Genomic DNA, 72089 nt, shown 5'->3' on the forward strand with positions numbered 1-72089 from the left:
GCAGCAAATGAATAACACAATTGAAAAATTACTTTGGGAAAATATTTTCTTTTTTTTTTGAGACAGAGTTTCGCTGTTGTTACCCAGACTGGAGTGCAATGGCACGATCTTGGCTCACCGCAACCTCCGCCTCCTGGGTTCAGGCAATTCTCCTGCCTTACCCTCCCGAGTAGCTGGGATTACAGGCACGCGCCACCATGCCCAGCTAATTTTTGTATTTTTAGTAGAGACGGGGTTTCACCTTGTTGACCAGGATGGTGTCGATCTCTTGACCTTGTGATCCACCCGCCTCGGCCTCCCAAAGTGCTGGGATTACAGGGGTGAGCCACCGCGCCTGGCCAAGGGAAAATATTTTCATGGCTGTCAACAGAGTAAACAGGTCAAAGTAGAGAGTAGAGTCAACAGGATTTATCTAGAGCAAAATGCAATAACCTAGATAGGCTATCACAAAGGCTTCAATAAAGTTATGGCAGTTTAAATGGAGAGAAAATAAAGGATCTAAAAGCAATTCCAAGTAAAATATCAACAGGGTGTGTTGACTGATTGGATATAGAGATTAGGAGGGGGAAGAAAATATATGGCTTTGAAGTGAAATGATAATGAGTTAGTTTTGTCACACAATGATGTGTTAATAATGGACTCTATTTGGTAAGAAGTCTGGGCCAGGGATATATATTTAGACATTGCCTGGTTAGAGGTGACCATGTAAATATACTGAATGATATGGGTCGTATTGACACAACACGTTTGAGATTCCCCCATAGGTATGACTGTGTTTTGTTTCTGTGGCCATCTTCAAAGTCCTCAGAACAATTCTGATGTCACAGATGGCATTTAGAACCCATTCCTTGCTGGACGTGGTAGAGACGCCCCCAGTCCGTCGGGTCTCTCGCTGCAGTTCCTCAGGTTGGCCGCAGGGGGCGGAATCTGCGGCGGCCTGGAAAACTGGCGGGGGCGCGAGGCGCCGCTCTCTCTTGGGTCAGATTCTCAGCTCCCAGCTCCCCGCTCCCGGCTCCCGGCTCCCGGCGCCAGGCGCCTGGCGCGGAGCTGTTCCTCAAACGACACGCAGCCAAGGCGGGTGGGTTTGGGGACGCGGGAGCCAGTGTCGTCGGATCCGGTCACAGTCCGCAGTCCGGCTGAGCCCGGAGGCCGCCTGGATGGATCCGCCGCTCCCGGTCGGAGCCCAACCCCTTGCCGTATCCGCCGGAGAGAAGGGGGAGGGGAGGCCGCGCAGGGACGGGGGTGGGGGTCGGGGGCCCTGCAGAACTTGGCGGGCCGGGGCTGCCAGGAGGCCCAGAGGCCGAGCAGAGCGGGGGAGGGGCCAGCGCTGGAGGTGCAGCAGGGCGGGGGGAGGGCGGCCGGGGGGCGGGGCGGAAGACCCCCGCCCCCCTGCCCCAGCCGCGCTTCCAAAGGAGACCCTTGACTAGCGCCCGCATACTGTTGAGGGTATGGAGATGAAGGGTCCTCACCGGAAGCCCTGCGCCCTGACCCTAGCCCAGAGGAACGGGCAATATGAGTAAGTAACCACCTGATTCCCACAGAGGAGGAGAGCCTGCCATTACCTCTCAACCCCAAACTGCGGCAGGTCACCCACTCTCTTCGTACTGAGGACACGAGGGCAACAGGTTCAGGTCCAGTTGTGAAGTGCCAGTGCTCTCTAACCTCGGGGCTTCGTCCCCAGCTTCCAAGCCTCTGGATTGTGCTTGGTAGTGTGGCTCAGTGGAAGGACTGAATGGGCGGGGAAGCAGGAGGCCTGGCTTTTTTAGTTCCTGCCCCTGCAACTGACATATGTTGTGTAATATTAGGCAAGTCAATAAAGCTTTCTGGGCCAAAGTTAACTCATCAGTTGAATAAAAATATTAACTGCCTTGCCTTATAAAGCCTTTGGAGTTTTAACTGGGGGAAAAATAAATGGGAGAGTGGTTTACAAAAAGTAAAAGTGCTATGGAAATGCTTCATTGTTAACATTACAGACTTGTCTGAACCCTATTCAGCTGGTTTCTCCAGTCTCCCCACCCTGTTATCCCACTTGCTTGAAGGCATATTCATTAATTCAGTAATGGTTTAGTGTCGGCCAGAAACTGCCTCACTTATTGACTTGACTGTTAGAAAGAAAAGGTGATGAAATGTGTAGAAACAGAAATGACAGTTGGTATTTTATCAGTGTGTCACCTTCTACTCTGTCTTAGACATAGGAGCTCAGTAAATACTGTTGACTGATCAAAAGATCATTTTGATAAGCTATCACCGTAGCTGCTGACTTCACTCTGTTGTGACTAATGCCTCGTCTCAAAAGTATCCATGGTGACCATTACCTATCATAGGCTCCTATCCTTGTGTGCCCAAGACACCTCCCTTGGTTATTCACTGGCTTCTTGACATCATATCCCTTCCCAGTTTACAACTTGTTCACTTAAATCTTGCCATCTCCCAACATTGGGTTCTTCCTAAAACCAATTTTCTCAGTCCCCACTTTTAGATCCTCTATGTCTATGCTGTCTGATTTACGAGGAAGAAATTCCCACTGGCCAAACCTACTCTTCACTGAGACTATTGGTGCCATTCTAACTGGATGTCAACTAGTTCTATGATGTAGCTCTTTATTGCGTCCTGCTTAGTCAGCTCTGTTGGGAAGTTCGTCAAACCCAGATTGCATTAAACCCTGGAAGACTAGTTTAATGAAACTAATCTAAATTCAGAATTTAATGAAACTAAATTCAGCAGAAAAGTGGAATACCACTAACACTTCCAAAGGCTAGAATAGGGTAGAGAGATGTGACCTTGTGCAAACCAATAGAACTTTTGTGCCTTGGTTTCCTCTAATGTAGAAACAAAATTATGAAGACTGAATAGAATAGCTACATTGTTGAGATGACCACAGCCCAGGATCTGGTCCCTCGAATTAGTAGAGTTGGAACTCTATTGAGCTAATAAGGAAGTCTTGTGTTCCAATTCTGTGTAAGTTATGGGGGTACAGTTGGGGGTAGATGTGGAGGCATGGAGGTATAGTTGTATATAACTAACACTATGTTATATGTGCCAGGTACTGTTCTAAGCACTTTTCATTAATTAGTTCATTTAATCCACATGTGAGGATTACTATAAAAGTAATATCATCACCCCCCTTTTGTAGATACAGAAATTGAAGCACTGACAGGTTAAGTCACTTGTTCACAATTAGGAAGCAGAATACCTGATATCTGAACCTATGTAACTTGTCTCAGAATCACACTGAGAAGTTTCTCTTGAAATCATTTACTGGCAACACCTAATGCCATAATACCATCTATAATCCTCATATTCTTATCTCTCTGGTGCCTTCTCTGATTTGAGTGTCCAGAAATTTTTACTTTGGCCTTTGTGTTCTAGAACTTGAACCCTGTCTTAAATCTTTAGGTCTGTGGTTCCTGTTCTCAACCGTAAGAAATTTACTTGAGAGACTAAAATTACAATTAAGAATCAGGTTGTTGTTTTTTTTGGAAATGGAATCAAACACTAAGATTCATTTTTTTTCAAGGATAATAGATTATGACAAAACCTGTTTGACCTTTAACCTTCCTTTAACAAATCAAAGTGTTTCTTAGGGATAAGGCAGAGTTGGCAGTCAGGATTTGTCACTCTTTTCTGTTTGATGTTTGACAACTACCAAATTCTGAATTCCGTTGTTTTGCTGTATACTGATTATTTTTCTTTTTATTCTGAAATGAATAATTAAACTCAGGTCGAATATTTATGCTTACTCTTAGCCCTATTCTTTTGTTGTAATTTAGTGACTAATATGTAGTAAATAGTCAATAAATGTTGTGGAATTCACTTAAATGCTGAGTTTATTTCTGTTTTGTAATGGTAAACAGTCCAGTCCAGATGAAGCTTTATTGCTAATATTCAACACCCTTTCGTCTTTACATATTTTAGTGTTATAGTGGTTTGTGTTTATCTTCCTCAAAGTAAGCTCTTCCTCCTTAACCCTTGATTTCTCAGCCTTTTATCTGGTTTCTGGTTTCCATCTGGGTTTATAGGACTCTCCACTCAACTCATGAACTTTCCATATTGAAAGGGGCCTGCCCCATGTTCCTGTAATCACCTTAAAATACAAACCCCTGCAAATTAGGCAAGAAGGATCACAGCAGAAAAATAGCATTAATACTTTTATTTCCCTTAGTTCTATCTAAGTAATTACTTATCCTATCCCAGGTTATCCTCTTCAAAGTTAACACATTTGAAAATGCAAAAAGCAAAAGTAACAAGCACCCCAAAAAGACAACAAAACAGAAATCAAACCCTTCAAAGCAATGACATTTTAATGCCAGAAGTTAAACAGTTATATTTCGAAATTCACCTCTGCTTGTGGCATAATTAAGCTAGTTAATGTATTCAACCAGTATTTGTTGAGCATCTTTTAGGCTGCAGACAAAACAATATGATCTGGTCCTTGCTTTCAAAGAGCTCAAATCAGTGAGGAGAAACAAATATAACCATATGGAGTATATAAGTTCTCTGTTAGAGGGGCAAACAAAGGCAATAAGGCCGCTGGTTCTGCTTCGGGGTATTGAGGAAGGCTTCATGGAGGAGGTGTTATTTGAGATGAAACTTGGAAAGAAGCAGAGTGTTCCTGGCAAAAACAAAACTAAAAACAACACTTGAAAAGTGCTTGACTTTGGGAATGCTAGTTGATGTTCAGAAAGGTTGTTTACCAGTAAGTTGTACCTTGATTCTGGGCGATTAAGGATAAATAATAAATGAAAAATTAATATTTCAGAAGTACATATGGATTTAGAAGTATGGATTTCATCCTGGGGAGCCAGGTTTACTCGTGTTTATGTAGAAATACCAGCATAAACTTGGAAACCAGAGGAAAAACACAAGGGATGTGAAGGCAATCTGATTGTGATATCTGCCACCTTGTTGGTCACTGATATTTTGGGTGATCCAGCTGACTGGGTACCCGCTCTTACTCCATTATTTATTTATTTATTTATTTTAATTTTTAAATTTTTTTTTGATACGGAGTTTCGCTCTATTTAAATTTTTTAATTTTTTTTTGAGACGGAGTTTCACTCTTGTTACCCAAGCTGGAGTGCAATGGCGCGATCTCGGCTCACCGCAACCTCCACCTCCTGGGTTCAGGCAATTCTCCTGCCTCAGCATCCTGAGTAACAGGGATTACAGGCACACGCCACCATGCCCAGCTAATTTTTTGTATTTTTAGTAGAGACGGGGTTTCACCATGTTGACCAGGATGGTCTCGATCTCTTGATCTCGTGATCCACCCACTTCGGCCTCCCAAAGTGCTGGGATTAGAGGCATGAGCCACCGCTCCCGGCCAACCCCCCTCTTACTCCTTTATAAATCTGCATGCTTGTTTGAAGAGATTGAACCATTCTTTGGTAAAAAGCCATGGGAATATAATTGGAAAGTTGATGTATAAATCTTCTAATTCATTGATTCCACACACACGAGCAACTGCTGTGTACCAGGCTCCATGCTAGGTACTAGAAATTCCATGGTGTAAAAACAGCTGTGGTCCCTGCCCTCATGGACTTCACATCTAGCTGTCATTTCTTCACTCTGGTATGCATACTCTGAAGCTATATACTCTGTAATTCATGCTCTTAAACTTGTACGCTGTTTTTAGGATATATGGCATGGAGAAGAGTGTGGGTATTCAGATACTGATCACCACTAGCATCCTTTTAAGCCTAGAGTAATATCTAGCTGTCCTGATGCTCAGATCCAGGGAGCTAGATGCAGCAAGTCTAATAAATACAGACTAGATTTGTGTATAACAAGACAGCAAAGTATTTTGTTGCTAAATGGGTTTTTCCGTGGCTATTCTTTGATGCGTTCTTCTGTTTCCTAGGTTAATAATCCAGTTGCATGAAAAGGCACAGCATGTTCAAGATATCATTCCTATAAATAGCCACTTCAGATGTGTTCAAGGTACTAGCTTTAATTGCTTAGCAAGTTTTATGTTTTTTCGTGGTCATTACTGCATTATGTAATACCATATATATTTAAATTTGTCACTGCACATAAAATGAAGTGTATTCCTCTTTGCATAAAAAAGATGACATTGAGGAGATGATACTTTGTCTAAGAATGCTGAAGGGTTATATTGAAATATATTTGTATATATGTATGTGTGTATAGTCTCATCTGTTTCCTTGGTTTGGGTTAGAAATGTATGTAGATTGTTACCTGTGTAGGTAGTTTTTATGCTGACTGACCTATATATAGATTTAAATAACGTTCTTGGGCTTAACTGACACAGTGCTCATTGTAAGGTACCAAGGTCACTTGGATTCACACATATTTGGCACTTTCTCCATATGCTATTTGAAATGAAGACAATTGGCAACATTCCTTGCCAGATTGTAATATCTTACCCTCAGTTGTGCTGATTCTCAAACCTTGACATTGGTGAGTCGTAAGAAAATTGACTCTGGGGAGGTAATATTTGGCCTCTTGTCCTCAAATATGGGGACTGAGCACAGAAAATCTGTTGTTCATCTGCTACGATGAAACTTAAAAATTGGGAGGTTTGTGTAGGAGGTGTTGCTTCTGTCATCTCACATTGCTCTGGAAAGGAAATTGATACTAGAGAACAAATGCATTCTGTTTCCAGTGGGACCAGTGGCTTCATCAGGCAGAAGCAGTCTACATCAATTGTAGCTTCTTGGAAAACTCGTTTTTTTCAAGACAAGGTCATTTCCCAAGCTCAAGTGATTCTCCCACTTCAGCCTCCCAAGTAGCTGGGTCTACAGGAGCACCACCCTCCAGCTAATTTTTTTTGTATTTTTTGTAGAGGGGTTTCGCCATGTTGCCCAGGCTGGTTTCAAACTCCTGAGTTCAAGCAATCTGCCCGTCTCAGCCTCCCAAAGTGCTGGGATTACAGACATGAGCCAGCATGCCTGGCCTTTCTTGGAAAACTTAAATCTTGCCTTGTATGAAATCTTTCTTAAGATTAAACTACATTGAACTTTTTTTTTTGTTTAATCACAAAGTGGCATGTACATAACATAATGTGTTTGGAAAGAACAGAAAAGTGTAAGGAAAATAGGTCACTTAAATTCCCATCCTTCAGAGATAGACACCTAGCATTTTCCTTTTTTTCTACACATGCATTGCAAGGTGAGTCATATTCATCTTACACAATTTTTTGTCTGTTCTACATGCTATCATATTATGAGCACTTTTCCATGCCATTAATGGCTATTTACCATTCCAGTTTATGAATGATCCATAATGTAATTAGTCCCCTATGTTGACACTTGGGTTATTTTTCACGAGTATAAATAGTAATATGATGAACATCTCTGCATATAAATATACCTGCACATCTCTTATATCTTCAAGATTTATTCCTTTAAGTGAAAATACTAAGCTAGTGGGTATGACTTTTTAAGAATGCATGTATTAAGAATTAAAAATAGCTTCAATGAATAGTGTCCATATTGTGTAGAAGAATTAAGTGACAGCTATTTAGCCTGCCCCATGTGAGAGAGACATACTAAACAATGTAGCTGTGTGCCATAGTGTTATTGTGGTCACCTCAGTTTTCAAGGTGTAGCTTTTTACAGAGGGGAAGAGCCAAAGAACATGACTCTAAATTAATATCCTATGAGCTTTGTACCTTTTCATTCTACCTCTAGGATCTCTTTTACCCTGTTTCTGATTGTTAGATCGTAGTGCTACTTCTTAGGATCTGGGAAAATAGGTGCACACATGTAACATAGTTCCCCATGACTGAAGGAAGACTTATGTATGATTTTCATCTTTCTATTTCCTGACCTGTTCATTTATTTTGTAAACTGTGGCCAGGCACAGTGAGCACCTGTAATCCCAACGTTTTGGGAAGCTGAGGCAGGAGGATTGCTTGAGCCCAGGAGTTCAATACCAGCCCAGGCAACATAGCAAGACCCCATCTCTACAAAAATAAAATTTAAAAAACAACAGTTGCCAAATGTGGTGGCACATACCTGTAGTCCCAGCTACTCGGGAGGCTGAAGCAGGAGGATTGCTTGAGCCAAGCTGTGATTGCGCCACTGCATGCTAACCTTGGTGAGAGTAAGGCCATTTCTTTTTTTTTTTTTTTTGAGACAGAGTTTCGCTGTTACCCAGGCTGGAGTGCAATGGCACGATCTCGGCTCACCGCAACCTCCACCTTCTGGGTTCAAGCAATTCTCCTGCCTCAACCTCCTGAGTAGCTGGGACTACAGGCATGCACCACCATGCCCAGCTAATTTTTGTATTTTTAGTAGAGACAGGATTTCACCTTGTTGACCAGGATGGTCTCGATCTCTTGACCTCGTGATCCACCAGCCTTGGGCTCCCAAAGTGCTGGGATTATAGGTGTGAGCCACTGCGCCCGGCCGAGTCAGGCCATTTCTAAAGAAAAAGAAAACCATCTGTGAACCCTCAGGTTTTACAGAACTAAAAGTTAATGAAGAACAGTAATAAACGTACAATATCTATGTTTTGATGCCCTAATTCCCCTTGTTTAATCATCCTAATAATAATATCAAGATTGCTTTCTAGTATTAAATGACTTAGTTCCTTGCCAGTTGCTTCTGTTGTACCTAAGTAATAGAGCCAAATAAACAATTCAGTCTTGGGAGGGAGGTGGAAAAGGTGAGATGACTACATTTGACCAAGGTAGTTCCAGCCTAATCCCAAGGAGTCGGTACCCAGAGTTCAGTTAGCCAGGAGGGTCTGGCAGGTACAGTTGGTCAAATCCAGAGAAGTCAGAGGGAAAGAGATAGGTTGGATCTAGTTACTAGTTGTAAAGGAAAGAAGTCCAGGAGAACCATCAAGAGATAAGAGAACTCTAAATTTGCAGACTGCTTTGTACCCTGTTGGGGATGGAGGACCTTGGGCCCACAGGTATTAATTGTAACCTGAAGGTATATTCTACCCTGTGTGGGGCAGGGGCAGAGGTGATGAGATCACCGGGAAATTTTCAGAGAATAGATCTGAGTTAAGAAAGTAATTCACCTCTGGGCTTTCAGGGTCACTTCCTTTGCCTTCTAGTATCTAAAGGAGTGTCTAAAGGACACAGAGTTAAGTCAGTATGTTATAGTTAAGGGGGGTTAAACTTGCTTTCACTTGAATTAGCATGTTGTTGTGTTCTGTACTATTAATTTCTTGTTCCTTGATTTGCTTTGAAGAGTTCCATTTGGTTCTTCAGTTCATTTTTATTTTAGTTGATTTGCTCATAGTCTTTAGAACCTAGTGCTATTAAAATCCCTTTTTAAAAAATATTAAGCAAAAAAAGGATTTGAAAAAATGTGTTCTAAGACCTAGGAGTAGTGACTGAGAGAAGCAGTTATTTAGTTAGGCATGTATTCTTTTGGTTGTAATGAGTGGTTTTCTCTTCCCTGATCCTAGTCTCTTTTTCTTCCCTCTCAGAAGCAGAAGAAACTCTATTGATTCACATAGCTTCTAACAGTGAGTATTTTTCCAAATGTGCTTGATTTTTATTCAACAAATATTTACTTGAACACTGGTTACATTTAAGACACCTTTTGCGGCACATGTTTTAATTTCACCATCTTTTCCTGTAGTCTCCTGTAGCAGCCATACAAATTAGCATTGTTTCCCAAAAAGATGTAGGCTATGCCTAAGAAAAAGCAGGTGGTGGTAAGAATCTTTATAAAAATTAAAAAGAATGATCTACCTTTCTAATGCTGAACTACCTTGAGCTAGCAGTATTGTTGCTGTCAGTTAAATCATTGCTGTAAAATTGATAATTGTAGGAAGGGCTAATAAAATGTTTAAAGCACATAAGGTTTATTGGTGGGGTTTTTTTTGTCATTTTTTAACTGCTATTACATTTTAAGTTTTTTTCCCCATCTTCTTTTTCAACTTTCTTTGTTAAGTCATAATATTTTCCTTTATTTGTTGTATTTTTTTTTGAAGGCTGAAGAGTCCCTTAAATTGCTTGTCCAGGCAGTCCTTTAAAAAAAAAGTTTGGTCTTTTATTTAAGCTCCATCCCCTCAAGTCATTTCTTGATTAGAGGGAACATGATTTTCTCTTCAATGTTTCCATTCTCTCATTTTTATCTATTTGAAGCAAATCATCTTTGACTTTCTGTGCAAGCTGTTCTTTGTTTATCATTTAATAGTACTATTTTTTTTTTTCCGAGACAGAGTTTCAATGTTGTTACCCAGACTGGAGTGCAATGGCACGATCTCGGCTCACCACAACCTCCGCCTTCTGGGTTCAAGCAATTCTCCTGCCTCACCCTCCTGAGTAGCTGGGATTACAGGCGCGCGCCACCATTCCCAGCTGATTTTTGTATTTTTAGTAGAGACGGGGTTTCACCTCGTTGACCAGGATGGTCTCGATCTCTTGACCTCGTGATCCAGCTGCCTCGGCCTCCCAAAGTGCTGGGATTATAGGCATGAGCCACTGCGCCCGACCTAATAGTACTATTTTATGAGAAAATGGGCATTCGATGCTACTCTGAGGTTGCTATGGAAAAGAGTATCTGACCACATGAATCTAAATCAAATTGGTTGCCTTATCTCTTGGTTGAGTCCTTGGATGAGTGGGAACTGGCACGGAGCTTGGCACTATGGGTTTACATAACTTTGTTTAGACCGAGTTCCTGCACTTGGCACCATTAATTTGTATTGAACAGTTTAAGTAAGCTTTTTTTCTGGCTTGAGTTTTCTTTTTCTTTTTTTCTTTTTTGGTCGTGGATTTCAGAAGTCTTAATGGCTGTGTCTGAAAGGCCAGGTAAACCCAGGTGCAAATATCCAAGAGATAAAATAACTTAATGTCTATGTCTTACTGTGCCTAGAAAGGAGAAGGCAAAAACAACACTTAAAAAGGCAAAATTAGAACAAAGGCAGTTCTGTAACAACTGACATTGCTGCTGAAATAAGAGATGGAGATGTCCTGTGTTTGATGTGGAGAGGCATTTGATTCAAAACTGAAAAGTTGAACTGAGCTGTGCCTTTTCTCTTGTAAACACCTACTTTTCAGCGTTAGTTTTGTTGTAACTTCTACATTAGCCATGCGTTGCTATGTCCAGAGTTCTAGTTACTGGCTCATAGGGGGAAAATAAGTAAGTGACCACTTGACTAAAATCCTTTGTCATTTCTATGCATTTAGTAATACTTGCAATGAAACCACATTTTATCTTCATCATTGGGCTTCATACATAAACTACGGTACACAGTGTGTTGCAGGAAGGAGATCTTGAGTTTGTTAGGTAGACCTGATTTTAATGTAAATATGCATTTTCCCATTTTCTGGATATTGGTGTTAAATGCTTTGTAAATAATTTTTTCTCATTATAAACGTAATACATTTTCGTCATATGCCATTTACAAATTCAGAAAAGTTTAAAGTATCAAATTAAGATTATTTTTCTGCAATCTAGAGATCACCACTGTGGTTAACATTTTGATGTATTTCCTTCCAGTCTTTTATTTATATTTCTACATAACTGGAATCCTCATATATAGTTTTTATCCTGCATCTTCATTTAACATTATATTCTCACATTTTCCTAAGTCATTTACAATTGTTTTATAATATGCTTTTTAAAGACCAATATTTCACCATAGGTGTGTGCCAAATTTTACTAAATTAACTTCTTTATACAAGTAAGTCATTGTCAAGGAACATGATAGATCTATTTTTTTTTTTTTAATTGAGATGGAGTTTCGCTCTTGTTACCCAGGCTGGAGTGCAATGGCGCAATCTCGGCTCACCGCAACCTCCGCCTCCTGGGTTCAGGCAATTCTCCTCCTTCAGCCTGCTGAGTAGCTGGGATTACAGGCACGCGCCACCATGCCCAGCTAATTTTTTGTATTTTTTGTAGAGACGGGGTTTCACCATGTTGACCAGGATGGTCTCGATCTCTTGACCTCGTGATCCAGCTGCCTCGGCCTCCCAAAGTGCTGGGATTACAGGTGTGAGCCACTGCGCCCGGCCAGATCTATTTTTTTTTTCAGGTCCTCTTTTATATCTTTCAGTAAAATTTTATCCTTTCTTCATATATATAGTTTTTAGGTTAAGCATTTTGTGGTGGATTTTATTTGCTGCTATTATGAGTGGAATTTTTTTCTATTTCTTTCTAATAGTTTATTACTAGTATACAGAATAGCTATAGAGTTGTGGATGTTTGTCTTTTATCCAGTCACTTCATTGAAATTTATTTTTAATCTTTTTTGCTTTTTGTTTTGCTTTTTTTCATTTTGGTAGATAACCTTAATCATCTATAAATAATAATTTTGTCTCTTTTCTAGTAGCTACTATTGTTGTACACTATACCAGTGAGAATTTTGGGACTGGTGGTAAATGATGATGATGCTTGGCTCCTGATTTCAGTGAGAATGCCTCAAGTGGTATTTCACTGTTAACAGCATTATTGCTTGTTGCTTTGACAGTTTTTTTTTAAATTAAGAAACTGTGTTTATTTCAAGCTTGTATTTTTTAAAATCATGAGTGTATACTGAATTTTAGCAAATGTCTTTTTGGTATTTATGGTGATGATTTTATTGTTCTTCCTTATTTGACCAATTGGTACACCGTATTGTACTAATTTCCTAATATTAAACTGTCCCTTGTTTATTTATTATTCAACAAATATTTGTTGAGTGCCTTCTATTTGTCAGGCATTTTTGTAAGCTCTGCAGAATCAGTACAGAATGACAAAGATAAGGTTGCTGCCCCCACTTTGGTTCTTGTTTCTGTCCAATTCAGTACTAGTGTCACACAGATACCTATAACTCCTTCATTCATTCTATAAAAATATGAATGTCTTTTATGTGCCAAGAACTATGCTAGGCTCTAGGGATATAGCAGAAAGCAGTACAGTCATGATACTTTAAGGATTTTAATGTAGGAAACAGACATTAAACTGATAAAATACAGATAATCGTAGTTTTAATAAATGTTCTTTTGGAAAACTACTAAGAGTTTATGAGAGGAGTAAGTATATTAGGAAGGTGGTCAAGGAAAATCTCTTTGAAGAAGTGACATTTAAATTGATACCAGGGGCTAAGTAAGAGGCAGGTGAAGATTGGAGAGAGAAGAGTTTACCATGTAAAGGGAATCACAAGGCTCCAGGTTGGGAAGTAGGGTGGCACTGTCTTTCAAATGAAAGAAGACCAGCGTGCCTAGAACAGGTCTTGGGTGCCAAGGTAAGAAAAACAGGCTAGGGGACAAATCTGGCAGGATCTTGTAAGCCTTGGTATTAAATCTGAATTTTGAGATTTTAAAAATGAGAAGAACATGAAGGATTTGATGCTGGAGTGTCATCATTTGCATGGAAGCAGAGAGACCAGTTCGGAGGCCGGTTCAGTAGTATAAGCTAGAGAGTGTGGTGGCGGTAGTAATGAAGACAAGCGGACAGACTTGATAGATGTTTTTGCAGCTAAAACCAATAGGAATTGGTTTGGGTGTAGGGGGTAAGAGGAAGTGTCAAGGATGAATCTTGGATTTCTGACATGACTGTGGATGATGGTACGATTTGCAAAAATAAGAGCATTGCAGAAAGAGTGAGTTTTTCTCAAGGGGGAGGGGTCAGGAATTCAGTTTTAGTCATGTTAGTTTGAGATTTTTTTTTTTTTTTTTTTGGGATGGAGTCTCGCTCTTGTCACCCAGGCTGGAGTGCAGTGGCATGATCTCAGCTCACTGCAACCTCTGTCTCCCGGGTCCAAGCTATTCTCCTGCCTCAACCTCCCGGGTAGCTGGAATTACAGGCACCTGCCGCCATGCCCAGCTAATTTTTGTACCTTTAGTAAAGATAGGGTTTCGCCATGTTGACCAGTCTGATCTTGAACTCCTGACCTCAGGTGATCCACCCACTTTGGCCTGCCAAAGTGCTGAGATTACAGGCGTGAGCCACTGCACCTGACCGAGATTTTTTTTGAAACACTTGAGTATAAATGATAAATTGGTATGTGAATGTATGCATCTGAATCTCAGAAGAAAGGTCTGGGTCACTAGCACGTAGATGATATTCAGAACCATAAGAGATGATGTGATTGTGTGTGGACTCTGCTATCTAATACAGTAGCCACTAGCTACATGTGCCTATTTAAAATAATTGGAACTAAAATGAGAAATTCAGTCCCTCAGTAGCAGTAGTCACATATCAAGTTGTTAGCTACCATATCAAATAGCACAGTTATAAAGCATGCCTATAGTCACGGAAAGTCCCATCGGACAATACTGGTATAGAATGAGAAAAAGATCTATGTTTGAACTTGAGGAACTCCATGTTTTAAAGGTAAGATAGAGGAAGGGATACTTCAAAGGGCACTCAAAATTAGTGATGAGAGAGAGAGAGAAAGTAGATGAGTATGGTATGGTAGAAGCCTGTGGAAGAGATTATATCAAGCCCTGATTAACTGTTGATTTCTGCTAATAGGTCTAATAAGATGATTAAAGAATATCCATGGGATGGAGGTTGTTGGTGAACTTAAAGCAATTTCAGATAAGTGGTGGGTATGGATGTCATATTGGAGTGGATTCAAGTGAGAAATGGGAGGTGAGAAAGCAGTGACTGTGTCTTTTAAAAAAACATGACTGGAGGGGAATATGGAGATGGACTGGGTTGGAGGGAAATCTGAGATCCAGGAAGATTTTTGTTTTTCAAATGGGAAGGACTGAGAACACAGTTATATGCTAATGTGGAGGAGCCAGTGAAAGGGAAAGCTTAAAGACATGGGGAATAGTTGTGAGTGTAAGATTACTGAGAGAATCAGAGGGATTGTAATTCGAAGTGAAGAGGCCTTGATAGGAGGAATCTTCTTCCTTGTTTCAGTAGGGAAAGGATGAGATGACTACAAATACAGATAACTTTCCATGTGATAGCTTTATTTTTTCTCTGAAGTATGAGCTGAAGTATTCTGCTTAGAATACGAGGCCTCAAGAAGATGGGGATCCAAATTTTGAGGATAAATTGGTGTGGAACAGTTGTTTCAGATAGTGGTAGGAGACTGATCGACTGTGGGAACTTAGGTTGCTTCCTATGATAGAGGGCCCAGTTGAGATTGGCAATCAGGAATTTATAATGATAGCCATCTGGGTGTGGGTGTGCATATTTACCTCCTCTGGTTGTTCAGGTATAAGTACAGAAAGGCAATTAGTTGGATTTCTGAGGGTTGGTATTTAGCCAGATAGGTGCCATGGAAGAGCAGAGGGGTAAGGCAGTTCTGGGTTTTTGCAACAGAGTGTAATCATGGCATCTGTTTGATTAAGAAAGGAAGTGAGAGCAGGAAGGGGCTGACAGATAGTAAGAAAATGGAAGAATCGGTGGGCTGGAGGTTACCATGAGGTCAAAAAAAAAAAAAAAAGTTACAGTGGGGATAATGAGCAAGTAAGTTGGAAGGAATAACAGATCAGGGGAGGATATTTGAATTGGAGGTTTATGAAGTGGTAGTATTTCTATGATGACCAAATCCAGGATATAACTGAGAGGGTCCCAGTAGCAACTGAGGGAGTGGTGGCTGAGGTGGAGGGGGAGTGTCACTGCATAAGGAAGTTGAAGGTGTTGACTGGGTTTTCTGTGCTAATTTTAAAGGGACCCAAAATCAATGGCAGGAGATTGAGTGGAAACAGAGTCTTACAGCCAGGTATTGTATCTTGGATTCTGAAGTTTCTCGGAGGATGGTGGATGATGTTGTAGAGGAAAGGGAGGAAATGGTAGAGCCCGATGGATGAGCCTCAAAGGAGAATGGATTTTGCTTGAGGGAGAAGGAGAAAATAGTCTGGTGGTGGTATTAGGACAAATAAAGACATCAATACAAAATTACTTCAGGTGTGAGAGAATATAAACAGCCTCCATTAAGAGGGTTGTAGCAGAAGTACTCCTAGGGACCAGCCAGTTTTGCAGTTGACTCTGAGTTTTATTGTGGATACAAGGTCAAATCACTCGAAAATCACCAGTGCCTGGGCTTCACCTCCAGAGATTCTGTTTTAATTGTTCTGGAGTGGGGCCTGGGTTCAATATTGTTTTTAAAGTGCCTCCTGTAATTTTAATGCATGCATAGTTGAGAACTAGGGAGAGATGCAGAGAATATTCAGATGAAGTTGAGGATGTAGGAGTGTTTGCATATCACAAAGCTCCAGAGGGTTCTAGGCTAGACAAAAAGAGTAGAAGGTTGAGGCTTGAGGTCATTTGTTCTCTTTCCCAAGCAACATGGTGAGGGAGAATCCAGTGTTATTTTGTAAGCAATTTCTGGAATCTTCGGGCCCATTAAATAGGTCAGTTATATATTTGGTAAAATATGTCTTTCAAGAATTGTGTGTTTATGCGTGTAAGAGAGACAGAATATGGGTTCTTGTTCTAAATTTATGTCAGATAGAAACTACTCTTCTATAACCACATTTACTATAAATTATCTGAGAAAGGAAGGACTTGTTAGGCCCTGAAGGAGTTTTCCCTGTATCTTCATGGCTGCTGTAATTGACACTTTATTCCTTCCCTCTCTTTTTTCCTCTCTACAGTGGCACCCTCATTAATTTTCTTATCTTTGGTCTATTTAGGTGCCTTCTTTCACATTTTTTCTCCATTTTTATATCTTTTCTTCTAGTTAATTATTTTCTTTTTCTTTTTGTAACTCATTCTACAAAGATAGAAACAAGAAATGCAGGGGACAAAAACCCAAAGGTTCAGAAGTTTTTTTTCCACCATAAAAAAACTAGGATTTTCGTTTCATTTTCTCATGTATTTGTTATTTACAAGTATGAAAGAGTCCAGTTCATCAGTCATTTATTAAATACCTTCTGTCTCTGAAGTCTGATGTTACTGTCACCAGTAGAGTGACCAGCAAGGCTTGTTTGCCTGGGACTTTCCCAGTCTTAGCATTGGAAGTCCTGAGTCCTAGGAATCCTCTCAGTCCCATACAATGCTGGGACAGTTGGTCACCCTAGACTGCAAAAAGTGCTGGGCTCCCTGTATGTGCACCCTGCATGTGTACCCCGCCTCTTGCCCTGAAAGAGCTTGTACTTTCCAGGGGCATGAGAAAACGATGTATGTAATAAATCAGTTACAATAAGAATAGAAGCAATACATAGGTTTCCTGGATCACTGCATCCAAACAGATGATACAGATGATAACTATAGGGCTTCAGAAAAGGGGAGACAATATGTTCTACACATAAGAAATTAAAGTCCTAGCTAACTTTGCTTCTAATTCTCCTAGTTTCCAATTGGCTGTACTTGAACCAAACCACTTCTGAGCATAGGTCATAATATTGCTTTTGTATGTTTATTCAAGACATACATTTTAAACTTGAGATAATGAGTTGCAGATGCTCCTTTTCAGAATACTTCAAACCAAATCAGTATTTTTAAATTATTTGGTAAATTTAATCTGTACTTATGGACAAACCATCCTACTACTTTTATTCCCTTCATGCTTCTGATACTCTGACAAGATGATCTGGACCTGAAATGGTAGGAATTTCCAGCTAAGGTATAGGAGGAGGGTGATTGAGGAATTTACATTTTGCTAGAATTTGAAGATCCCTGCTTTGACGTCTGAGAGATAGATCAGAAAGCAGGAAAGTATGATTTTAGAATGTGTCATATCCCTAGATTGTGCTGCTCATTGGCACAGTTCATCAACCCTAGGAGTCCTTACTTCCCTTGGGGTTCCCTCTCTGCATCACCCCCTCCACCACTGTCATACTGACTCTCTTGATCTTGTACATGTGCTTCCTATAGTAGAGGTCTGAATATTTATGATCTGGACCTTCTTCTATTAACCTGATAAGTTGAGAATATGATCCCAGTGAAACATTTTATCGCATAGCAGTCTATGTATGGATTTCAATTCTTTTTAGGTGGCTGCAAAATTCGGGTTCAGGGGGACTGGACCAGAGAGCGCCGCTTTGAAATCCCTGATGAGGAACACGGTTTGAAGTTCCTCTCAGAGGTCCTTGTTGCTCAGAAAGGTAACTCAAGACTCGGCAATTTTCTTTCTTCTGTCTGAATGGGAATGAAATTCTGACATGCTGATACAGAGGGAAATGGCCATTGGCAAAATACCTCACCCTTTAAGCCCTGGTAGCTGATTTTTTTTTTCTTCAGGAGTGAACACAGGAATAGGTTAGGGAACAAATCTGCCTGGCTGTAAGGATACTAAGCCACTTTCCAGAATCTTCAGTGTCGTGGCAAGCATAGCTTACCATAGACTGTAATTCTCCTTCTGCCCCTCAATGACCCCAGAGCTGCCCTCATTTCCTTAGTTTCTTCTATATCCAAAAATGGTGCTGGCCCCTGCATGTAAGGAATGTTGAAAAGAATGGCTTTTCGCTATGGTAAATTCTACTCAGTGAAAGACTTCCCAGCTTCTGACCATGAACCATATCTCTCCAGCTCAGTCACAACTTCTTGTTCCAGAGCAAAAGGACTCATCCAGCTGGTACCAGAAATTAGACACTAAGGACAAACCTTCCGGTTTTTCAGGTACTGAAAAGTTTCTGGTTCTCTGGTTGCTATGGTCATTGCAGAGTCAGTAGATTTTGTCAGGCCAAATATGATGATGTAGATTAAAGCCAATGTCAGATACATTCTCCTGCAGAATAGTTTTATCGAGTGCAGGCCCACTGACCAATGTTCACTCCTCATCCTTTCTGTAGCATGGTAGCTTTTCAGGAGCCAACTTAGCAGGGTGGTAGGAAGTACAAGCTCCAGAGCCAGTTGGCCTGGGTTTGAATCCCACCCAAGTCAAGGACTTACTAGTTATACGACTTTCATCAAGTTACTCAAAAACTCTGAACTTCCATTTTCTTTTCTGTAACATGGTAAGAAGTTTAATAGTACTTACCTCGTAGAGTTTTTGTGATGATTAAGTGAGATAATGATATAATCCCTTACTGTTTAACCAGGCATTGTACTAAGTCTTCAGTAAATGTTAGCTATTACTAGTGTGTAAACTATTGTTCTAGTTAGTGTATCAGTGCTTCTTTGAACCCCAATCCAAGTAAATTCTACCCTTATGGCAGCTTTCTGTTTAGTAATACCACCGATCAAATTTTGATCAAATCAAAGCCCTGTTACCCTGGAAATGTTGGATGTTAGCTTTTTTCCCCCTTTGACTCTGGGGTCTGTATCTTTCAGGGCTTCTTGGATTTGAAGACAATTTTTCTTCTATGAATTTGGACAAGAAAATAAATTCACAAAATCAGCCTACTGGGATTCATCGGGAACCCCCACCTCCACCCCCTTCAGTGAATAAAATGTAAGTCCTATGTGAAAACGTATTTCCCCTATAGGAGAATTATAGTTTAAACAATTTTACTTTTGAATCTTTTATTTGCTAGGCTTCCACGTGAAAAAGAAGCTTCTAACAAGGAGCAGCCCAAAGTGACCAACACCATGCGGAAGCTCTTTGTACCAAATACCCAATCTGGGCAGCGGGAGGGTCTCATTAAACATATCCTGGCAAAGCGAGAGAAAGAATATGTCAACATTCAGACTTTCAGGTTAGTGTCTCTTTTGCTTCCTGAGTCCAAAAAGTAAGTAGGTATAACAGACAGTGGCCTGTTGATATTTATGACATTATTAGCCTAATTAAGAATCAAAATATGATAAAAAGGAATGGTCGCCTGTTTCAAGCTCCTGTCTCTATGCTGGCCAGTAACGTGCATATCAGAAATAATGCAGATGCTACAGTTTTCCTTGGATTTTCTTTTTTTGTGTGTGAGTCAAGCTCTCTTTGTCACCCAGGCTGGAGAGTAGATCATGGCTCACTGTAGCCTTGACCTCCCAGTCCCAAGCAATCCTCCCACCTCAGCCCTCGAAAGTAGCTGGGACTACAGACGCACGCCACCACACCCAGCTAATTTTTGTTTTTTTTTATAGAGACTGGGTTTCGCCATGTTTCCCAGGCTGGTCTCAAATTCCTGAGGTCAGGCAAAAAAGTGTTGGGATTATAGGTGTGAGCTACCGTGCTTAACTACTAATAATGCCATGTCTACTAATGTCTCTATTGAGTCTTTTTTTTTTTAATTTTTTTTTTTGTTTGAAACAGAGGCTCATTCTGTTGCCAGGCACCAGGCTGGAGTGCAGTGGTGCTATCTCGGCTCACTGCAATCTCAGCCTCCTGAGTTCAAGCAATTCTCCTGCCTCAGCCTCTGGAGTAGCTGGGACTGCAGGTGCACCCCACCACACCCAGCTAATTTTTGTATTTTTTAGTAGAGACGGGGTTTCACCATGTTGGCCAGGATGGTCTCGATCTCTTGACCTCCTGATCTGCCTGCCTCGGCCTCCTAAATTGCTGGGATTATAGGCGTGAGCCACTGCACCTGGCCTCTATTGAGTCTTGAAGAATCAAATCAAGCTCACATCTACTAGAGAATTTTCCCCTAGCACATTCCATAAACAAGCCTGTTTATATATCTGGCCTGCTAAGTTTTTTTTTCTCATCAATACCAGAAAATTAAAGTTCATCATTACCACTAGCTCTTAACTTACTTTGGTAAGTAAAGTAAGTTTCACCCAGTCTTCTTGATTGGAAGGTCTGTCTTGGATTCTTTCATCTGTATTATTTTTTGTTTCATCTTTACTTGTTGACATCTTCTTTTCTGGACCTGTGTTTTTGCTGCATGTGAGGTACCATGTGGCGTGTATCGCCAATGCATGAAGTAACACCACCTTTCTTTGTTACTCATGAGCAGAATGTACCCTTCTAGTCCAAGATTCTAGTCCCATCTGCTATCCTATCATGCCTCATTTATTCTAATTCAATCATAACTATATTCCTATGCTAAAACCTCCAGTTCCTGATATTCCCCACTATGCTTATATTTGTTTGTAAACAGCTAAGACAGTCATGAGTTTTCCCTTCTGCTTTCCCCCTTAATACTATGTCTGCCTCCTCAGAATTTCCTACACAGATGTCCTTGTAATCCTTCAGGAAGTGAGTTTCTGGAGTCAGCTACAGCCCTGTATAGAACATTTATCCATATTTGACTAGCTTACAGCATGAAGATACCTCTTTCCCATCTGTAAGCTCTCCTTTCAAGTATGAGTTTAGATGGAGTTTAATTGAAAGGAAATGTGGTATAGCAATTACCTTTGCATTTTTTAAAAATAGAGACTTGGTTTCCTTCTGTAGTTTTACTTAATGTAAAATTTAGAGAAAATAAGCCCACTGCCTTTATGTTCTAGATGCAAAAGATTTTTCTTACATGTGTGGAAAAACATTTTGAGGAATTACGTTAGCATATTGTGAACATACCTTTGTATAGAAGTGAAAAGAAAGACCTTCTGTTGGTTTATACTTGATCTTTGTTTTCAAATTATCTTTTCATATTATATATTAGATTTTTTGTTGGAACTTGGAATGTGAATGGCCAGTCTCCAGATAGCGAGTTAGGACCTTGGCTGAACTGTGATCCCAATCCTCCTGATATCTACTGCATTGGGTAAAGAACACTTCTGTAATTTCCTTTTGGCTATATGTTTGGTATTAGTTTACATGATGTTTTGCCTTTAAAAAATACTATTTGGTAAAACCTACTGTAGACTATACGCTTGAGTTAACTTATGGGTCAAATTTGTGAGATCAGAAAGGAACAGAGACCTAAAATGCTGTAAGAAAGCATCTAATTTTCTTGAAACCCATAGGAATCTATATATTCTGCATAGAAACTAAGACTTGAAGTCAGTTCTAACAGTGATAATTCCTAGGATATAAGAGCAAAGCTCTACTATTATCCTCTGTGGGAGGATAACAGTTTATTGGTTTATTTTTTGCATAGTCTATGAATGTACTTATGGGAATTCTTTAGAAAAGAAAGCTACTTGTCCTTACTGATAACCTGGGTGAACAGAGCAGCTCTATAAAATTTATCTCTCTCCCATCTTTTTTTCATCTGAAGTTTCAACATATGGGACAGGAAGTAGCCAGAAATAATTATGGGATATATATAGATCTCACATCCCTTTTTTCCTCAGATTCCAAGAACTGGACTTGAGCACAGAAGCCTTTTTCTACTTTGAATCTGTAAAGGAACAAGAATGGTCCATGGCTGTAGAGAGGGGTTTGCATTCTGAAGCCAAGTATAAGAAAGTAAGGCACATTTAATTATCTTTTTAAGTATATGACTAATTAGGGCTCACCGGGAGTTATTCCATTATCTACAACTTGTTCCAAAACAATAGTTTAATTGAATTATTCTCTATGTGTAATACTGGGATAGGGCAGACTGATCATTCATCCTTACTTCCTAGAAATAAAATTCCCTAAGCTTTCTGATATTATATTTTCATTGCTTAGATAGCTTTTAGGAGAAAAAAACAGAATTTTATTATTCTTATATCAATAATTAGTTTGAAATAATTACATATATAAGATTTCTGATTTGTGCCATGAAACTTGAAGATTGAGATTACTCACTGACATGGTTGGAACTGAATGCTTTCCAGAAAAGCAGTATAAAACATGGGCACATGGTGCATGTGTTGCAGTCAGAGCAAGAACAGAAGTGGTGTGGAATTTGAACGAATTCTAAACTTGCTTTTAAGTTAAGAAGAGAGTTGACTTTAGCAAGATGGGCCAATTTGGTTTTCTTTAGAAGGTATGTGGTAGAGGCATTGAGCTACCAGAAGAGTTATTTTAATTACAGGGCTATCATTACTAAGTTCTCTAAAAGAAGTAATGTGAGTAATTTTTCTCTACCTCTTCTAACAGTTTATATAGATAATAAAATTCCTGGGGATGGTATTCCTCTTATATAGGTCCCTGACTAATATATATCTCAGACTTAATTCTAGCTGGAGTTCACAAGTTAAAAATAAGTGAAGTAAAAAGGATTGCTGTTTGGCTGATTTCAATTTCTTAGAAAATTAAGCATCAGAAACTAGAAAGGAAAGGTGGAAGGAACAAGCTAGGATAGTGGCTTTATTATTTGAACTTTTAATGCTGCTTACTCCTGGTAGGCTAAGAAGTGATTAAAAGAATGGATCTAGAGCTGAATGTACTCATTGTCCCTCCAGGCTTTTAACTTTTATTGGTCAGAGCCAGATTAGTGCCTCCCCAGAAAATATTGGTATCCACTTGATACCACTGAGAAATTAGAGGATATGTATTCAGATTTAGGCATTGGTATGTCATCTTGATGTAAAATTAGTTGTGGGGAGTTAGATATGTGGCAAAGATTGGTGTTAACATTAATCTTTTGTAAATCCCTGGAACTCATAGGTTCAACTGGTGCGCCTTGTTGGGATGATGCTCCTTATATTTGCCAGAAAGGATCAGTGTCGATATATTCGTGATATTGCTACAGAAACAGTTGGAACTGGAATCATGGGGAAAATGGTGTGTTACTTTGGAAATGAGCTTGATTAGTATTTATGTTCACGTAAAGTTCACTTGCTAGTTCTGTATACTAACTGAATAATTATATACTAACTGAATAATTACTCTTGCTAACAGGGAAACAAAGGTGGGGTAGCTGTGAGATTTGTATTTCACAACACCACCTTTTGCATTGTCAATTCCCATCTGGCCGCCCATGTGGAGGACTTTGAGAGAAGGAATCAAGATTATAAGGACATTTGTGCAAGAATTAGTTTTGTGGTCCCAAACCAGACCCTTCCGCAATTGAACATCATGAAACATGAGTAAGTGGTTAACTCACCTGTAGCCTTTGAGTAGTGGCTACAGGAGAGTTTGGATGGTGAAGAGATTAAATGTGGTGAGATACTGTAGAGCTGTGAAGAGTGAAGATTGCTAGTGAGGGATTAGGGTCACAAAGAAGAGAGGGTTTTTGAGGAATAACAGAATCATTGAGACAGAGAAATTAGACTTGATATCAGAGGAAAGGATAGTTCTATTAGTGGAGCATCTAGAATAATGCTGGAGGGTTTGTAGTTGGGGTCAGTTTTTATTGTTTTTATGATAAAATAGAAGTATTCATTGTAAACGTAATAAAAGATAAAAGTAAAATTTCCTCGTTTCTTACTCTCTACCTAGCCAGTCCCTCTCTCCAGAGGAAACTGTTCTTAATAGTTGGTTGTGTATCCCTTTAGATCTGTACTGTTCAATATGACAACCAGTAGCCATATAGGCCTATTAGGTACTTGAAATTGAGTGGTCCAAATTAAGGTATGCTGAATGCATAAACTATATATTGGATTTTAAAGACTTAGGAAAAAGATGTACAATATCTTGATTTCTAAAATACTGATCACATGTTGAAATGATAATCTGGATGTGTTGAGTGAAATTAAATTAATTGATATTTTCATTTTTTTTTCTTTTTAAATGCAGCCACTAGAAAATTTTAAATTATATTGTGAGGTGCATTGTGATTCTATTAAACGGCGCTATCCTAGCCTGTACTCACATACAAACACACACATATGTACTTGGTGTATATGACTGTGTTTATCCTATTTATTGTAGATCACTTCCCAAGCCAGTATGTATAGATCTACACTATTCTTTTTTTTTTTTTGAGATGGAGTTTCACTGTTGTTACCCAGATTGGAGTGCAATGGCACAATCTCGGCTCACCGCAACCTCCACCTTCTGGGTTCAAGCAATTCTCCTGCCTCAGCCTCCCGAGTAGCTGGGACTACAGGCGCGCACCACCATGCCCAGCTAACTTTTGTATTTTTAGTAGAGACAGGGTTTCACCTTCTTGACCAGGATGGTCTCGATCTCTTGACCTCGTGATCCACCCGCCTCAGCCTCCCAAAGTGCTGGGATTATAGGCGTGGGCCACCGCGCCCGGCCTACACTATTCTTTTTAATGGCTGTGCTTATTAAAAATAGGGGCAGCAGAGAGAGGTCAGTGAAGAATGGGATTTAATAAGCATAGAAGCAGAGATGTGTTGAGGAGTAGATATGGTGGTGGTAGAAAATGATTAGTTTTAAAGAAATTAATATGGGGAATAGCGTAATTGGGGAAAGAGGAGGATTCAACTGTATTCCATAATGTCTCAATAATTAGGAAATTAGGATCATGTGGAATTCTGTTTCATAGTGGTAAGGTCAAGGCCTTAAAATTTATGGTCATGAAGTTGCCATGAAATTCCATAAATTTATTTCCCCAGAGTCCATAAATTTCATGTTGCATTTGAGATTGTCAGAATGACCTGTTGGAAACTTGAGATCACTCAACAGGGGAATTCATTTTGACGTGGTAATTGCATTGTCTCCTTTTGCGGGGCTCTCAGCACATCTAAGGGCCTGTTGCTGTTATTGGGAGCTGAGGATCCCATGGAATGCCAGTCTCCTTTCTGCCTGTGACTTGGGCAGTGCTAGACAGATTAGGCTACACTAGAGAGCCCTAGTGGGTCCCGTCTGGGAGAGCTGTCACTCAAACCATGCAGACCTTAGTGGAGAGCCTGCAGAACTTCAGGAGTCTGAGAGGCGGAAAATGTTCAAATTCTCTTCCCCTAAAGACCTGGCTAGCAGCCAGGCAAAATTTTGAAACTACTCCAGCAAATAAACTGCATGCTTCTCAGTACATTAACTCCTTGGCTTCTGAATCCCATACATAATATTTCCCATTTTCATTCTTCATGTATAGAGTGCCTGTTATCCCACCTATTTGGTAATCCATTGTCTCACTCAGGTGTTGATAGTAATTGCCCTCAAAGGATTAGTTACAACTTTAAACCCCTTGTAAAATAGTGGTGAGTGAGCCCTTACCAGTAATTTACCTATTTTTCTTCTCTCCATCCTCTGGTTTTTTATGCTAATTGCTGCTACTTCTGTTCATGTATTTTATGATCCTCAGTGTTGTCATATGGTTGGGAGATTTAAATTATAGACTCTGCTTGCCTGATGCCAGTGAGGTGAAAAGTCTTATTAATAGGAATGACCTTCAGAGACTCTTGAAATTTGACCAAGTAAGTAAAGTTTCATGTTATAGGAACTTTCCTAATGGGAGATGAGATTGTTAGTTATGGGAGGTATATCTTACTCTAGGAAGGGATGCAAAGGTCTTACTGTCTTGTGAAAACAGTGTGACTGGTGATGCATTGACCACATAGGAGATTTGTAGTGCTTTTATTAAACGCTTGGATGGGAGGAGGGAAGATAACATTATTGATAAAAAGTAAGTATAACATTTATTCAAAACGTCTTTATCAAGAAGAGATTTTAGAGACGGTATAAATGAGTTGGTGAATGGGTGGGGTTAATGGGAGAACACTTCCTGGAGGAAGTGAGCCTTCAGCTATGTTGATGTGGTTTGGCAGATGGAACAGGGAAAACTGTTCTATGATTACTTGGCAGGCTGAGGAACAGCTTGGAGGTAAAAGAGAGAGGTCCCGTGAGGGGGATTGGGAAGCACAGCAAAGAAGTTTGTCTGGGATGAACAGCATAGGCTATGGGCTCATGAGAACTAGATGATAAGTTGAAGCTAGCTGGTATTTAAAATCTGCAGAAAAAGCATTGATTCTGTAACATTTATATAAAACTTCATATTCAAGAACCTGGTTTCCATGTATTTGAGGCAGTAAATTTGCCTCAGAACCTGGCATGTGACTTGAATTTTTACTTCAACATATGGATACTGGCTGCTAAAAGTGAATGCTTCTTATTGAGGGAAGAAAATGTTTTGACTTCATTCAAATGTCTAAATCTTTATGAGAGCCTTTTCAACCTTCAGGTGTAACCAGCATTCAGGTGTTTTGCAGTAGAATGGTTTTTGTCATGAGCCATTCTTGTCTGTGTCTCCCTTCACATTGTGGTTTGCTGGCTAATTTATTTGCATTTTCTTTCTCTATTCTGCCTCCAAAAGGGGTACATTTAGGATAAAATCTGAGTTATATAACTCTGGTAAAAATATTTGAGTGAGGCTCTTTCCAAACAATTTGTAACTATTCACTGAATTTGGTTTGTGGAATTATTCATTCAACATTTGTATGCTTTTTCTTTACATTAAAATTGTGCTGGATGGTTCCTGCCCAGCTCCAAGTAACTTACAATTATTCAGATTGCATTTTTCCATTTTACCCTCTGCTAATATTAGCAATAAAAGAATAGTGATATGCTAATAACACGCATCCTATCTGAAGGTGAGTTTAGATGCTGTGGTAATGCTGAGATTTAATTAATAAGGTACAGAAATTCCATTTGTGTACACTTACCACAGTTGTAAAGGCTGTGTAACTAGTTACTTAGAAATGGGAACAGTGGCTTATCAACGTGATTATCTCATATATTAACATAGTGTTAACCTGCTTGTTTGATACTTCTTTCTACCTGTAGCTAAATATTCAGCGCACACAGAAAAAAGCTTTTGTTGACTTCAATGAAGGGGAAATCAAGTTCATCCCCACTTATAAGTATGACTCTAAAACAGACCAGTGGGATTCCAGGTAAAGTAATAAGAACCTTCACACAGAAAAGGTTAAGGCTTGATTTATTTCTGACCCTCCATATTGGTAAGGGGCTAGGAATTTTTTAGGCCATGCCATAAGAAGATATAAAAACCTAATGGCTCAGTGCCTCCATGCTATTGTAGAACAGTAAGAGTGTTTCTTTCATCTGTATTCAAAGGTGAGCCTATCATAGGGAAGTTATTACTTATATGTCAAGTTATTACTTATATGGGCTGCGTACAGTGCCTTATTTCTCTCACCTCAGCAGACTTGCTTAAATTTTTGCCTTCCTAATCTTGCCTTTATTTCTTACCTATTACCTGTTCTGGCTCTTTTTTTTCCAAACTACTCAGCCATTTAACTCAGGATACCAGAAGGCAAAGAGCCTTGAAAGAAAGGTTCTTCTAGCACAGTAGCTCTTAATCCTTAAAAGACCTTAGAATCTCTTCTAAGATTCTAAGGGAAGGAAGGATTTGCTGCCTTCCTTCCCTTCACCTGTATCTGGCATTTCTCCCCATGCTATCTCTCCCCAACTCCCCACCCCACACTGTCCCTCCCCTATTCCCCCCAACAGACCCCCACACTGCCATGTGTGTACCTATGCAACTATTTTGCATGTTCTTCACATGTACCCCAAAACCTAAAATGCAAAAAAAAAAAAAAGAATCTCTTAGGGAACTTCAGAAAATACTGATATTTGGACCTAACATCTGCCACTGCTGGAGAACACTGAGAACCACTGTTTAGTAGACCCTTTTGATTTCCTAATCACCCTAGTAAAGTGCCCCCAGTAAGTTCTTAGTAACTATTTGTCCTCTACCTACTGTCTGTTTCTTTCTTTCTTATGGTTTCCTAGCTGGCTGAGCACAGAAACTTGAGAGAGAAAGAATCCCCAGGCATGTTCAGCTCTTTCAAACTCTGAGAGTACTGGGGTGGGGAGGAGTTGATATTGCTGTGCTCCTAGGGAACAGGCCAGCAAATGACACTGTTAGATCTTGTACACTGTGCTCTGTTTCTTTCACTCACCTGACTTGAGAGTCAACTGAAGAGCTACTGATGAGAAATATCTGTGTCACTTTCTGGATCAGGTGTACAAAGTGTTGATTGTTTTAATAGAATGATGAATAGGTTCTTTTTCCCTACCCTTGGTATTCTGTGGACTGATACTTGCTCAGACTTACATGGTTTGATTTTATTTCTTCTCTATTAGAAGAAGCTAGACTTGTCCATAAATGTCTGAGTTTAAAGGAGAAATCAATACTGTTATTCCTCTCCAAATATTAAGCTCAGTCTAGGAAGAGAAGATTGGAGTTTTAGTCTTGATTAGCTATCTATCTGTTGTGAAGTGTCATTGATGCTCATAAAATAAAGGAAAAGGAAGTGTTCAAAATATAATCCAAATCTTCTGAGGATATTTTAAGAATGTGCTATTATATTTTCTCCTATGTTGACATTGTTGAAGATGTATTCCCAATCTGAACAGAACCATTTATTCATTAGATAGCTATGTGTTGAGCAATTACTTTGCATCAGATACCGTGGTAGGTTCTAAGATTTCAGTGGCAAACAAGCAAATACAGTCCCTTCACAGCTTGCAAAATAGTAGGGAGGATGATAGGTAGGGGTCACTAGGGAAGAAGTACACGTTTCCTTGGGAGCATATAACAAGAGAGCCTAACCCTGGTCTAAACCGGTATGGTAGGTGTTATGTTCTTATGTGGTATACTTTCTTTATAACTCATTTCTTTACTTACAGTGGGAAATGCCGGGTTCCAGCCTGGTGTGACCGAATTCTTTGGAGAGGAACAAATGTTAATCAGCTTAATTATCGGAGTCACATGGAACTGAAAACCAGTGACCACAAGCCTGTTAGCGCCCTCTTCCATATTGGGGTAAACTCTTATTTGTACATTCATTTATTTGTGTGTTAAGTATCAATTGCTTGAGAATTATTTAGACTCAGATCAGTAATTGAGTGAGCCATACTATTTGCAGCATTGAGAGGTTAGTGCCCCCAACCCTTCCAAATGCTGTCTGTGTAGCTCTTAATGCTCCAGGCCTTTTAGTGACACAGATGTTTCTCATGCTATGTAGTGGTTAGGTGGTAACCTGAGCTTTCTAAAGTAAGTATGCATAATGAAGAGTTAACTAGGTTTTTTCAGACAGATAGTAAGGAAGGAAAACACTAGGAGAGAGATTCTGGGTGGAAGGGAAGTGACAGCAGGACTAAAGCACAGACTGATCAGAATACAACCAAATCTGTATATTGCCTTAAGAGATGTAGTGTCATCCCTATATTGTAGTGAAGTCATCTTGTCCAGAAGCATAGATTTTAATTTTTTCTTTAACTCTGTTCCATCCTGGGCTGCATTAATGGCCAGTTACTTAATTTTCTGTCTTGTGAGTAAAATTTTTTTTCCCATTGTATTTTTAAACTGTGTGTTATTGGTATGCAGGTTATATCTTGTAATCATGCTGATTTGTTACAGACAGTACATTTGGTTCTTTCTTGTGCATTTTCCAGCTCTACAGTCATATAATCTGTCAGAATGTATATAGTAGAGTGCTTAATAGAATGGACTTTGTAGTAGACTTCCGGGATTTGCATCCCAGTTAACCACTTTCTGTGTAACCACGGACAATTTATGTAACATATTTATGCCTCAGTTTCCTCCTCTATTAAGTGTGGGTAATGTTGGTACATACTCATGAAGATTGATGAGTAAAGAGCATAATGAGATAGATTTCTGTCCTCTGTGCTTGTGTTAATTTACGGGGCTTCTGAGATAGATGTCACCAACCTGTTTTATCCTGCTCCTGTTTTAAGGAAGAAAGACTTTGGGGCTTTTCATTTACAATCAAAATTAGTTATTGATCTTAGAGTAGATTTTAAATTTTATTAAGACAATCATCACTTTACTTTTGTCCATTTTGAAAGTTTAAAATAATAATCATCAATAATAGTAACTGTTCCTCAGATAGCAGCTAATAGCTGTGTGCCACGGACTGTGAGGCAATTTGCACACATCTCATTTACTCCTCACAGCAACGCTTTAAATACAGTTGATCCTTGAACAACCAGGGTTTGAACTGCACAGATCCACTTATACCCAGATTTTTTCAACCAAATGCAGATGGAAAATACAGTATTCACAGGATGTGAAACCCACGTATAAGGAGGGCCAACTGTGGGACGTGAGTATGCATGAATTTGGTTATACACAGGCAGTGCCAGAACCAATCTCCCATAGATATCAAGGGACGACTGACTGTATTTCCCATTTAACAGATGAGCAGATGGAGGACAGCAAGTTTAAATAATTTATCTAAGAGCTTTCAACTAGGAGGAGAGCTGAGATTCCAATCTTAAGTCGGCTTAACTCCCAACTCTATGCTCTTTCTGCTACCCCAGAACGCCTCTATAATTCCATAGAACCTGAAGAAATACACCTTTAGATAACTTCTTTTCACCCATCTAATGTCTGGTTTGTACCTGAAGTCTGCCCCCTTATCTTCATTTGAATTCTGTTAATCCATTTTGAGAGGATATCTTTCCTCAAACACTAATGTCTTTGGTTTGATCAGCTATGCTTGGCTTTTTTGTTTGTATTTCTTTTCAAAACCTTAGGATGTTTTTAATGCTTCCTACACATTAATGCAGAGCTTCTGGTGGGGTATTTACATTTTTTTCAGGCTTCCTGTGTATTTTTGTATATCTTTAATAAAGATCTGCCTTTTGAGTTTTTAATGATTTTTAAGTTGTAATTCAAGTGCTTTTAAAAAAAATTAAAAGGAAATTTAAGCAGAATTAACAGATAAATCAGAAGTTCTTCAATCCCTGTTCTGTCTCCTACTCCCAACTTTGCCTAACCCCCAATTCCCCAGCCAGGCCAATATTATGAGTTTATGTCTTTCTAGACCAGTGCTGTCCAACAGAGCTTTCTGTGACGATGGAAATGTCCTGTATCTGTGCTGTCCAGTCCAGTGGCTACTAGCCGCAGAGAGCTATTGAGTACTTGAAATGTGGCTAGTGCAACTGAGAACTGAACTTTTTATTCTGTTTAATTTGAGGTAATTTAAATTCAAATTCCCTATGTGGCTAATCACTGTTGTACTGGACAGTGCAGTTCTAGACCTTTGTATATGCTTTTTTGTTCACCCATAGACAAAATACTGTTTTGTGTGTAGGTGCCTGTATATCATAAGCGATCTCATATGTATATATTGGTCTATAACTTGATTTTTTTTTTAATCAGCAGTGTGTCTTGGAGAGCTGTCCATCTTATTACATAAAGACCTAGTTTATTGTACTTTTTTTCAAATTCCTACTTTTGTCAGTAATTTCCTTTACTAAAATGGATGTATCAGGTTGTGAAATTCTTTGGGGTTCCCCCACCATTACCCTTGATTTGCCATTAAGTGCATTGATCATGATAACCCGCTGAGAAAAGGTTTGATTTTACTGAGTAACCCCGCCGTGTTTTGGATTCTTGGGCATGCTATGATTAGAGGCTTTAAAAACCACACTACATTTTCACCACCGTTGGCACCAGTGACTTAACAAAGGAGCCAAGTGCACCGTGGCCAATTAATTTCAGAAGACTTGCTGTGGGCTGGCTGAGATAAAGCTGGGATAGGGTTCCACCCCTGCACTTGGTACTGTGATCTGTTGCATTGGTTCTCAGACTTTGGTGGATATAAAAATTCTTTAGCTTTAAAAAAAAGTATGAATACATGGGCCCCCACCCCTGGAGATTGTGATTAGTAGGTCCAGGCAGCTGTGCTTTTAAGACATACTCAAGTTGATTCTGTCACATATCTGGTATATTGGAAAGAGTCTTACCCTAGTCCAGAGGTCACCTTTGATGTTAACTATGGCAGTGAGCAAATTTGTTGATTGTTTTGTATCTTAATGTTCTCAAGTATCAGAACAAAAATATTCCTTGCTTTGGTAGCCTTCCAGGTTGTGAAAGTAAAAAGACATGTGCAAAATACTTTTGGAAATTAAAAGTTGCAAAGTTTTGTAAAAGTATAAAATTTATTAAAAAAAAGTTTGTCTTAACCTAATGCTATAATATGGACCCTGGTGATGGTAAAGTGATTGTTTGATTCTCAGTTCTCTAAGAGTTACAGTTCAAGTATGTGAAATAACTCCAGTCTGAGATATTTGACTCAGCTTTGATGTTCTTATTTTCCACATCTTTTTTTAATTTTTATTTTTAGTTCCAGGATACAAGTGCAGAACATAGATTTGTTACATAGGTATATGTGTGCCTTGGTGATTTGCTGCACCTATCAACCCATCATCTAGGTTTTAAGTCCAGCATGCATTAGCTATTTGTCCTTAAGCTCTCCCTCCCCTCACCCTCCTACCCCCTGACTGGCCCTGTGTGTGTTGTTCCTCTCCATGTGTCCATGTGTTCTCATTGTTCAGCTCCCACTTATGAGAACATGCAGTGTTTGGTTTTCTGTTCCTGTGTTAGTTTGCTAAGGATGATGGCTTCCAGCTGCATCTGTGTCCCTGCAAAGGACATGATATTTTTTTACTTTTTGAGACAGAGTCTCACTCTTTTGCCCAGGCTGGAGTGCAGTGGCACAATTTTGGCTCACTTCAACCTTTGCCTCCCAGACTCAAGTGATTCTCCTGCCTCAGCCTCCCAAGTAGCTGGTATTTACAGGCACCCACCACCATGCCCAGCTTTTTTTTTTGTATTTTTAGTGGAGACAGGGTTTCACCATATTGGCCAGGTTGGTTTTGAACTCCTGACCTCAAGTGATCCACCCACCTTGGCCTCCCAAAGTGCTAGGATTACAGGCGTGAGCCACCGTGCCCAGCCTGATCTCATTCCTTTTTGTGGCTGCATAATATTCCATGCTATATATATATACCACATTTTCTTTATCCAGTCTATCATTAGTGGGCATTTGGGTTGGTTACATGTCTTTGCTATTGTAAGTAGTGCTGCAATAAACATAACGTGTGCATGTGTCTTTATAGTAGAATGATTTAGATTCCTTTGGGTATATACCCAGTAATGGGATTGCTGAGTCAAATGGTATTTCTGGTTCTAGATCCTTGAGGAATTGCCACACTGTCTTCCACAATGGTTGAACTAATTTACACTCCCACCAACAGTGCAAAAGCATTCCTATTTCCCAACAGTCTCACCAGCATCTCTTTTCACATCTTTTTAGAACCTTTGCTGCATGTATCAATTTTTTTGACATGGATTTTTGTGAAATGTCCTAGTCTAAAAAAGAAACCAATCTCTCAAGTTAAAATCTGTGTTAATTAAATTAAATTTGGCATTGGTTTGTATGAAGTTTTACTATTTAGAAAAACAAAGCTATATCAGGAAACTGAAAGTGCTGTGTCAGGTGGGAAATTTTTTTATCTATCAGTCGAGATGTGTTTATCCGTTGTCATGGTTTTACTCTAGTCTAGGACATTTTGTTTCAGCCGTTTTCTAAAATGGCTTTAGGTTCCATTTATTAATATATCTCTGCTATTATATAATCTGAGCAGTGATATTATGATTCTTGGCATTGTACATAGAATCTAATAGAATTAAAAGCTTTTTAATAATATTTTCTGCCACCTCACCAAGTTATGATTGTTAGAAACCTGTAATTGCCGTGTTTTGACACTGTCATTTTCTACAGTGCAAGAAATCATTTTTACCACAATCATCACATTTTCTCCACTACCAAATAACAATGAAGCAAGAAAATATTCTTCCCAAGTATTTATTATTGCCAAGCTTCTTAACATAGGGGTTCAACTTTTACAAGAGGTTAGCCAGGTAATCCTACCTTTCCCTTAAAGTGTGTGCTTCTGTAATGCTTTGTTGAATTTATATTTGCTTTAGTGACCTCTTAAAAATTGTTAGAGATGCTTGGAGATATAAAAATCGAGAGCACATAAAACTAAAGCAAGGATCTGTTTTCTTTCAGGTGAAAGTTGTAGGTGAAACAAGATATAGAAAGTGAGGATATTGTTTGCACCACAGTTTATTTTAAATGGTTGCTGTAATGACCAGTTTTAAATTGTGAGATAATCTCCAAGGGAGGTGAGCTAGAAACATATAAGACTGAAAAGAGAATACATTTTCTTTCAGGTGAAGGTTGTGGATGAACGAAGGTACCGGAAAGTCTTTGAAGATAGTGTACGCATCATGGACAGAATGGAAAATGACTTCCTTCCGTCCTTAGAACTCAGCAGGAGGGAGGTGAGCAAAAATACATGATCTCCCTGTCTACTGCCCACTGTGGTTAGCACAGAAGAAACTGCTACTTAGAAAAGGCAACATAGCAAAGTGGTTAAGCCCATGTTGCTGGCATCAAACTGTCTCCATTCCAGTCCTAGCACTGCCATTTATTAGATGTATGACCTCAGACAAGTGTCTTATGCGCTCAGAGCTGCAGTTTCCTTTTCTGGATTAAGGGGTAGTTGTAAGGATTATATGAATTAATACATGGGAAGCTCTCAGCACAGCACCTGGCACGTAGTAAGTCCTCTGTTGTTAGCTGCTCTTGTTTAATGTTTCAGACTTGCTAGTTAATTCATATCTCAGAAACCATGACTTGGTCACAGGATGAATGCTCTGAACCAAGGTTGGGTTACCCTCTTAGGATCCTAGGAATGATCAGAGTAGCCTGGAGAAGTAGCAAGAGCCACCTAACTCCTTCTCTGCTGGTGTGAGTATAATAATATATGCAAGTGGATGCTGTGAAGTTGGTGTAGTTGGTGAATGTCTATGGCATCTGCACACCTGTTTAACAATTACCTTATTCCTCATATCCTCCATGGAATAATCCAACTGACTTACTTCCCCTACTAGTGATGCATGTTTGTGTCTGTCTGTTATTCCCCAGTTTGTGTTTGAAAATGTGAAGTTTCGGCAACTACAAAAGGAGAAGTTCCAGATCAGCAACAATGGACAGGTTCCCTGCCATTTTTCTTTCATCCCTAAACTTAATGACAGCCAGTACTGCAAGCCATGGCTTCGGGCTGAACCCTTTGAGGGCTACTTGGAGCCAAGTGAGTTTTCCCTTTACCGTTGTCTCTGCTTGATGTCCTCATGACTCCCATCCTTGGTATAACTTCCTGTTTTCTAACCACATGTCTCTTACCTTTACTGTCATATTGGTTATACCTCTATTGTGTGTCCTATCTTTTCCCCATCATTGCTTAATGATTTTTTTAGAGGACACTTTTCTGTTGGTTCTTATACTCTTTTTGCTTTCCCATTGGAAGTTTTTCTATTACCATGTATCATCTCTTACATTTCAGATGAGACAGTGGACATTTCTCTTGATGTGTATGTCAGCAAAGACTCTGTAACCATCTTGAACTCAGGGGAAGATAAGATTGAAGATATTCTTGTCCTTCACCTGGATCGAGGCAAAGATTACTTCTTGACCATCAGTGGAAATTACCTCCCAAGCTGTTTTGGTACATCTTTAGAGGCTTTGTGCCGCATGAAAAGACCAATCCGGGAAGTTCCAGTTACTAAACTCATAGACTTGGTAAGAACTGTCTCAAGATATACACCTCTTTTACATTTAATTTTCATAATACTTAAGTGATGTCTCTTTGTGCTTTCTGTCCTCTTTTGGCTGCAGGGAATGTCAAATGATAAGAATGTCACTCTATTCTAGCACTGTTTTTGATTAGGTTAAGCCTAAGGAAAGAGGGGGGATTAATCTGCAGTTGGCTCTTGTTGGGAGTACAATAGATAATACTAAGCTCACCAAATAAGATTAAAGACTCCCCTCTCAAAGGTAGAATGCTTATTTGTTAAGCTCTTCATATTCTTCAGTCACTTTTGTATAAATTAGCATGTACGTGAGGTATGCTAAGTGGGGCGGGCAGAATTATCCTCCCAGAGCATATGAGACAACTGAGGCACAGAGACATTGACTTGCCCAAAGTCGAATACCATCAGTTAGTAACAAATCCCAGATTTCCTGACTCCCAGCTTAGTATTCCTTACTAACACCACATTATATCTAATCAGAGTCAAACTTTGCTACTTATGGAAGCATAGAACTCTACCGGAACCCTGGAGTACCTAAATCAGAATCCCTGGGGAGCTGATTACAGGCATCTTCACGTCTGGCAATAGAATCAGAATCTCAGGATGTGGAGCTTACAAATCTGCATTTTATCCGCATTCCAGATACTTATATTGTACATTGAAATTTGATACTTATTTAATGTGACGTGCTTAAGAAAGGAAAGGAGGTTGATTTTCCCATCTCTCCCCAAGCCAAGCTATAATATTAATAATTTTATGAAGGAAGTACTTACTATCTTCAGTAACATAAATTGATTTAGTAATAAAGTTCATTGTGTTAAGAAATTTCCTTCTAAATGAAAATATTGTTGGATTGTATGCAGTTCTCTTTGGGCTACAAAAGTATATTCTTGGTCTTTTACCAAAGAAAATTAGGTGAGGTGACAGCATACATTGTTCTTACTGTTAGTATTCACATGGTCTTTAGGCCAGAGCCAGTGATTGTATCTATCTAGCAGGGAGGTCTAGACCAGTGAGCAGGCTTCTCTGGCTTGTCTGAGTCTGATCTGTTCTGTTGCCATGGAATTGTTTCAGCTGTGACTCAGATAGCAGATTAAAACACTGAGTCCAGCCCTGGCATTCTTTTTGGAATTATACTTATTTCCCCCGGGCCCTCATGACTGAGTATATTACCTCTGTTTGAGAGAGAACCATTTTTTTCAAAAATTCATATCTTACCATTCTGTTGTTTTTCATGATAATTGTTTCCCTCCTAACATTATATTTCTGTCTTTCATATTTTACTATTTCACCTTTTAAAATGCACTTTGGATGAAGTTATTTTTCCTTATTTCTCCTACCCCCTTTCCTTCATCTCAAACATCATTTCCCAGCTTTCTTTGTCCCAGCTTTTTCTTAAGAAAAATGTCAAATGTGCAGAAAAATGGAAAGAACAGTACAGCACACCCCCACATGCCTTCTGTATGTATAATACACACAGATTTTTTTGCTGTGTCATGAAAATTAAGTGGCAATATGTCACTTTACTACTAAACACTTCAGCCTGCATCTCTTAACAGAAAGGACAAACTTAAGCGCAATACCATTATTATGTATAAGAAAACTAATAGTAATCCATAGTATCATTTAACATTCGGTCCATATTCAGATTTCTTCAGTTGTCCCAAGAATTTCTGTTACACCTTTTTTTTTTTGAGACAGAGTTTCGCTCTTGTTACCCAGGCTGGAGTGCAATGGCCCGATCTCGGCTCACCGCAACCTCCGCCTCCTGGGTTCAGGCAATTCTCCTGCCTCAGCCTCCCGAGTAGCTGGGATTACAGGCACACGCCACCATGCCCAGCTAATTTTTTGTATTTCTGGTAGAGACGGGGTTTCACCATGTTGACCAGGATGGTCTTGATCTCTTGACCTCGTGATCCACCCGCCTCGGCCTCCCAAAGTGCTGGGATTACAGGCATGAGCCACTGCACCCGGCCAGTTACACCTTTTATTAAACCAAAATCCAGTCGGGTTCATGTAATATTTGGTGAGGTCTCTGAAGTCTCTATTGCAGTAGTACAGTTCCCACTTACTTTCTTTAGTGACACTGACTTTTTTAAGAGTCCAGTACAAATGTCCAGTCAAGTCTCCACCATTTCCTACATTCGTCTGGTTTCTTCTTTTTTTTTTCTTTTTAAACTTATCCCTTTTATACTCTCTTCTTCCCCCTTACCTCGTGTAAACTGGAACCTATCATTATTTTTGGTCAAAGTCAATGAAGGTATTAGAATATCTTTGCCATTAATATGAAAACCTTTGCAGTTTTTCATATTAATTCTGGGATTGGCCAGAAGAGGGTCAACTGGCATAAGGTTTTATGTAAAGTATAGTATCAGGTAATTCTACCATGTTTGCCCATGAAAAGAAAGTAACCAAAGTCATTAGAGGAATGAATGGCTCTTTGGGAAGCCTTTTTTTTTTTTTTTTTGAGATGGAGTCTCGCTCTGTCACCCAGGCTGGAGTGCAGTGGTGCTATCTCAGCTGACTGCAACCTCTGCCTCCCGGGTTCAAGTGATTCTCCTTCCTCAGCCTCCCAAGTAGCTGAGATTACAGGCACCTGATAACTTTCCTGGCTAATTTTTTTATATTTTTAGTGAGGCGGGGTTTCACCATCTTGGTCAGGCTGGTCTTGAACTCCTGACCTCAGGTGATCCGCCCGCGTCGGCCTCCCCTGGATTACAGGCATGAGCCACCGTGCCCGGCGGGAAGCCTTTTTCCTTTTTGTGTACGAGTGATGCAGGGTTAAAATAATAGAACACTGGTCATTTTTAATTATATAATTTCTGAGTTTTTATTAAATTGTATGTCATTTTTCTTTTAAAGCTTTTATTTTGTAGGATTTAGGGTTCTGATTTCTTTTCACAGTCTGTTGCATTTCAGTGTTATTAAATTTCTGTATCTCATTGATGAGGAAATTGTCTATACAGGTTGATTATCCATTATCCAAAATGCTTGGGACCAAAAGTGTTTCAGATTTCAAATGTATGCATTATATACTTACCAGTTCAGCTTCCCTAATCTGGAAATCTGAAATGCTCCAATGAGCATTTCCTTTGATCATCATGACAGTACTCAAAAAAGGTTAGAGTTCGGAGCATTTTGGATTTCCGGATTAGGGATACTCAACCTACATTAGTGTAGAAGAGTAAGCAAGAAATCTGAAGTAATTAGTACCCCATCTTTAATACCTTCCCACTGTTGTGACTTGATTTTAACCTTCAGAAATGATTCCTCAGGTATAATTTTCATGTTTTTCCCCCAAAACCCAATATCATATTTCAAATCTCATGAGATGATGCTATCAATAATGGTACCTGCCCTCTATTGTATTTGCTCTAAAATGTTGGTGAAGCCAGAAGTGAGTTTAATGTATGTGTTGTCTCTCTATGTCCTGTTTTAGAAAGATCCTTTTCCCACCAAATGCAGAGTGAAATAACTGACATAATTATTTTTCATCCTTCCTGCCCTTTTCATGACAGTGACTTTGCAACTCCTAGAATAGTTGGGATTAGCACAGGTAGGAAACAGATGAAAGTCTACCATTTGTAATCATCTTTATTCTTTTTCAGAATTAAGATAGATTTTTCTGTTGTATTAACTAGAATATTAAGTAGCAAATAATCATCAATATTGATTCATTACACACTGGACACAAAGTATGATGGAGTTTATGTGAGTTCCTATAATTTAGTGGTGATGAAAGTATACTTGCATGCACAATATGGCTACATTTTAAGTCATGGTTATTAGGGAGTTTGGTTAAAGATAATCTGAACATTAACCACCTTTACTAGCTAATATCTGGTGTGCTTGGTAAATCAATATTTTGGAAGGTCATTTAAAGTTAGTATTATGCAGGCTATAGTTTGTATTAACAAAAGATTCCTTCCCTATGTTGTTTATTCAAGCCCTTGTATGCTATAAAAGCTTATTGATTGACCAGCTCATTCCTGTAGAGATGAGAATCAGCCTGTTTTAATTTTAATGAATATTTGATACATGTAACATTAACATGACTGAGAAATAAGTTTAGCAAATAAGAATAAATTGATCTAGGAAGGTGATTTGGGATTAGTTATAGAAGTATTTTCAGTCAAATCCAAGTACTTAGGAAACATGTTTTAATATATTGAGTGAGCAGGCTCTTCCGGGCATAAGGGACATCTTGAATAAAGGGTAGAAGGTGAAAGTGACAAGACCATGTATGAAAAATTGTAAGATTTCCCTGGGACAAGTGAAGATTAAGGATAAGAATGTATGAAGCTGGTTAGGGAGAATGGGGCAGGTGGTAGAGAGTCCTGAAGTCCTTAGGTAGCTTATGCTTGAGCCAGAGGGTATCTAGAACCATCAGAAGAGTTAGTGCTGATTAGTATGAGGTTGCAAATTGATATAGTTGGAAAAACATTCTGATGTTCCTTGTAGAATGCACTAGTTGAAAGAAGACAAGATTTGAACTTGCCGGATCTGGCTAAGTTATAAATACAGAGATGAAAAAAGCTGAAGGGTGGGTGGAGAAACTGTATTTGCTTGGGGATGTGTCTGTTGGGAGAACAGTATCAAAAATTTGAAATAACAGGAATAACTTGTTAATTTGTCCATAGTGTTTTTTTCACTATGCATTTACTTCGTCTTACTGATCTAACCATCCATTTCTTACTCTGTTAAGTATATGGCTTGTGTTTCTTCTCTATTTCATATGACCTAATCCTTTTTAGAACTTCGTTGTCCATTCAGTTTTCTGCTTTTTATTTTCAAATTTGGATCTTCCACCTCTAATTGACTCTTTTATTATATTTTAGCTGCATTTACCACAGAGAACATTCTTCTGAGGGTGAATGGTGGGGTGAAGAATGATTTGCATTACATTTGCTATGTGCCAGTGTTGTACCACTGGGAAAATCTTGAACTAAGTTCCCCCTTTAAAAAAAAAAAAAAAAAAAAAAATATATATATATATATATATATATATATGTATATATGTATTTTTATTGCATTTTAGATTTTGGGGTACATGTGAAGAACATGCAAGATTGTTGCATAGGTACATACATGGCAATGTGGTTTACTGCCTTCCTCCCCATCACCTATATCTGACATTTCTCCCCATGTTATCCCTTCCCAACTCCCCACCCCCTGCTGTCCCTCCCCTAGTTCCCCCAACAGACCCCAGTGTGTGATGCTCCCCTCCCTGTGTCCATATGTTCTCACTGTTTGATACCCGCCTGAGTGAGAACATGCAGTGTTTGATTTTCTGTTCTTGTGTCAGTTTGCTGAGAATGATGGTTTCCAGGTTCATCCATGTCCCTACAAAGGACACGAACTCATCATTTTTTAATGGCTGCATAGTATTCAGTGGTGTATACGTGCCACATTTTCCCTGTCCAGTCTATCCTTGATGGGCATTTGGGTTGGTTCCGAGTCTTTGCTATTGTAAACAGTGCTGCAATGAACATTCGTGTGCATGTGTCCTTATAATAGAACGATTTATAATCCTTTGGATATAAACCCAGTAATGGGATTGCTGGGTCAAATGGAATTTCTGTTTCTAGGTCCTTGAGGGATTGCCACACTGTCTTCCACAATAGTTGAGTTAATTTTAAATGTAACCCTTGTATACCCTTTTGCAAAGAGTGGGCATCTCTGCTCTTTAAAATTGGTTGAACTAAGTGATTCATAGTAGAAACCTTAGGATTACCATAGGAGTAAGCTGTTTACTAATAAAGGTTAAGTGATATTTCTATTTTCAAAATTGAGACTAGGGTTGAATTCAATGTAATTTCTATGTTATTTCTTTATGCTTGTGCCTAGAGAAGTAAATCTCTTGTCCCTCCATCAGTATTTAATCAAAGTCCTTTTGATTCTTCTTTCAGTTTTCTATTGTATTCATTCATTTGAATGAATATTATATTATATATAATATATAATAAAAGATATATACATTATATACATATATAATTTGTAAGTATATTAAAGGTTATATATAATACATATAACCTTTTATTAATAATAATTAATAACCTTTTATTATATGTATTATATATAATATAACCTTTAATATACTTACAAATTATATATGTATATACTTACAAATTTTACACACACACACACACACACACACACACTTTCCTTTATTACTTGTTTACCTTCTTCTGCTTGACCTACCTTGGTAGCCTTTGAATGATCCCTTTGTGTGTGTGTGTGTGTGTGTGTGTGTGTGTCTCTCTCTCTCTCTCTCTCTCTCTCTCTCTCTCTCCCTCCCTCCCTACCCCCTTCAATTTTTCCTATTCAGAGCTGTCAGATTGATCTTTCTGCATTACTGCTTTGGGGTCTATCCCTTCCTTGCTTAAAGGTAGTCGATGGCTCCCACATGCTTGCTGAATACAGTCCAAATTTCTTAATCTGTTACGTAAGGTCCCCCCAAGTCTGACTTCAACATACCTTTTCAGATTTATTTCTTCCTGTTTTTCTCAGCATTCTCCATGCCTCCCACAAAGAGATGACTAACTTCTTCCTAATCATAATTTGTGATTTACCATCTCTCCGTGCCTTTTGTTTATTTCTGCTGTTCCACTTGTAATATTCTCTCCTCATCTCTAAAATTCTGTGAGTCTTTTAAAGGGCTAGTAGTGACTTATTGAGAACTCTTATTCATAAATTATAACAATAGCAGTCTGTAAACTCTGGAACTCTTCAGCCCAACTGAGTTGCAAACCAGTCAGGGACAAACCAGTCAGGGACAAACCAGGTCTTTCTCCTTTATATATCCATTTCTCATGCCTTCCCCTGCAAAGGCATTTTAGCGCAATGCCTTGTACCAGAGAATGGCTGCTGTGCAAAGAAAACTTTTTTGAGAGCCTAGTTTGATAGGTTAGTATATACAATCTCTGTCTAGTTTTATTCATATCATGTATCACATATTCATGGGAGGAAAAATATAAAGTGTGTCAGGTGGATTGTCTATTTGATAACAAGTCCTAAATTTTATAAGAGGTTCTAGTCCAAAATTGCATCAAATTGGACATTTGGCACTCAGAATTAATTTGACATTAAAAGGTATTATAATCACAATCCTATAAATACCATATAAAGCACATATTCTAATTACTTTATTTCATGTGATTATTTAAGAGTCTAGGTAAACCCACCAAGGCATGTTTAATTTGTAAAGTATCTACCAATACGGAAACACGTAATCACCATGGATAACATTAGTTTGCGGGAAATGCATTCAGTATTACCACTTAGAATCCCAAGGAGCACATACTTTTCCTCTTCCCCCTTCCTACTCCCAGCCCCCGTGCATCTCAGACAGTAAGATTGGTATTTCTCCTTTTACCTATCAGAACTGAGACATGTAATTTAGACTTGAGTGCTTAGTGATCCGTGGTCAGATTGGAAACAATCCAGGTTGGGAGGCACTGAGGGGGTATGCGGAACTTTGAGGGCCCCAGACCTTCTGTTGGCCTACTGCCCCATTACTCCTTGTTTTATGCTGCTTCAAGGTAAATATTATCCCTGTTTTAGGGATGAAAAAACTGAGGCTCTATAAAGTTTGGTAACTTGTGTGAGGGCTACACAAAATTGCTAAGAGGTATAACAAAGACTTGTACCCAAGCCTATCTAACATCAGTGCCTATACTCTTTCCATTAGTCATGCTGTCTTTTAAGTGGGGTTTCTCCCCACTTAACTGTCCTTAGCCTGTTATGGAGAATATATTCTCACAGTTTTCCCCTACCTCTCTGTCCAGAAAGCATTCACATTGCCCTTTTTGAATTGTCTAAGGGAACATAGTGATAATGACTGTCAAATTGGTCAGACCTGGGAACCAATCCTGATTTAGCCACTTACTACCTAATAGTAAGTGTGGCCTTGGACAAATAATTTCAGCTTTCAGAGCTTCTGTTTCTTCATCTGTAAGATGGGAATAATACCTGCTTTGCACATGTGTATGGATTAAATGACGTATATAAGCACTTTGCACAGTTCCTGGTACATGACACATGCTCCGTAAGCGGTGGTGGTAGTTAACATTGCTGCTATTATTATTTGATTGTAATAACAGCATAAAAGACAGGAAGATTAAAAAGATAGGCTGGGCGCGGTGGCTCACACCTGTAATTCCACCACTTTGGGAGGCCAAAGCAGGTAGATCACGAGGTCACAAGTTTAAGACAGCCTGGCCACGATGGTGAACCCTTCTCTCTACTAAAAGTACAAAAACTAGCCTGGTGTGATGGTGGGTCCCTGTAATCCCAGCTACTCGGGAGGCTGAGGCAGAGAAGTGCTTGAACCTGGGAGGTGGAGGTCGCAGTGAACTGAGATTGGGCCACTGCATTCCAGCCTGGGAGACAGAGTCTTACTCTGTCTCAAAAAAAAAAAAAAGATACCTTCTTACCTATCCCCTGCTTCTCTTTTTTCTCTTACACCCAACAGGAAAATAAAAATAGGGGATAATGATGGATCTTTGGATCCGCAAAGGTCTGAAGTGAAATTCATTTTAGTTCAGAAGAACCTTCAAATCTGGGCACTCTGGGGACCTTTGAGGAGGGGAGTGGGTACGGGGATATAGAAAGGAATCTGGAATGGTGCTTAGGAGGCTGGCTGGGGTGAGAAGAATGAAAATGGAAAGTAGAGTGGTAACCACATTCTTCCATTGAGGTATATACCTCAATGCATCTGCCTCCAAGCAGCAGACAAAGAAGAAGAGATATCAGGGGCATTTGGTTGGGTCAGTTGGCAGCTGCCAAAGGGCACAGAAGTCTAGAACTACACATGTTTCTTGAGTGATGTTCTCAATAAACTGCACAAAAATTTAAAATGTACAGTAGAGAGTTTTGCATATGAAGAATGTATTTCATTTTCAACAATCATAATTTATTTGAAGAATTCAAAGCTGTTTAAAGCATGTATATCTGGTAAGATAGTGAGTTCTAATACTGATCTGTTTCTAATTCTGTAAATTAATTCTAATCATATTCTGTCTGTCAATGGCTTTCTTTTCCTGCTCCGCTCTCAGGAAGAAGACAGCTTCCTAGAAAAGGTAATGCAATCCATTGGTGGTTATGAGAGTTTCCCTGTGCTTAATACTTAACTGTGTCCCTGGAATTTGTCCCTAGGCGTTCCCTTATCAGAGGCCTCTGACTTGGTGAGACTTCTCTAAAGTCCTGCCAGCTGTATTTAAGTGTGTTTGAAGTACAGGAAAGGTATTTACTGCATGAGTCAAGTCAGTGAGACTTGGTACATAAAAGCAGTAGGACTCAAGATTCCAGATTTGTATTTTTGAACTGAGAACTACAGAGCTGTCTTGATGTATCTGAACATGAATTGGAGGAGGGTACCAGTTAGTTGTTCTCCATTTCCAGTGACAATAAAACCAGAAGAAGTAGCTTTCTACTGCATTAAGAATGATTTGAAATGAATGATTATAGCAGTTAATTTCAGAAAAATACACGGATATGATCAAGAAATCGAGCATAGAGTAGAATCGTAGACCTGATCAAGATCATAAAAGATCATCTGGTTCAGCCCTCTGCCTTCAGACAGGTATTTTCTCCATTCTAATAGATGAGACAACCAAGGCCCAGAAGGGTTGAAAAACTTGCTGAAGTCATATAACCTCCCCACTTGGTGAAATTTAATGCATTTTGATGATGGGGATGGTATACTGTTCATGCTTCCGTTATTAACAGTAAATAAGGTGACAAGGTGTGTGCTTATCAGGCACTGAATGTGTCTTCTTGAAAGAAGACAAAGTACCTTGGTTTTCCTTTGAAAATTAGAGTTCAAGATGATTTGTGAACTTTTTCAAGTATTGTTTCTTGTGCATGATGTCTCTCTAGACTTCGGAGACACAGCTGTGGCATTCCACATTATCATGTAGGTATTGGAAAATGAATAGTAGATGCTGTATATAATCTGACATTTTATTAACCTTTTTAAACCACCAAGGTTTGAGACAGCTGTGCTTCCTAGCCCTTCCCTATTAAGAGCAGTCCATGTTCTGTCTTTTTATCTTAGTGCTTTGTGTTGCCTTAATGCCTTAGTACGGGAAAAGCTCCAGTTGGATGTCAGACTTTTTAAAAAGTACATGAATCAGTGCAGCATAATTTCTATATGGCAAGTATGGAGGTATCTGCTAAAGAGTCAGTACATGTGCTGCATTTGGTCCATAGAGTTAGCAGAGTGCTTGATGGACAGTGTTTTGGCTCAAATATCAGGTGGATGCTTGGATTTGATACTTGCAACTGGAAAGAAATAAAATGGATGAGCCACTGATAGACATTCTGGCAACTATTAGGAACATGAATATCAAGTGATAGAATCCCAGGGAAAGGAAGGAAGCAAACTGAATGTGAAAAAAAAAAAGATTTTAAATGGTAACCAACTGTCATACTCCCTTTCTCGTTCTTATTCCCTTAGAAAGACACAGCAGCTTTTAAAGGTCATCAGTGCTTGTTAAAGAACACAATGTTAAGAAGAGACCTCAGCTCGGCTGTAATGCAGTGTGGTCTCTGGGAAAGTAGTGACATGCTCCTTTTTTTTTTCTTTTGAAGCTACGTGACTGGGGGTTGTGGATGGAATTTACAAGTTGCACAATGTTGAGCAAGAATTTCTTAGTTAAACATACAGAATATATATGACCTCTAGCCGGAGGCAGGGGAGGAAGGAGAATGCAAAAACATCAGTCAGGGTTCTCTCCACTGGGATTTTTCTGAAGGCTGCCTTCAGATGCCTTTACTATTTCAAACATTTTTTCATGTAATTTATATTTGACTACATGAACATAAGATAACTTAGTTTATTTCCTAGCCATTTCCAATTCACATATAGTGATTGGTTTAATTTATGTCACTTCTTTTATGTCACTTCTGGGTTTTTCTCTTACGTTCTTTCAGAAGAATGTAACAGATAATAGAAAGATAGATAAAAGGAGTAAAAACCCCTAGAACCTTTGCTGAGCTATTCCTAGAAACCGCAACTTCTGGACTCAGATCTTAGACTTTTCATGGTATTTCTGCCTCTTGGTTAGCTGTATTCAGTTTGCTATTTTTGGACCTTAAGGCTTATGAGTTTTAGTGCCTTAAGATTAGAAGTTCCATCAAGCCTGAAGTATTCACATATGTGGGTCTCATGTTGGGGAGAGTTGTCTTTAATTCCTGAGAACTAAAGAAGCTCATTTAAATCAGCATTGAAAACAACAGTATCTGTTGTAAGACCTGAAGGAAGAGTAAGTTGGAAATCAACAAAAATCTAAGTGTAGACCCTGATCTCTCAAAGTACTATATGGACAATTGTAATGGTCCCCAAGTCACCAGTGCTGTATGGACTCCACTGTCACTATATCACTGGAGCACTGGTTCTCAGTGTCACCTTCAAAAGTATTTAAACAGAAGGCATCCACGTAATAAACATCATAAACTCAAATGAAATGCAGAACAATTAAGTGAAGCATTTAGGAAACGAGATCCTTTAACTGTGGGACTCACTATCAAGTGCCTTCTGACCAGGGGTGTCCCCAGTGAAAAGAAATGGAAAATCTTAAGAGATGAAGATCACATTGTACCTGCATGACCAGAATTTGAAAGGCTTTAAGTTATACACCAAAGTCTTTATTCTGAGACCCCTTTGATTCTTATCCCTTTTCATCTATTAGGAGAAATCCCTTCTGCAAAAGGTTCCTTTGGACGAAGGTGCCAACGAGAGACCCCTTCAGGTCCCCAAGGAGATCTGGCTTCTAGTAGATCACCTATTCAAACATGCCTGTCACCAGGTAAGTGAGAGTAGACCTTCCCTACAACTTCAGAAGGTGTGTAAATACTATAGGAAATTGTAACACCTCACATCAGCATAGTGCTTTTAACTTTCCCAAGCTACCTGCACACAGTGGCACTGTCAAATCAACCGGGTGGGTGGAAGTGTTCGTAATCACTGATGTCACAGCTGAAGCATGCAAAGCTAAGTTATTAACTAAGACCAAGGCCTGAGTTTAGTTATGGCAGAGCCAAGGCTGAATTAAGAGCACCTGTCTCCTGGCTACTCTTTTTTCCTTGGCAGCTGCACACCTGAGTCTATACTGCCTACTTTGGCTGTCACGTAGGCATTAGAGATCTTAAAATCCAAAGCAGGTTTTAAACCCATTTTCTTAACTTGGTCCTAATTTTTCTTTTAAATCCTATCTAAAATGCCACCCCAACTCATTTGCCACCAAAAGAGACAATTCTTGGGACTAAATTGAGAGGTAATGTTCTCTTATCTACTGAAGAGTAATATAACTTGAAAGCAAGGTTTAGTATGAGCCTGCAATTTCCTTCTTTCCCAGCATTCAGTAGTACTAGCATTTGAATGTGGTTATTCTGTTTGGACTCTGCCTTCTACTTCTTGTCAGGAGGCTCCAAATAGGCCAGACATGGTGGCTCATGCCTGTAATCCCAGCACTTTGGGAGGCCGAGATGGACGCATTGCTTGAGCTCAGGAGTTCAAGACTAGCTTGGGCAACATGGTGAAACCCCGCCTCTATAAAAACATTTAAAAAGAGGCTAGAAGTAGAATTCCTGGTTTCCTAATCTAGCCATCTAGTCCCCTGCCTGATAAGGTATAGGCTACAACTTTTGAAACAATCATTTTCTTATTTGAAATGATGTTTCACACAATTAGAGAGATGATATAGGAAAAATGTGCTGTTTTCACACCTCCATTTGTAATTACTAACACACATACCACCCTTCCCTTTTGCTTCCTGCTGCTCTTCTGATCCTTGGGTATAATCATAATCTCAGGAGTGATTACCATGCCTGTTCCCTTCATTCTGACTTCTTTGGTAGGAGGACCTGTTCCAGACCCCTGGAATGCAGGAAGAGCTCCAGCAGATCATTGATTGTCTGGATACCAGCATTCCTGAGACAATCCGTATCCTTTGCAACCAAAGCTGAAGAAGCTGGATGAGTACTTGGTCAAACTCTTCTTCACATCCACATTTGATTTTTGTGGTTCTATATTTATTTTCTTTGTAATGTCTTTTATTATAAGATAACTACTGACTATCCAATTGTTTCTCATTTCCTTTCAGGAACTTTTGACCTCTTTCCATATCCAGCTCTTACTAAAAGGAAGCAAGGGGTAGATAACAGTGATTTTTAAAAAGCATGGGGCATAGAAGCCACAGCACTGGTACTGTACTCCTTGAGGTGATCAGTTACTCCTGCCACCACCCGTACTGTTGACAGGGCAGGGAGAGGGATGGGAAACATGGGTAGCTGGTTTATAGGACTGGTCCAGTGTGAACTGTCATTCTGCAGGCTATATTCCCCTGACTCTGAAGCTGGGCCAAAGCTGCCAAGAGTCTTTGACCAATTCCATAACAACTCAGCGGCAGGGCACTTAAACCAATGAAATATCAAACCCCCATTAGGATCCATGTGCCCTAAATAAGAGGAAATCCCTGCAGGAGCTTGAGGAAAGGGGCCAGTTGGGTCTCTGTGTGGCCTTTCTCCTGGAGCCCCTTTCCCTTGACTGAAGTTGATTCAGCTGGCAGCAACCACTCTGTGGCTGAAGCACTGCTCATTTTCTTGGAAGCCCTACCAGAGCCAGTCATCTGTTACGAGCTGTATCAGCGATGTCTTGACTCTGCTCATGATCCCCGGATCTGCCGACAGGTGAGTTCTACTGATCTGAGGACATGTTTGACGCAGGTTCCCCCATAGAGAAGTTGTCAGTTTTACAGAGCCAGATAGGCAGCCAGCTGTCTGGTAGGATGGGTCTGGATTTGTTATTAATGGCAGGACACCAACATTGAGAGTTGCCACTTTTATATTATAGGTTATTTCCCATGATATTGGCCATCTTTTTTCCATTGGCCTATTTCTGTTTACAGAAAACATAGTGGGGTGGATCCCTCTACTCTGGGGTAAATTGGTGAAGCTAATTGTACATGGAATTCTGGCTGACATTACCAGGAAGGATGGGTGACACTTGGGAGCCTTTCTTCTTTTTCTCTTCTTGGTGTATGTTTTTAATCCTGAAATGATTTTGATGCACAATAGCTGAGAGTACCTGCAAACTGGACTAGTGAGTATTGGGAGGAGTCCCCATCCATGCTAAGTGACACTGTCAAGAAAACCATTCAAAAAAAGGAAAAGAAAACCATTCAGCTTGGTAGATGCCATGGCTATACATGTCTGTGGAAATGGGAAAAGAGCAGATGAACACCGACCTGCTTGTGAAGCAGGGTGTGTGTGTGAATGTGTGATGACCACATGGCCTGGTCATTGAGTGGACGGGGATCAAACAGTCCAGCTGTTCTTACTTTGAGGTTATAATTTGGAAGGTGTCATGTTGGCCATGAGGAGACAACAGAAGTTAGATGAAATGGGTCCTGTACAGGTTGGATTATAGACTATTACGGCAGCTGTAAGTTCTTCTTACTCCCATCTTCCACCTGTTTTTCTCACTGCCTACCCCTGTTTTTAAAAACAGGTGATCTCCCAGCTTCCGAGATGCCATAGAAATGTTTTCCGTTACCTGATGGCATTCCTTCGAGAACTCTTAAAATTCTCTGAATACAATAGCGTCAATCCCAACATGATCGGTAAGAGTGCTTCATGCTGCATGGGGTGTTCGTTGAGAACACTCTGTGTGCATTGCATACAGTGTATACCTTACTGCATGTGCAGGCACATGGCAGTCACCTCCCAACTACAGTCCTTGTCCCCAGGCCCTCCAGCCCTGAGGTTTTGCTTAGGTTATGTCTGACAAAAGTTTCCACTTGTCTTTCTCTTGCCTTCTAGCTACTCTCTTCTCTAGTCTTCTCCTGAGGCCTCCACCCAACCTTATGGCAAGACAGGCTCCAAGTGACCGCAAGCGTGCTATTCAGTTCCTTCTGGGCTTTCTGCTTGGGAGCGAAGAAGACTAAGGCTTTTACTGTTCTCTGAGATTCTAGAAGCAGACAATATTGGGCTCCAAGAATTTCAGAATGATCTAAAAAGTCATGCCACAGGAAGGGTCTATTGCAGAATTTCAGGTTCTGTTTATAGTAAAAAGGAAGAGCATTTCCTAACCCCTCCTTTACCATATCCTACATAGTAAAATACTTTTAGACTTATATTGCCAAGCCAAAGTTACCATATTTTGGTGTTTTTGTGTTTTCTCTTTATAAGGCAAGAAGATCTGTATTTACACTCCTTTACTAGGGATGTGTTTGTTGCCCTCCTACCCAATTGTCATGATTGTCCTTAGTACCCTAGGCCTAGATTCTGAGATGTTCCCATTTTAGGCCTACAAGCACTACTTGCTGTAGCTGAGACTTGTCTAGAGTCCTTTGGATGATGCACTTTTGACCCACCCCTTCCCGGATCACTCCCTCGCACTCCACTCCCCTCGTTCTGTCACTTTGAACGAAGTCTGAGTGAGGCCAGTGACTCCTTGGGTGTCCTCAACAGTGAACTCACTGTCTGCGTGCAGATGTTCCATGCGTTTGTGCATTTCTACTACAATGGCGTCTTTATGTCTCTGTAATATTGGCCTTTTCATGGCTCTGCACTGGGTAGAACTGTATTCTCTTATCTCAGATCACATTTAGAAGCATAACTTTAGGGACTATTAGAGATGGCATCCCATCGATGTGAGAGAATCACAATCAGAATGGAAGCACTTTGAGTATCTGAAGAGTGAGAGCATTCATGTTTGATAGGTCCTGCTTCCCACTATCCTTTTCCTGTTATTATTCAAATTTTACACAAGGACTAATCCTGGGTGTCTGTGAGACCCATCTCCTGCCTAGACATCTATCTCCAGAGCAACACTGGCCCCATAGTAGAGGGAGTCTTGCATCTCAGGCAGGCCCATCTAGAGCTATTGCTCCTTCCCACAGCAAAGGTATTGCGGATGACCCTTAGAATTCATTCTCTGGTCTTCTGAAGTACTAAGGGCAGATGTCACCTCCTCCCTTAGCAGGACTGACTCTGGACTCTACAACCAGCTCCTGCACGTAAAGGGTTTAGAGACTCCTCTTGGCTCCCAGTCACCATATCCAGTGTTCTGTAAAGAGACTGGCCAACAGGACCAACCAGGCACCTTACCTCTCCCATCCAAGATGATCCTCTGAGCTTGTCATTTATTCAAGCTCTGTGGTACAGCCTTTTTAAAAAAATTAATCTATTTTGATTGACAAACAAACCACCAACCACTGACTGCAAAACTGCCTGAGGCAGTTGGCTTCCTCCTGGTTTTCTTTTGTTACAACCACCCTTGCCTGTTAACATTAAATGCAAGGAGCATAACCTACAGGCTCTCTGTGCGATCCTGGGCATTGACTCCGTGACGTTTCTAGCATATCCAAGGCACCACCAGTGAATGGTTCTTTATTTCCCCCATCTCTTCAAAGTCGAGTTTTGTAGCAAAAAAGAAAAAAGTACGTATTCTGCAATATGGCTAAACCCTTTCCTGATTGAGAGTTAAAGCAATAGGAGTCAAGGTACTATTGCCACAGAGCTGGAGATACGATAGGCCAGGGGCTGGGTGTTGAACTTAGTTAATGGATGACTGAGAGCAGAACAGATTAGTCGTCTCCACAAGGCCAGAAAGTGATCACAAAAAGAGGCAGATGATAGACACTGGGGTCATGTCAAACCACAGGGAAACACCTTTCCCGGGCTTGTTTTCTAGCATATTGCTGACCTGGGATCTTTGGGTGATCAAGGGTGTGGTTAGTGGAGGCTCTGCTGCACGTGTGCAGTATCTGATCTGTTTCTCTATCAGGTCAAAACACTAAGTTGATGTACTGCCTCAGCTTTTTTTCAGCTCATCCTGGAACATATACAGGGTTGAGAGTCTTAGACAATCTCTAGGTAGAGGAAACAAGACATAGACCCAGACAGAAGAAATCTGCATCCCTACCGTGCCTATTCCAGCACCCCAACCTGTAATTCCCAAGTCCTCTAAGGCATTAATTTGTAGCTGCTCTGAAATAAGGATTTCAGATTCACCTGGTAGGGAAAAACTCTGCACCTGCTGTCTAGGGAAGAAATGGTTCAAATCCATGTGGTGACATTGCATTAGTTTCCCTTTCACTGTTTTCTTATTCTGTAATTGTTGTTATATTTCCCAAAAATGTCTTGATCACTAAGCAAAGCTGCTAGTGGGATTCTATATTTCATGTCATCTTTTTTATTATAATTTATTGCAAATTTTTTTCTGAATAAATATATGTTGTGTGAAAAAGTGAAGTGTGATTTTGGTGAGGAAGCACTCAGGAGGGAGGGCTTATGTGTCACTGGGTTCCATCCAACTTGACTGCAGTCCTCATCAGCTGTGCCTGCACTGTCATCACCTGTCTTACAGGGAAACACCATTTAGAAGGATTCTTTGTATATTCACCCTCAGAGATAAGAAGAAACTATGCATTTTCAGAGGCTACTAAAGGCATCCTATACTTTCAGAGGCCACTAAAGGCATCCTATACTTTCAGAGGCCAGCCAAGTACCCTTATTTTAACCCTAAGGATTCAGGCAACAAAACAACTCAATTAGAGGAAAGGATGTTGATTCTTAATGCATGTAAATGTCACACTAGGTGAGATCTGTGATCCCTCCAGCCCCAGAAACCTGACAAAGCCTAACATACCCTAATATACCCATTCGGGGAGAACCCAGTTACCCCTGCTCACATAGTCTCAGTAGTTTAGATGTGCTTCCCCAAAGAGCCTGTTTTCACATAATCCCATCTTGCAGCTTTTGAAGACCAGTTTTGAACTTTTATGACCTCTTGGGGTAATCAAGTCCATAAACTTAGTACTTTTTTTGTTCTAATCTGAACTCTCTAACACTTTGGGAGGAAACCCCTGATTTGAGCATGGTGCCAATGCTTCCCTGCCAATCTCCATTATGAATTTGTGGATTCTGATTCCATTCCTTTTGAGACTGAGGAGGCCTCAGCTGGAGGTTTCTTCTCTACTAAGGCCCTCTTCCAGTTCTCTCCAACTGTGAGCTTGACCCTGATGAATGTGCTGACTCAGTGTTGTCATAAACAGCTTTCGGAGCCCCACCCAAAGCCTTGGCAGGAGAGGGTGTTTCTTTCTGAGAGTGATTTTCCCCCCAGCAAATGAAGACTGACACCTGAAGTTTTTATATAGCAGCAGGCAATATGAATCGCTGGCATGGTGGTCAATCTCTCTAGAGGTTAGAGAGGAAAGGGCATCCCCAGCTGGTGGGCTTCTGTCATAGGACAACCAGTAGGGCCTTTCTGATTGCAGGACAAGTTGAAGAACTGGCTCTTGGTGTAGCCTCATAATGTTAAAGCCACACACTGCAACAGTGGCATCACTAAATGTTAGGGAGAGAACCTTAGTAATGATCTAATCCAATCCCATTGTTTGGATAGAGAAAGTCTCAGAGTGGGCAATGACTAACCTAAGGTTACTTAGGTTAGTGACACCACATGGCATAGTGGCATTTTTTTCAAACAGTTATTTTCTGTTTGCCCATTAATTCTTTTGGTAGCATCTTATCAATTTCCATGGCTGTGAATATCTGTAATACCCCTGATTCCAAACGTTAACGTCTCCACCTCATACCTCTCTTCCGAGTTTCTGCCCAGTATATCCAGTTAGTTAGCTGGCATCTTCCTTCAGATGTCTCACAGGCATGTCAGGCTTCACACATCCAAAGTGGAATTCTTTTACTTCTGGTTCTTTTACTACCACCCAACCTAGATCCTCTATGCGTCTTCCCTTAGCTCAGAGAATGTCAACACCATCCACCCAGTTGCTGGGGCTAAGCATCTCGGAGTTAGCCTTGATTTCTCTCTTTCCTGCCGACCACCCCAACAATGTGCCCCACACATCTACTTTTCATCACCTCCACTGCCCACTTTATTGATCGAGGCCACCACCATCGTCCCTTCCTAGGGTGTCGTAATGGCCTCCTGCTTGGTCTTCTTTTTCTCCTTTTTTTTTCTTTTTTGAGATAGGGTCTGACTCTGTTCCCTAGGCTGGAGTGCCATGACATGATCGGCCCACTGCAGCCTGACTTCCCAGGTTCAAGTGATTCTCCCACCTCAGCCTCCAAGTAGCTGGGACTATAGGCACATGCTACCAAGCCTGGCCAATTTTTTTTTAACAAGTTTGTAGAAGTGGAGTCTCCCTGTGTTGCCCAGGCTGATCTCAAACTCCTGGGCTCAAGCAGTCCTCCCACCTTGTCTTCGCAAAGTGCTGGGATTAGAGGCGTGAGCCACCATGCCCTGCCTGGTCTTGTCTTTTTTTCTTTCTTTCTTTTTTTTTTTTTTTTTTGAGACAGAGTTTCACTCTTGTTACCCAGGCTGGAGTGCAATGGTGCGATTTCGGCTCACTGCAACCTCCACCTCCTGGGTTCAAGCAATTCTTCTGCCTCAGCCTCCCAAGTAGCTGGGAACTACAGGCACGCGCCACCATGCCCAGCTAATTTTTGTACTCTTAGTAGAGATGGGGTTTCACCATGTTGATCCAAGATGGTCTCGATCTCTTGACCTTGTCATCCACCCGCCTCGGCCTCCCAGAGTGTTGGGATTATAGGCGTGAGCCACCGTACCTGGCCCTGGTCTTCTCTTTAACTTTGCTGCCCTCCAGTCCATTCTCCACACAGCAGGCAGCATGACTTAATTACATCAGTCATCCTTCCCCTGTTGATAACCCTTCAGTGACATTTACAATGAAACCTAAGCTTCCTCATAACCCACTAGGCCCTGCATCAGTGGGTCTCAAATCTTCATGTGCAGAAGAATCACCTGGAGACATTGTTAAAAAGCAGATTCCTAGGCTCCAGAAATTCTGATTCAGTTGGTCTCAGATGAGGCACAGGAGTCTACGTTCTAAATCAGCACCCAAGAGCCTTTGAGGCAGAGGTGCTTGGGCCGCACTTTGAGGAATACCGCCCTAAAGAATCTGACCTCTGCCTACCATAACCCTTCCCCACCCGAGACTATACTCTGATACTGTCCTTTTACTCCTCCCAGCGAGCTAAACTCTTTCCAACCTCCAGGCCTCTGCATGTGCTGTTTACCCAGAAAACTCTTTCCTCTCTCTTTATTGCCTCAGTCCCCATCTTTGCTGTGCCTAACCCTCAATCATCCACCCTGTCCCATTGACTCTCTGCTCTCATTCCTGGGCTTCCTGGTACAGCATGCTGGCTGAAGGCCCCTGGGCTTGCCATGTACTCTTCCACAGTCTTCCTCTTGCTCTCTTACTGACCTCACGTACCTGTTCCACAGGGCCTGGGGAGGCAGGAAACTATGGTGGTTCTTCACACAGGCTCCAATGACCAGACTGCCTGAATTCAAATCCCAGCTCTGCCACTTCCTAGATGTGTGACCCTGATCAAGAGTTAATTGACCTCTCTGTGCCTTGGTTTCTATGTCTTTTCTCCCCAGTTTGATTGGGTATAATTGAGAAGAAAAATTGTATGTATTGAAGGTGTATCCATATCTTTTTTTTTTTTTTTTTGAGATGGAGTCTTGCTCTGTCGCCAGGCTGGAGTGCAGTGGCACGATGCCGGCTCACTGCAACCTCCTCCTCCCGGGTTCAAGCGATTCCCCTTCCTCAGCCTCCCAAGTAGCTCGGACTACAGGCGCATGCCACCACATATTTTAGTAGAGACAGGGTTTCACCAGTTGGCCAGGATGGTCTCAATCTCCTGACATCATGATCTGTCTGCCTCAGCCTCCCAAAGTGCTGGGATTACAGGTGTGAGCCACCATGCCCGGCTGATATCCACATCTTAAAAGTAATGATAGACTACATACTGGGGTCTGTTGGAGGGAAATAGGGGAGGGACAGCGGGGGGTGGGGAGTTGGGGACAGATAGCATGGGGAAAAATGCCAGATATAGGTGAAGGGGAGGAAGGCAGCAAATCACACTATGACGTGTGTACCTATGCAACTATCTTGCATGTTCTTCACATGTACCCCAAAACCTAAAATGCAATTAAGAAAAAAGAAAATAAATAATAAAAATAAATAAATAAATAAATAAATAAATAATGATGGGGGAAAAAACGCAATGGTAGCACCTTTCCTCAGTATCTTCATGAGGATGAAATCAGTTACTACATTTCCAGGGCTTAGAACAGTGCCTGATTTCTAAGTGCTAAATAAATGGCAGCTAGTACAGTTATTCCCAAACCCTCCATTGGCGTCTAGGCCCAGAACTCGCTTCTGCTGCCCTTCGGCTCTCGGGAGGTGACTGCACCCTTCACTTTGTGAAAATGTCAAAACAGTCTTGCCCCCTGCACATACAGATGTCTCCAGCTTCACCTCATTCCTCCCTCTTCCCATCCATGTGATAAATAAGTGATCTTCCTCACCAAAAGCAGCTCCTCCAACTGCGCTTTTGAGCCCTTCTCCACCCTCTGTGGACTTTTCCCCTTCAACCGTCACCCCTCCTCTTGCATCTCAGTATGGGTTATTCACTGGACAAGTATGTGTCGAGTGCCTCCCGTGTGACCTGTGTTGTTGACCGTGCAGGGGATCTGGAAGTAAACCAAACAAGGTTGCCGCTCTCACAGTGCTTTCATCAAGAGGGCAGGACAGGGATGAGGGTGGACAGATGTGAAAATTAACAGTACCCAAGGTCACTACAGATCCTGACAAGTACTGTAGAGAGTATCAAGCAGGGGAAGGCACTCGAGAGTACAGCAGGGGGGCCTTGGTCAAGAAAGGTTGCTTTGAGAAGGTGATGTTGGAGCTGAGACTTAAACCTCAAGAAGCCAAGACACTATATCTTGATTTGAATACCCCCCAAAAAAGCCACACATGCAAGATCTGGCAAAGGACATTGCAGGCAAAGGAAAAGACAAATGCAAAGGCCCCAAGGCAGCAAAATGGCTAGTCATGCTTAGGGGACAGCAGGCAGAATTTCGAGAGGGGCAGGACGTGCTGGACGATAGGTGAGCAGGGCTATGATCACAGAGGGCCTAAGGAACTCAGGCAGGAGCTTGCATTTCCTTCGACACCACAGGGAGCCATGGCTGGCTTTACTCAGGGAAGTGACGTGATGTGACAGTTCTCCTGTATGCTCTTTCTCCTAACCTTAGGAAGAGTAATAATAACTAATAACGCTAGCTGTCATTTATCCCAGGCACTAACACATTTCACATGACTTTAGCTTTTACAACAGCCTAATAAAGTACTACATTATCCCACTTTTATAGGCGGGAAAACTGAGGCTCAGAGAGACAACGTAACTTGGTACTTGGCTAGTGGCTGACCAGAAAACGTGTGCTCTGCAACACAGCTGTTGTCCTCCCAGCTGGAGTGGGCATGAAGATGAGTGTGCTCCTCAAAACCCCTATCCCTTCTAGCTACATCCCAAGATTTTATGTCAGCTAGATTGCCTGCTGGCAGGTCAAATTCAACTTTTCTTTGACTCTGGCCAGCTTCTCCTGGCATCTTCCTCTCTCCCATCACCCAGGCGTAAGCTTTTGGTTATTTTTGGCCCCTGCCCCACTTTCTAATCAGTTACCAGTTGCAATTCAACAAATATTTATCCAGCACATGCCAAGTGCAGGCTACCGTGCAAGGTTCTGAAGGAAACCAAAATGGGTGAGACTGATCGTCATAAGATAGACATCATTTTTTAAAAGAAGAAAAAAAATGAAAGTGGATGGAAGAAGGGCAGGAAGGAAGAAAGGGAGGAAGGACGAGAAAAACAAAAGAAAGCAAGAAAGAAAAAGGAGAGAGGAAGGAAGGACCTCCATGGAAAAGGGGCCAAGATCAGCTCAACCTCAGTCTCTAGCTGGGCCTTCCTTTCCACTGCCCATTTCTCAGCCCCTCCCACCCCTGCTCCCCCTCAAATCCAAACATTCATTGCCTCAGGCCTGGTGTATTTAACTCCCTTCTAATTTCTCAGTTGTGAGTTTCTCTCACTGTACACATCACCGCACTGTTTTGATGTCTCTCCCCTATTCCAGACCCCTCCTGGCCCCCCAGCCCACTTACCATGAAAGTTTCAATCCTCCTGCCTGGCATGCAACACTCTCCTTAATCTCTTCCAGCCACTTCTTGGGCCAAGTCTCCCACTCGACCTTCTCATGCTGTCCCTTTCCCTAAACTGATGCACTCTCTGCTGTGGCTCGGTCTGTACCAGCCACCTGGAACCCTCCAGCCCCTACCTCTCCACCTGCCCAAACCCCATCAAACTCAAATGTCACCTCCTCCAGGAAGCCTTTTTCCACAACCTCTGCCTCCCCTGAACTCCTAGAACCTGCCCTCTGTACTACTATTTTAACACACTACCAAAGGATGTTGCCTTTTTGGGACTGGAAGCTTCAAGACAGTAGGAACCAAGCTGGACGTATTTTGGGTTTCCCACAATGCCTTCCAGAGAGTAAGTGTTCAATGATAATTGGTTAATAAATATTGTCCCTCAAAGCGTAAGTGTATCCACTAAGTGTTCCTGAACTGTATATACATTTATTCATTCTGAGCTCTATCAACTTTAGAGGGGTTCGTGTGGTGGGGGGGGGGCTTACTGAATTATATTAATGTAATCCAAGAAGATAATACTTTTTAGCAACCATAATACAGTTATTTTCTATTGTTTTGTAGGCAACAAAATCAGCCTTGTTTAATTTGCTTTTTAAAACTGCTTCTGAAAGTTTCTAAAAAAAATTAGAAATAGAACTACCATATGATTCTACAGTCCCTCTTCTGGAGATATATCCAAAAGAATTGAAAGCAGGGTCTTAAAGATATATTTGCACACTTAACATTCATAGCAGCATTATTCACAATAGCCAAAAGATGGATGCACCCCAAATGTCCACGGATAGAAAAACAAAATGTGGTCTCTACATACAGTGGAATGTGATTCAGCCTTAAGAAGGAAGGAATTCTGACACATGCTACTACATGGATGAACCTTGAGGACATTATGCTAAAATAAGCCAGTCCCAAAAAGCACATATACTGTATGATTCTACTTCTGTGAGGTCCCTAGAGTAGTCACATCCATAGAGAAAAGTGGCATGGTGTTGCCAGGGGCTGGGGAGAGGGGACATAGGCAGTTGTTTAATGGGTAAAGACTTTCAGCTTTGCAAGATGAAATGTTCTGGAGATTCACTGCGCAGCCCTGTGAATGCTCCTAACACTACTGAACTTTATACTTAAATAAAGCTAAGATGATCAATTTTATGTTTTGTGCTTTTTACCATGCTTAACATTGTTTTCAATCTTAAGTGATTCTCCAAAGGCAAGTCTGATCACATCACCCCTCTCTGTGTCCCAGAATTATTACCTGGACCCGCAAGCCTTGGCTGGTCTGCTTGTCATGGACTCAAGCCTCCTCCCACATCCTGCCATCCCCCATTCTTTCAGATGAGATGGGGTGTGTTCAGGGTAGTATGGCTGTAAACTTGTCCCCCATTCTTTGAGACTGGACTTCTGTCCTTGTCTGCTCCCTGCTTCCCTCTCACCACAGAGCCAACTCCTCCCAAGGCCTCAGTCTCTCAGAAACATGGCTTTCTCTGAGGAGCTTTCCCTAGCCCAGACTGTATCATGTCCTTGTGACGTGCTCTCCTTGCACCCTCTCCTCTCCTTCACTTTGTAATTACACATTTATTACTTGATCAAGCTCACTTTCTCCCACCAGCTCAGGAACGCTGCTGAGGCGGAGACCACATCTTTTCCTCCCCTTACTATCATATCTCCAGCAGCTGGCCTCATGCCTGGCATCCAGTAATCTTCATCATTGATTACTTCAGTGTTGACAAGGCAAGGAAAAACAAACCTGCCTGCTGCTCGGACAAGAGTAAATGAGTGTCACCTTTCTAAAAGCAATGTGGCAACATGCATTAAGAGCCTGGAAGCATTCACACCTATGATTTCATTTCTAGGAAATCACCCTAGAGGAGTGCAATGGCATACGTTCAGCACTGTTCATCTCAACATATTCATTAGCACGAAAAATTGGAAGCAATTTACATAACTTTTATCACCAGAAGATGGGTAAACACATTGTAGATGCTTATGGATATAATGTTATGAGGCCTTTTCAGATGTTTTTGCAGAATTGTGACGAAGAAAGATGTCCGGATGTAACATGAGGTGGAAAAGGCAGGATATGAGTAGGTATATACCTAATGTTCCTAAATTTAAAAAATTAGATATAAAGATAATACATAGGCACAAAACAGTGGAAGTCCATTCTCCAGACTGTTAATAGCAGTCACCCCTACATGGTGCATCATAGGCAGTCGTGGCTTCAGAATAGTAGGAGGGTTTAGAAACCATCTAAAGGTAGGCTAGGGGATTTGTCCTGAAGCTGCAAGATGCCTTTGCATAGCAAGCAGGGTTTTGCCTTACACTACATCTATATTAGAGTGACTACTGACTATGGGGGTGCTGATGGAGATTAGGATAAAGTCCCCAAGCCACTCTCTGGAGCCAACCTCAATGATTTTTTTTTCCCACTCTTTGTCTGGCTTTCTAAATGCTCTACAATGAAGATATATGACTTTTGTAATCAGAAAAAGATTAAAGAAAACATTATTTCATGAAAGAAAGGAATTTCTGTGTGTTGGGATGAATGAACACAGTGTCCTGCTTAGGCACGTAGGCGGCTGGACAGGACCTTGCCAGCACAAAGCCGGCCGCTCACTGTAACTCCCTCATGTCACAAGCCTGCCCTCTCCCTCGCACCCGCAGGCATCTATCCTACAGCTGCTGACACGGCTGGCCAGCAAATCTTGACTGTGCACCACGGAGGCAGCGCCGTGGAGCATGGAGTGCTAAGTTATGTCTGTGGGCCAAACACACTTGCAAAGGCCATTTGACAACAATGGGCTATACCCCTCTACCTCTAACGGTGGCCCTGGCTTTGAAGAGCAAGGATCATTTTCTGATTGCAGCTGTGGCCACTAGATGGCAGAAGAGAATGTCGGTCTCCAGTTGTATAATAAAACTGGTATTTAAAGCGGCAGTTACTTTTCTTATTTTATGATCATTTCTATTTTGGGAAATTCAGTTGGCTTTTCTCCTTACAGTCTCTTATGGCCTTAAAAGTCCACAAAAACACCGAGCGCAGTGGCTCACACCTGTAATCCCAACACTTTGGGAGGCCGAAGTGGGTGGATCACTTGAGTCCAAGAGTTCAAGACCAGCCTGATCAATATGGTGAAACCCCCGTCTCTACTAAAAATAAAAATAATAAAAAGCTGGGTGTGGTGGTGCATGCCTGTAATCCCAGCTACTCAGGAGGCTGAGGCAAGTGAATCGCTTGATCCCAGGAGTTGGAGATTGCAGTGAGCTGAGATTGCGCCATTGCACTCCAGCCTGGGCAACAGAGCAAGACTCTATCAAAAAAAAAAAAAAAAAAAAAGATGAGATGAGACAACTCTGCCGGGCACGGTACCTCATGCCTGTAATCTCAGCACTTTGGGAAGCCGAGGCGAGCGGATCATGAGATCAGGAGTTCGAGATCAGTCTGACTGATGTGGTGAAACCCCATCTCTACTAAAAAAATTAGCCAGACATGATGGTGAGTGCCTGTAATCCCAGCTACTCAGGAGGCTGAGGCAGGAGAATCACTTGAACCTGGGAGGCAGAGGTTGCAGTGAGCCAAGATTGTGCCATTGCAGTTCAGCCTGGGTGACAGAGCGAGACTCTGTCTCAAACACACACACACACACATAAACAATTTTTTTTTCAGAACTAGGTTGACAGTGTCTAAAGGTCATGGAAGTTGCAGCCGCATCTTTCTTTTCAGTGAACACAGGCAATATTAAATCACATTTTCCTCTCTTGCCTCTTTCACTGTCCATCAATATTTCCAGTTATTTTGAAAGTGTCAATGATGGGAGGTGATCTCACTGCTGGAAGCTAATGACTTTGATCTTCTCCGGACAGGGGTCAGCTGGGAAGGAAGGATGGAGGCACTCGAGGCAGCTCTGGAGAGTCAGGGAGAAGCACAGACGTGACCTAGGAAGAAACAGACTAATCCCTGGCCAGAAGATGGCACAGCGAAGTGGAGAGGAAGGAAACCAAAAGGGAATGGGGCTTGTTACAGGTTCAGGTGTATCCCCTCAAAATCAGTATGTTGAAGTCCTAACCCCCAGCACCTGTGAATGTGACCTTATTTGGAAATAGACTCGTCACAGATATAATTAGTTAAGTAAGATGAGGTCATACTGGAGTAGGGTGGACCCTAATCCCATATGACTGGTTTCCTTATTAAAAAGGGAAATTGGGACAGAGACGCATACACAGGGAGAACACCGTGTAAAAGGCAGGGATCAGGGTGCGATCTCCAAGCCAAAGAAAGCTAATAATTGTCAGCAAACCATCAGAAGTTCAGGATGGGCATGGGACAGATTTCACAGCCCTCAAAAGGAGCCAACCCTGCCGACCTCGATTTCACACTTACGGCCCCCAGATCTGTGATACAACATACTTCTAAGCCTCCCACTCTGGGGTACTTCATTACCATAGCCCTGGGGAATGAATACAAGGCTTTTGGAGCCATGAAATAGTGGTAAGATTGAAATCGAATTTCTTCACTCACTTCCAGGACTATTGGACCTGATACAAGGGGGTGATGGCTGAAGAATATAACTCCTCCTCCACTATTCTATCATCCCCTCCACCATTCTATCACTCCCTCCACAATCACAGTTTTTTCCTTTTTTTTTTTTCTTTTGAGACAGAGTTTCGCTTTTGTTGTCCAGACTGGAGTGCAGTGATGCGATCTCAGCTCACTGCAACCTCCGCCTCCCAGGCTCAAGCGATTTTCCTGCCTGAGCCTCCTGAGTAGCTGGGACTACAGGCACGCACCACCACACTCAGCTAATTTTTGTATTTTTAGTAGAAATGTGATTTCATCATGTTGGCCAGGCTGGTCTTGAACTGCTGAGCTCGGGTGATCCACCCTCCTCAGCCCCCCAAAGTGCTGGAATTACAGGCATGAGCCACATTTCTTGAAAGACTTGTCTCCACTTGTCCCCACTTTTACCTCCACTCCTCAACCCTTTCTAGCCAATTCCTCTGACATGACTCACCAAGGTCACCAGCAACCTCATGCTGCCAAAGCCAAAGGTTGTTTCTCAGTCCTCACCTAACCCAACCTTACAGCAGCATTCCACCCCTTCTTCACCAGACTGCAGGAACTCCGCACTCTTCCCGGTGTCCCTCCTACCTCACTGACCGCTCCATCTCCATCTCCACTGTAGGCTCCTCTACTTTCTTGGCCCCGCCACTAGATGATGGCATGTGCTGAGGCTTGGGCTTGGGTCACTTCTCTTCTTACTCTACACTCTCCATAAACCCCACTCACTCCTCTGTCTGCAGCTGTCTCCACACTCTATTCGAAGCAGTCTGTCGCTGCCATGACACACTTCAGACCTGTTGACAGCGGCATTGCATCCTATTCAGGTTTACATCCTTTAAAAAATAATTTTGAGACAGGGTCTTGTTCTGTCACCCAGGCTGGAGTGCAGAGGCACAATCATGGCTCACTACAGCCTCAACCTCCTGGGCTCAACTGATCCTCCTGGCTCAGCCCCCAGGTAGCTGGGACCACAAGCGTGTGCCACCACACCTGGCTATTTTTATTCTGTATTTTTTGTGTAGACAGGGTCTCACTATGTTGACCCAGGCTGGTCTCGAACTCCTGGGCTCAAGTGATCCACCTGCCTCGGCCTCCCAAAGTGCTGGGATTACAGTTGTGAGCCACTGTGCCCAACCCAGATTTAGGTTCTAAAGTAAAAAATTGGATATGCCCCCCCCAAAAATCCCTTAACTAGCCCAGAAGTGAAATAATGCAATGCTCCCAGGAAATATCTCTCTCTCTCTCTCTCTCTCTCTCTCTCTCTCTCTCTCTCTCCTCTCTCTCTTCTCTCTCTCTCCTCTCACTCTCTCTCCTCTCTCCTCTCTCTCACATACACCACCCCCACACATACACCCCAGCATCTTTAAATAGAATCATACTCAGCCCAGGGAGATGGTCATACCTTGAAAGGCATGTTAGGAACTGAGACCCGCTGAAGGGGCAGCAAATCTACTTCTCCCATCTTGCATTCATTCCAAAGAACATGCCTACTTGGCTGAAGGACAAGGGGGATTGCCAGAATACTTTCCATTCAAAGTGTGGTTAGAGTTTAACTTAGAGAAGCCAAATGCTAGTATAGTTCTACCTGCTGGAGATCTCCAATTGGGATGTACCACAGACATCTTAAACTCAGCATATCCCAAAGTGAACTCATCGTACCCCATCAACCTCCTTCCCTTCCTGCGATTTTGGTGAATGGCAGCACCATCCTACTCTGACAATCCTCATGCACCTTCTCTCCTTAGGCAGGATGAGGGGTCAGCCAGCGTTGGCTGCTGGTATACTCGGTATCAACCAGTGAGCTAACAAATGGTTTGGCACAGACAGAGGGGACGCATCTGTGTGTGATGGCCCTAGTTGAGATTTAGACTTAATTCAGGGACAGCCTAGGAGACCTGGAATGCCAAGTGCCTACTCTGTGGGGGTAGGCACAGGATATACTGTTCAGGGACCTAAGTCAGAAGCCCCACCCACCTACTTAGTCAGAAAAGCCCATTTAACACGTCCATGAGGACTCTTGATGACCCTGTATTTGATAGGACAGTCTCTTGAGTGGCATATATAATCCACCTCTGGACAAGTCTTGTACAATTAGGTTTCAGTTGGCCTGAGGAGTTGGCAAACCATGGCCTGTGGGCCCAATCCAACCCATGATCTGTTCTTGTAGAGAAACGTTTATTGGAACACAACCATGCTCATTTTTTCTTTTTCTTTTTTTTTATTTTGAGATAGAATTTTGTTCTTGTTGCCCAAGCTGGAGTGCAATGGCACGATCTCGACTCACTGCAACCTCCGCCTCCTGGGTTCAACCAATTCTCCTGCCTCGGCCAACCAAGTAGCTGGGATTACAGGCATGCGACACCATGCGGAGCTATTTTTTGTATTTTTAGTAGAGATGGGAGTTCACCATTTTGGTCAGGCTGGTCTTGAACTCCTGACCTCAGGTGATCCACTCCCCTTGGCCTCCCAAAGTGCTGGGATTACAGGGGTAAGCCACCGGCGCCCAGGCAACCATGCTCGTTTCTTTATATGTTGTATATACTTGCTTTGAGGCTGCAACAGCAGAGCTGAGAGGTTCCTACAGAGACCGTGTGGTCTGCAGAGTCTAAAATATTTACTATCTGGCCCTTTACAGAACGTTTGCCAAACTTTAATCTAGACCAAGCTTGTCCAATCAGTGGCCCCTGGGCTACATGCGGCTTAAGACAGTTTGAAGGCAGCCCAACAAAAATTCATAAAGTTTCTTAAAACGTTATGGGATGTTTTTCAGCTATCGTTAGTGTATTTTATATGTGGCCCAGGGAAGACGAAAGACTCAGCCTGCACCACTGAAGACTGGGGCCCCTTAACACAGTGAGACAGCCAGGTAGGAAGGGCTCCCTGGCAGAACCTCCCGCGGCCTGCTCACTGGGAGGAATGCGAAGTGGGGTGGAGCTACAGAAGTTCTTGCCACTTGCAGCCAGGGGGAGCCTGGCCCCTCCTCTTCCTGGGTGGAATCTGAGATTCAGTGTGCCGGTGGGAAGCCCACAGGCAGGAAACACGCTCTTTCACTTCACTAAGAGTCTCTGTTTCCCTTTTTCATTTTTGTCCAATAAATCTCATTTTTCTCTTCAGATCGTCTGCGAGCCTAAATTTTCGTGGCCATGTAATAAGGATCCCCGTATTTAGCTGAACTAAGGAAAAATTCGGCAACAGTAGCCCCTACAAGCCTGGAATTTGGCCGTGTTAGTGAGTGCATCTAATATAGCATTTAACTCATAGAAACTCATATATAGGTACTCAGAACAAAAAAAGAGAGATAGAAATCATGATTTAGTACAGCAGTTTCACCCTCCACCGCCTCAGTGAGCACATACCTAGAGTGAGCATGGGATAAATGGAAATTGGGAATCTGCTCTTCCCTTCATCTGTCTCAGTCCCAGCGTGCTTCTCACTGTGCATGCTGAATGGATCCTAGAGTACTGTTCAATAAGTAATGTTGGGACAACTGAATAACCATTTTGAAGAAAGTGACGTTGGATCCATACTTCACAACGAAACCAAGGTAAATTCCCATCATCAGGGACCAAGAAATCCCCCCTCCTGAGGAGCTCATTGGCAGGGTGGTGCCGGGTGCTAGGGGTGGAGGAACGTGAAAGATGACCGATGCCTTGTGGAACCCAGTGACTGCCGAGAATTGGGGTTTGATGGAGCTGGTCCTGGAACTCCACCTTAGGCCTCTGAAATGTGTATCTCTCTGAGCTGGTCAGGTAGAGGGGCTAAAGTAGACAGTAGTATGGAGCAGGCCAGTGGCTCAAATAAGGAGTACGTCTTGATGGCACAGGGAGACCACAGCCCCCAGCCCAGGAGATTGGGCAAACGGCTGTTCATTAGTTACTGGAAGATAGCGGGGGTATTGCACAACCCAATGACCATGACCATGGTGCCTCCCACTCATTATCAAGGCCAACTTCCAGGCTCGTAGGTGATATTGTTGCAGGACTTTTCCTTAGTCCAGCTAAAGATGGGGGTCCTTATTACACGGCCACGAAAATTTAGGCTCGCAGACTATTTGAAGAGTGAGAAAAATGGGATTTATTTAACAAGAAGGGAAAAAAGGGGGAAACAGAGACTCTTAGAACCTCCCTTGACCCACAGAACCCCTAGAGTTCTGCTTCAGGATGACTCGCAGCCCATGGAGCTGGTCCAGGAGCTGAGGTCGTTCTGGAAAAAAAGAATCAAGTGATTCTTGTTTCATTTTTCAAGTACACAAGGAGAGATCCCGAGGGGAAGGGGAATGAAGACAGTTGGAGGAAATTCAGACCCAAGTTCTTGTCTAGATCCTTGTATAGACTCAATCTCAGACTCTGAGAAGTATTAGTAATAAAAATAGCAACAAAAGCAAAACACTTTGCATGTGTTAGCTCATTTAGCCTGGAAGACCACTGTATGAGATCCTATTATTAATCCCATTTTATAGATGAACAGATGATAAACTGTGTATTTCTTGAAAGACCTAGGCCCAGGAAAAGAGGGGACAGGGCCCCAGGGGGTATAGTAAAGACTAATGGCCAAAACTCAATATAAAGCAGGGGGCCTGCCATTCCTAGGGCATGGCTCACCATCTGCAACCAGAGGACATTGGAAGTCAAAGGGAGGCACTAGTGGTGGGCCAGTGACAGCTTTCGCCTTTGCACTACATCCTGAGGTGTCCCCAGTCCTCATAGCACATGCCTGCAGTCTGAAGGCAAGAGGCAGAGCTGAGTTTCCTGAGCCAGGCTCCTGTTCAGTCACCCCAGACGGGCCTCGAGCTCCAGCCTACAAAGTCATCTGAGGCCTGGCTGTCTCTCACCCCACTCCTTGGGACATAGATCCTCATCTCTTGCCACACTCACAGGCTCCAGTGTGGAAGGGATATAGGATGGGGCATTTGAAGGTTCTTTCTGACTGGCTGTGATGCCAGAGAGGGAGGTGTTATGCTGGAGAGTTGGGTAGCCATCCTCTATGGTGACCAGCCCCACTGCCCGGCCTGGCAACATGCCCACTGTGGGGAACCCAGTTGTGAGATTCCCGTCTGCCTCACCCCAGTTTTCTGGGCGGAGATGTCCACAGGCAGGTGTGGGCGGGTCCTCAGGCACATCACGCTTTATCTGTAGGCTGGTACCTATGAAATCCGAAAGGCTGGGGATTTCGGAGACTGACTCATTCAACCTGAAGCATCTTCCTGAGTCCCACCAAGAATGGTGTGACCTCAGGGACTAGTTGTTTGATTCTCGAAATGTCATCTTAGCCACCTCCCTACCAGCAGGTCCACTGCACAAATGTGTTGCTCAGATTCTTAAGAGCTGAGGAGTGCCAACAGCACTCCTGATGGTTGGGTAGCCAGCAGCAGAGGCAGGAGTCCTGTGCCTGCCAGGGGAGAATCAGGAATGAAAAGCTTTCCCTGTGCTTACGAATCCGTCTTCCATCTCACCTCGACCTGCAGTGTGCTGTGTGACCACTGAGAGGCACTGTGGGGTCACAAGAAGCTCGGAGAAGCGCAGCCACCATTTCAGTCCCAGCCTCCGGGAAGTGAGAAAGCCCCTAGGAAAACGTGCGGGATTCTGGGACTCTTTGGGACATCCCTCCCTGGCAGAAAGGACCTTTTCTACTCAGCTGTGAGGACCTGATCTGGGCACCTCATGCTGGCCATTGCGAAGGGTGGTGCAAAGAGGAAACAAGAACAGAGACCTAAAGGGGCCCTAATTCATCCCAGGTACTGGCCACTGGCGGATGACCTGGCCCAAACCAGCGGGGACGGCCACACTGCAGAACCAAGCCGGAGGCGGAGCCGAGCAGGGAAGGCGGGGCCCTGGAGGACGTCTTGTCTCCTGGCTTCGCGGGTTCTTTGACATGTTTTAGGAAGGACTCTTGACCTCCAGGTGTGTGGTGGTTGGGGGTCTGGGGTTCAGTGGAGGACCTAACACGGAAGAAACGGGAGAATGGGTGTCATTTTGACACCTCCCTCTCTTTCATGTTCTCACGTCCATGTCATCGCCAGGTTCCTTCATTTCTACCTCCTGCAATATCTCTGGAATTTTTCTCCTTTGACCCAATTCTGCTCCCTCCACCCTTGTCTAAGCCACCATCACCTCTCCTTGATGTCTCCAAGATAGGGTTGCCACATAAAATACAGGACACCCAGTTAAATTTGAATTTCACATAAACAAAGAATAATTTTTAGTACATCTTGTACAATACTTGGGATGTACTTATACTAAAAAATCAGTCTCTATTATCTGAAATTCACATTTAACTAGTAGATATCCTGGGTTTGGTTTTGTTTCTAAATCTGGCAACCCGACCAAGAGTTTTCCCAGCCCTGTGCCTCCTCAAGCCTTTCTCTACAGAGCAGCCAGAATGAACATACAGAAATTCAAACCTACCCAGGTCACTGCTTTGCTTAAAAACCTTTCATTAGCCGGGTGCGGTGGCTCACACCTGTCATCTCAGCACTTTTGGGAGGCTGAGGCGGGCAGATAACGAGGTCAGGAGTTCAAGACCAGACTGGCCAACATGGTGAAACCCCATCTCAACTGAAAAATACAAAAATTAACTGGGCATGGCGGCCTGTGTCTATAATCCCAGCTACTTGGGAGGCTGAGGTAGCAGAATTGCTTGAACCGGGACCTGGGAGGTGGAGGTTGCAGTGAGCCAAGATCATGCCTCTGCACTCTAGCCTGGGCTACAGACCGAGGCTCCATCTCAAAACAAAAGAAAAACAACAACAAAAAAAAACTTTCATAGGCCAGGCATGGTGGCTCACACCTGTAATCCCAGCACTTTGGGAAGTGGAGATGGGGGGATCATGAAATCAGGAGTTAGAGACCAGGCTGGCCAAAATAGTGAAACCCCATCTCTATTAAAAATACAAAAATTAGCCAGGTGTGTTGGCACGCGTCTGTAGTCCCAGCTACTCGGGAGGCTGAGGAAGGAGAATTGCTTGAACCCAGGAGGCGGAGGTTGCAGTGAGCTGAGACCAGGCCATTGCACTCCATCCTGGGTGGCAGAGTGAGACTCTGTCTCAAAAACAAAACAAAACAATAAAGTCTTTCATGATACCCAGGAATCAAGTCCAAAGCCCTCCACACTCTGACCACCTCCCAGCTCTCAACTTCCTTTTCCACTCTTTCCCTAGACCCGAAGCATGCCCCCAGCAAGCCAAATACACCATGGCCTCTTGAATGTGCCCCACATCCTTCTACACACACCCATAGCTGTCCAGCCACCTAAAGAATTCAAACATGGTCATCAAACTCAACTACCTCCTGCTTTTGTCAAGCTCTTCCAGACATGTCGCCAGCCTCTCCCAAGCCAAGCACGTCCTCTTTGCAGAGCACTTGTTTAGCTGTATCAAAATGATTTGTTTAGGTGTCCGTCTTCCCCACTAGACTTAGCCTCCTTTAAGGAGGGAGCCCAGTGTTATTCATCTTTGCAACCACAGTGCACAGCACAGTGCCTGGCCCTGGGTAGGGGCATTCAATGAATGTGTGAGGCATGAATGAAAGAATGAATGAATGAACGAATGAAAATATCTGATTCCAAATCTGAAGCCTAGATGGGCCACTGGAAGTGACTGCAATGACAGTATAGGACACCAGAGGGCAGAATAACTCCAGTTTTCTTTAAGGGAGCGGGGCGTGGTACAGAAAGCCGACTTCTTGGCTCTGGGTTCCCTTCTCCAGTTCCAAAGAGATGAGTTTTTATTGTTTTGTTTTGTTTCTAAATCACGGAAGCATAAAACAGGAACGGATCTTAAGAAACCATGGGGACCAGTCCTCTGCTTCTTCGTAGTTATAAAATTCTTTCCATTTCCACTTAACTACCTGCTTTCAGGTAGTGAAAAACATCCTTTGGTTTGTTGCAGACAAATCACAGAGAGGTTAAGGGATTTGCTCTAAATTACACAGCAAGTGAGCGGTACAAGGAAGGCTGGAACCCAGTGTTCCGCAGACATGGTCCCTTTTCATCCTCACCGCAGCCCCATGGGCGAGGCACTATCGTTATCTTACAGGTGGGGAACAGACACAGAGAGGTTGTCGCCTACTGGATCACACCGTGGTAGAGCAGGGACTTGGATGGACGCAGGCAGGTCTCCGATCTTCCTTTCTAGTGCCCGTACCTCTCTTACACCCACAAATCTTTGCTTGGTTTTTTTGAGGGGTGGGGAGTGCTAACTCCAGATACCTACATCCTTAGCACTCAAGCACAGAATGTCCTCATGGGCCTGACAGTTTCCGTGAATCCCATGGGGACCCACTGGGCATTGGCCCAGGCCCTGTGTCAGCTACAAATAGGTAAGGCAAGTGAGGGTATCTAGGATGCCAACTCTAGGGAGGCACGCTTGCAAGGGCAGGAGCGAGGCCTGAGAGTGAGCCCCTCCTGTGTGCCCTAGGGGCCTTGTTTGCCTCCCTCTAACCTCAGTCCTGGGTGCAGTATTTAAAACAGAAAACCTTGGCCGGGTGCAGTGGCTCACACCTGTAATCCCAGCACTTTGGGAGGCCGAGGCAGGTGGATCACCCGAGGTCAGGAGTCTGAGACCAGTCTGACCAACATGGTGGAACCCCGAATCAAAAAAAAAAAAAAAAAAATCAGAAACCCTCTTCTCCCT

The 72089-nt window shown here is 41.8% G+C and overlaps 1 protein-coding gene across 15 annotated transcripts; it reads left to right on the forward strand.

Moving 5' to 3' along the window:
• The first annotated feature begins 812 nt into the window (after positions 1 to 812).
• Positions 813 to 53111, forward strand: OCRL (OCRL inositol polyphosphate-5-phosphatase). 15 transcript variants are annotated; one of them, XM_078362262.1, is made up of 24 exons: positions 813 to 1196; positions 1434 to 1516; positions 5861 to 5940; positions 9409 to 9447; positions 17813 to 17923; positions 18348 to 18437; positions 19092 to 19212; positions 19295 to 19456; positions 21299 to 21400; positions 21933 to 22047; positions 23179 to 23295; positions 23413 to 23600; positions 25727 to 25838; positions 27205 to 27314; positions 29074 to 29209; positions 34436 to 34546; positions 35193 to 35358; positions 35611 to 35846; positions 44914 to 44937; positions 47551 to 47667; positions 48719 to 48803; positions 49422 to 49549; positions 50370 to 50481; positions 50681 to 53111. In XM_078362262.1, the coding sequence occupies exons 1-24, from the start codon at positions 819 to 821 to the stop codon at positions 50803 to 50805; spliced, it is 3048 nt and encodes a 1015-aa protein (XP_078218388.1). In that variant the 5' UTR covers positions 813 to 818; the 3' UTR covers positions 50806 to 53111. The 15 variants fall into 15 exon arrangements, with proteins under 15 accessions (XP_078218388.1, XP_078218393.1, XP_078218390.1 ...); XM_078362267.1 differs by having other exon boundaries at positions 18372 to 18437; XM_078362264.1 differs by having other exon boundaries at positions 9412 to 9447.
• The last annotated feature ends 18978 nt before the right edge of the window (positions 53112 to 72089 follow it).

This window comes from Callithrix jacchus, chromosome X, assembly GCF_049354715.1.
Source record: "Callithrix jacchus isolate 240 chromosome X, calJac240_pri, whole genome shotgun sequence".
Lineage (NCBI taxonomy): Eukaryota > Metazoa > Chordata > Mammalia > Primates > Cebidae > Callithrix > Callithrix jacchus.

Bases quoted from the DNA above. Each gene is read 5' to 3' on its own strand.
- OCRL (XM_078362262.1), top strand. From the start codon at position 819: ATGTCACAGATGGCATTTAGAACCCATTCCTTGCTGGACGTGGTAGAG. The intron at 22,048-23,178 runs GTAAGGCACATT...TGGAACTCATAG, and splicing joins CTGAAGCCAAGTATAAGAAA to GTTCAACTGGTGCGCCTTGT. The intron at 49,550-50,369 runs GTGAGTTCTACT...TTTTAAAAACAG, and splicing joins ATCCCCGGATCTGCCGACAG to GTGATCTCCCAGCTTCCGAG.